The sequence below is a fragment of the Fringilla coelebs genome (genome assembly GCF_963513975.1).
Source record: "Fringilla coelebs genome assembly, chromosome: 10".
In the NCBI taxonomy this organism is placed as follows: domain Eukaryota; kingdom Metazoa; phylum Chordata; class Aves; order Passeriformes; family Fringillidae; genus Fringilla; species Fringilla coelebs.
This window is the reverse complement of record NC_140036.1, coordinates 16,858,304-16,914,138: the sequence shown is the minus strand read 5'-3', so window position 1 is coordinate 16,914,138 and position 55,835 is coordinate 16,858,304. Positions and strand designations below refer to the sequence as shown.

The 55,835-nt window shown below is 40.7% G+C and overlaps 4 protein-coding genes across 4 annotated transcripts; all 4 read left to right on the top strand.

Moving 5' to 3' along the window:
* Window positions 1–219: 219 nt before the first annotated feature.
* On the top strand, window positions 220–9,633 carry LOC311157378 (cytochrome P450 2J6-like; the record flags this gene model as incomplete). The annotated part of the gene is made up of 9 exons (XM_084212066.1): window positions 220–387; window positions 1,787–1,949; window positions 3,442–3,591; window positions 4,170–4,330; window positions 5,066–5,242; window positions 6,003–6,144; window positions 7,495–7,682; window positions 8,089–8,230; window positions 9,455–9,633. 9 exons carry the CDS (start codon window positions 220–222, stop codon window positions 9,631–9,633), a joined length of 1,470 nt encoding a protein of 489 aa, XP_084068192.1.
* A 3,033-nt stretch (window positions 9,634–12,666) lies between these two features.
* LOC311157380 (cytochrome P450 2J6-like) lies at window positions 12,667–20,427 on the top strand (the record flags this gene model as incomplete). Its single annotated transcript, XM_084212068.1, has 9 exons — window positions 12,667–12,837; window positions 14,384–14,546; window positions 14,897–15,046; window positions 15,856–16,016; window positions 17,441–17,617; window positions 17,778–17,919; window positions 19,191–19,378; window positions 19,598–19,739; window positions 20,249–20,427. The coding sequence occupies 9 exons, from the start codon at window positions 12,667–12,669 to the stop codon at window positions 20,425–20,427; spliced, it is 1,473 nt and encodes a 490-aa protein (XP_084068194.1).
* A 3,376-nt stretch (window positions 20,428–23,803) lies between these two features.
* On the top strand, window positions 23,804–34,383 carry LOC311157379 (cytochrome P450 2J4-like; the record flags this gene model as incomplete). The annotated part of the gene is made up of 9 exons (XM_084212067.1): window positions 23,804–23,974; window positions 24,971–25,133; window positions 26,064–26,213; window positions 27,465–27,625; window positions 28,962–29,138; window positions 31,174–31,315; window positions 33,067–33,254; window positions 33,427–33,568; window positions 34,205–34,383. 9 exons carry the CDS (start codon window positions 23,804–23,806, stop codon window positions 34,381–34,383), a joined length of 1,473 nt encoding a protein of 490 aa, XP_084068193.1.
* A 9,238-nt stretch (window positions 34,384–43,621) lies between these two features.
* On the top strand, window positions 43,622–53,550 carry LOC311157377 (cytochrome P450 2J6-like; the record flags this gene model as incomplete). The annotated part of the gene is made up of 9 exons (XM_084212065.1): window positions 43,622–43,792; window positions 45,102–45,264; window positions 46,405–46,554; window positions 47,620–47,780; window positions 48,845–49,021; window positions 50,515–50,656; window positions 50,852–51,039; window positions 51,466–51,607; window positions 52,697–53,550. The coding sequence occupies 9 exons, from the start codon at window positions 43,622–43,624 to the stop codon at window positions 52,873–52,875; spliced, it is 1,473 nt and encodes a 490-aa protein (XP_084068191.1). The 3' UTR covers window positions 52,876–53,550.
* Between the last annotated feature and the right edge of the window lie 2,285 nt (window positions 53,551–55,835).

The window sequence follows — 55,835 nt, the reverse complement described above, 5'->3', positions numbered from 1 at the left end:
CTCTGCTGGATCTTAAAATAATGGTATCAATTAGCATATTGCAGCATAGTGATGTGTTAAATAACACTCAAGAATGGAAATAATCCTCATTTTCTTGGAAGAGAGGTAGGAAAGAAGGGAGGACAAAATTCAGAAATCTTCAATGTGACAGGGAAGAGTTCAGAAGAACAATTTCAACAGATTTGTAGCAATTTTATAATACAAGTGTGGAAGTGTGAAATGATGATAAGTGTCATTCTCATATGCCTAGTTTTGTTTCTTCTGAGTGCACAGTTCCTGAATTTGCAATGGAAGAGTCGTGGATTTCCTCCTGGACCAACCCCATTTCCCATCATTGGAAGTGTCTGGTGGATAAACTTTAGAGCTGATCACAGGAGCCTGAAAAAGGTATGTATTTGCAGATGTGAACTAAAGAGCTATTGAGGCAAAACCTGGCAGAAAGTGGTGATGGTTGTTGATAGACTGATGTGGTAACAGGGAGAACCCTGAGAGGAGGTGATTTCTGGAAGTGAAGTGCCTAAACAAGTTAAGGTAAAAATACTGCAGATAGTCTAATTCATATGAAAGCCTAATAATTTCATATGCAAGTCTCATTCTTATATATATGTGCAGCTTAACCAGAACTGAACATATTCATTTTGCCTCAGAAAAGACTTATATTTTTAAGGGAATCTTTGGCCTTGAAAGAAAAAAAGTGATTCTCAGATTTCCCATCATAAGCATATATTGAAAATAATTTTAAACTAGGTGTCTTGAATTCAGAGGATGTGAAAAGCACACCAGAATATCTTCTGTTCTTATGGGATGGAAACAAGATTGTATCCCACGTGTAGCCAAATCCTTTCATCCATTGTTTCTCTGAAGTCCAGTCTGGGTTGTGATCTTTGCAGACAAATTAGAGATGTACATAATGGTGAAAGAAGTGATGGGAAGAATTAGGTCCATGCTAAGCCTGTTAATACAGATCCTTTCCTTTTTCAACATCCTCCACTGTGCCAAAATATCACAGGAGAACCCAATGTGTTAATATATTTTTCAAATTGCTGCCTTTCCTTATGTACTAAATGCAACTTGCAGATCAGAGGGTACCTGGCTGCAGCTGAAGGGAGCTTAAAAGAGCATGGTGCTACAATTTTTGATGGGTGCATGTTAATCACTGTGAGAAGACAGATCTGTACTGGTTCTTGGTCTAGCATCAGGGACTTTGAACTCACAGAATACCCATGGTATTGCCTGAGAGCAGTCCCATCAGTACTCAGAGAAGGGACCTATGCTTAGATGCCTCAGTTGACAGTATTTCAGTATAAGCTGGGAAGAGTTCTTGCCATTGAAACATGAAATCTGCAGTACTTAGAACTCTAGAAGGGAAGTTACACCTGGAATTCATAATGTCAAGAAATTCTGGTTGTTGTCAGAGTGAATGAAATATGGAGTTGAAAAATGTAACCAAGAATGGGGAGGTGAAATTTCACAGGAAACCTTGTACAGATCCATAAGCACTTAAGGGCATTTACCCTGTGGTTGGTATTGCAAAGGTAACCCAGGCCAAGTTCTAGAAAAGGACCATTCATTCTTTCATTGCTCACATTTCTGTGGGTGGTGTGTTCCCAGAGAGAGCCCAGAGCCCCTCCTGTGGAAAGCCCCCCCACCACAAATGCAGCCACTGTCCCTTTTCACCTGCTGAACCCCTGAGCAATGTTGTGCTGAAGACAGCAGCCCATCCTGTATGCCTGTTTGTTGATGTTTCTCCCATGGGGTTTTTTTTGTGCACTGGTCTTACCTGCAGCTGGCAAAAACCTATGGCAACATCTGCACCCTGTGGTTGGGTCACAGACCTATGGTGGTGCTCTATGGGTTCCAAGCTGTGAAGAATGGTCTCACCAACAACTCGGAGGATGTTTCAGGGCGACTGCAGACCTACATTTTCAACCAAATGGCAGATGGAAAGGGTAAGATGTTCATGTCTCTGGAAGGACTTCACCCTTGACTTTTTGTTTCCTCTCGTGTTTTTCTAACTGAAAAACTCTTAGTTCCCAACTGACTTTTTCTGTCTGCTCAAGGTGAATCATACCATTCTGAAGCATCATCCCAAGTGGTCTCCAAATCCCACTGTCACACATGTATTTCAGCATCTTATCAGAGCAGCATGGGCAACATTCTTGGTGTTGTCTGCATGTTCTGATTTGAAATAATCCTGAGCCTGCAGCCTCCTTTGCAAGCTGAGACTAAAGTAAATCTTTATGCTCCCAGTTGTTTGTTTACAGCAAAGGCTGCTGTAAGGAAAGCATATACAGAACTTTGATCTAGTCTTGCTCTGAAGTACAAGGTCACAGGAAGGTCAGTGGAGCTTTAAATTTATTAGCCAGAGTGTTCAAAGCGTTGTATTGCGTTATCACAAACACTGCTGAGTCCCAGTGGAGAGAGAATAAAGCTACTGATATGTTTAAAACAGAAATAATTGAACTTGTTTCCATTGGCCTTTTATCCAGAAATTTACGGCAGATGCCTTTACCCTCAGTCAGGATTTGGTTAATGTGAAGTACAGTCTGGAAAGCTTTAATTTGTAATACTAGCTAATGTAAGTAGAGAAAAACTACTTTAAGGTATAGAGATGATTAAGTCTGAGGCTGTTTCATTCCATTTGGAAGGATCTGTATTGCCACTTTTTGTCAGGGTGCTGTGGAGAAAAGTAGCTGGGTTGTGACACATGCTCTAAAACTTGTAATTTGTAGCAGGGATGGCTTTAACCAACAGCTGCAGCTCAGCTGCAAGTTTGTGACTGCAGCACAAATACCACCTGCCTGTCCCTGGTTCCCAGGACAGCAGAAGGAATAGGGGAGAGCTGTCTCAGGGAGCGAGCTGGCTTTCCCAGGGGGAAGTGCAGGCTACACTTGTGGAGGGAATTTCCCCACCAAGCAGATTAAATGGTTCATGCTGGGTGGTCTCTGCTAGAACATGGACTCACAGCAGAGCAGCCTGGGATCCCTTTCTGTCCCACAGGAACTCTTGATCTTAAAAAGCTGTTTGCAGATTGGCTAAAGCCTATTTTTCCTTCTCATTTTGGCTGGGTGGTTCTTGCCCTGGCTTCATTGTCTTTCCAGAAGGGACATTTCCAGGATGAGAACTCGATATTTGGTGTAAAGATCCTGGTAGAACAGGATCCCTCAGAGACCTGAGACAGACACTTCAGAAAGAATAGGACTAGGTTTGTAAGGCAGCTATGTGAGTCCAGAGGTCCAAGTGGGGTTTTTTTGCAGGGATGGTAATGTTTTAACCAAGGTGTTTTCTCTGCCTCTAACAACATTCAATTCAAGGAACACTGCCCTGATGTGTCCCTCCTCTTTGAGCAACAGCGTGATGAGAAGATGACTCTTACTGTGTTTATCATCTACAATTGTATGAACTTTATTATGACATGAAATTAATTCTTGATGGCTAAAGGTATCTTGGTCTCAAATGGTCTCACCTGGAAACAACAGAGACATTTTGGAATTGGAACTCTCCGAAAATTGGGAATGGGGAATAAAGGAATGGAGCGTGGGATCCAAACTGAGGCCTGTTACCTGATGGAGTTCTTCAGAGACAAGGAGGGTATGGCATTGACACAGTGCTTGGGGACACACACAGTACAGACTGCTTGACTCTAAGGGTTAACACTACTTTTGTTACTGAATGGAATGAATTCAGAGCACACCTTAGATTTGCAGATTTAGGATATGGTGCTAAAGAACTGCAGACCACACATTCTGTGGCATTTGCTAACAGACTGGATAAAGAAACATGAAGGAATACAGCAGGGACATCTCTGAACCCAAAATATGGAAATTTCTTTGCTTATTTATTTTTTGGCAAAAAACTTCTCTGAACCTTTGAGATTATTGGACCTCAGTATTTTGGGATCAACACCAAGACTGAGATTAAAAAAGAAAGCAAAAAGGAAAGCAAATTAAAAAAACAAGACCAGGAGTTAAAGATTTGAGGCTTTCCTGTCCTCATTTTTGAGTGAGGTTTATCTTTTGTTACACTTCCTAGTGAATTTTGCGTGTTTTTGAGTAACAGTATAAATATCATAGAGGACATCTATTACAAAATGTCACTGTAATCTTGTTCTCCCAAATAGCAAAGGAAGAGGAAGTGCTTTTGAGATGAATATCTTTCTATGTCTGCAGGAGAAGCTGTGGACCCTTCCTTCCCCATTGTCCATGCTGTCTCCAATGTGATTTGTGCTGTGGTTTTTGGACATCGTTTCTCTCTGGAGGATAAAACCTTCCAGCAGCTGATTGAAGCCTTCAATTATATAGTGGCTTTTGGGAACAGCCACTTTCATTATGTGAGAATATTACTTATGAGATTATATATTACTTATTAGAATATTGCTAACATGCAACATATTTGATCATTGGGCTCATTATTTATTGCAATATAATTATATCAGTATGTATATTATTAAAGTATTGCATTATTGAATACTGATAAATATTCTGACTATGAATAGGAACTGGACCTGCAATGATTTGGGTTTTACATGATTCAATTATGAATACTGTATTAATAATCTTTATTAGGATGTCTTAACAAAGGTAATATGCTTGGGTTAATGACCTTTTCTGTAAGGGAAATACCAGTATTGTTAAGGTGAAAAGATGATACTCTGTCTGAGAATAAAAGTGAATGTTGGTTTGTTTTTTTTTTCTGTGGGTTTTTTTTTTTTTTTTCAGTGCTAAGGTGATGGACATAAATATTTATTAACGTTTGATTTATTAATATCGATACATCTGTCTGCAAAAGTAGATTATTTTGTTAGTGAATTAACAGGGCAAATACAAATGGAGTTATATAGAAAGGATGGGAAAAAATCTAGGGTGGAAACTGTGCTGTCCCTAATTTGTGATTTTAATGTGTGTTTATGTACTAAGCATTTCTTTTCATGCCACAGGATTTTTCTCAGAGAAATTAATTCAGCAGTTTAACTGAATTATGGACAAAAATGTCCATGCCATATGTCTATCACAAGGCTCCTCTACAGTGTCACTAACTGCTCCTGTGCTGAATTCTTGCTCCCCAGGTGTGTGAAATGTTCCCGTGGTTTGCAGAGCATCTCCCAGGACTTCTACATAAAGCAAGATTTTCCCGGGATTTTGTTCGTTCCTTTGTAAGGCAGGAGATCAAAAGCCACAGGGAAAAAGGCAGATTAGATGAACCAGAAGATTTCATTGACTTTTACCTGAAGCAGATAGAGAAAGTGAGTGATTAATGCTGTACATGACACAGATCCAACCATAGTGGGTTCCCTGCCCCTTCCCTGCTGTTGTCTGCTCACAATAACATTATTGCAGGGCTCTGCAAGCACAACTTAAAAACTCTGCTGTCAAACTCAAAATATGAACTTTGAATAGTTAGTTCAAGAACTTGTTCTAGAAGTACAAATTATTTACATTGGTTTATCATATTTTGGAATCCTTAGTGAGGGCTGGGCAGTAGGGAGGACCTTGAGAAGGTGCAGCTATTTAGATGGCTGCTGAATTCTGATTATTTTTTGCCTTGTAGTATTATTTTTGTGCTCAGTAGTGCTGTATGAGTATCATGAAAATCTTAAAATGTTGTCAGTCTCTGCTCTGAAAAAAAGCATAAATCTTTAAAAGGATAACATTATATATTAGACAGATTGCTGAAATCAGCAAATGTGCTGAAAGTGGCGTGGGTGGGATAAAACTACCTAGAAATGTGTTTTTCTGCTATGGAAATTAACAGAAATCAACATGCCACTTTACAAGGTAGCATAACAGGACTTACACACCTGACACATTCAGCAGCACCTCTAATTTAACAGTATCACTGCACTTATTTGAGTAAAGCCATTGTCTCTATCTGTGTTCTGCTCAGGTATATGTGTTTTCTTTATCCTCTCGAAATCTTGTTCCTTTAGATACAGTGATCACTGTCTGTCTCAGTGCTATTATACAGCTATACTCTTATTTTACCTTTCTCACTGACACTTGTAGACCAAAAATGTCCCCAATTCTACATTTGATGAAGACAATATGGTGCAGTCTGTTTTTGACCTTTTCCTGGGTGGCTCAGAGACCACAGCCACCACTCTGCGCTGGGCTCTGCTGTATATGTTGGTTTACCCTGACATCCAAGGTGAGTAGCACACAACAAGCATGGATATGATTAAAGTAGAGCAATTTTCTGTTATATTTTTCTTTTTTTTTTTTCTTTTTTTTTTTTTTTTTTTTGGGTTAAGATCATGGTTTTTTTAAGATCAAGCTTAAGATAATTTTTGAGCTTTGCTTTTAATAAGCCAATGTAGTAAAAATTTTTCAGACAGGTTTCAAAATAATTTCAGGGATATTCAGCTTCTGTCACTGAACTGGGTCCTGTTTATGTTTGTCAGACTGTTTCAGCAGTGTAAGCATATAATGGAAGATACAGGCTGAAAACACACAAGGTGGAATAAGAGTTTGGGTTAGGGCAAAGTGATGCTTTTCTGGCATCCAGTGTGTGTAATAAGGTTATATTATTTGAATTCATTAACTGAGACATCAGTCAAATTTCTGTAAAATAGATATATTTATTCTAATGCATGGGAATGTTAAACAGAGAAGGAAGAAAAAAAGATAAACCAGAAATTCTGGACAAGAGCACAATTGCACACTAGTTTGAAAATTTTTGTGTGATTTGGTAGAGGGTTTTCAGATGTGATGAATTACTAAGCCGAGTGCATGTTCTTGACTCAGGCTGAGGGCTAGAAATTCTTTTCATGCTTGTGGTGCTAGAATGCTCAAAGAACAGAGCCCTGTGCATACACATGCACTTCAAATTCTGATAAATTACAAAGAAAAAAATTCCTCTTAACTTACTAGCCTAAGTTTTAAGTATGAAATCTGACCCCAAACCATCTGAGACTGTATAAGGCATGTTAGTTAGTAAAGCTTAGATAGCAGCACAAGTAGATTAACACTTGGTGATAGTTTAGTAATATGATCCTATTTCAGTTCTCAGCATTGCACATGTGTCAGCTTAATGTGATGGTTCGCTTGCAACACCCTCATTAGTGTACTCTGAGTCTGTATTTACCTGGAGTAAAATCAACAGCTTAATAGAATTGATCTCCTAATAAGAAGGTCTTGTTATACTTAGAGTTTTCTCCCCCTCCTTTAAATATAATGCCCCATAAATCTGCTGGGCTTGTGGAAAGAGGGTCTGAATATACAACCTATCAACTACAAAACAGAGTGTAGTAAAATCATAACTAGCTGGTTTTGATTTATACAAATGTATGATTACACTAATAAATACATTTATATTTATATAAATGCATTACATATATACATTTATATAAATGCATTTACACTTTAGGATATGGTAAGTATAAATTATTTATATATTGTATTTTTTTCTATCACTACTATACTCCAAAAAGGAAAGGAAAGCTGTTTCATCCAAAACAGTGTTCTTACATCTGTACTAGATATTTAAATATTTTTTTAGACAAAGTGCAGAAAGAGCTGGATGCTGTTCTGAGTCCCTCCCATCTCATCTGCTACGAGGATCGGAAGAAACTGCCGTACACAAATGCTGTGGTCCATGAGATCCTCCGCTTCAGCAGCATTGTTTTAATCACACTTCCCAGAGAAGCTGTGAAGGATACCACTGTTCTGGGGTATCGTGTTCCAAAGGTACAGGTATCCCTTCTATTCCAATGTGATCTTTGGCCATCAGTAAAGGTTTACCATTAAAGCCTTTCCCTTCCAGCTCAGGACAGGAAGATCATTTCACTAGATTTAGGATATGGTACTAAAGAACTGCAGACCACACATTATGTGGCATTTGCTAACAGACTGGAAAAGGAAACATGAAGGAATACAGCAGGGACATCTCTGAACCAAAAATACTGAAGTTTCTTTGCTTATTTATTTTTTTACAAAACCCCTCAGAACCGTTGAGGCTATTGGTTTCCCCTAATTATGTAATCTCTCATTTCTGCTGCCTTTCTGTGTGCAGAATTATAGCTGGAATGTGTTTGTGTCCTTTTATTCTTGATGTGTGGGAGACAGAACTGTGCCAACTGCCTCTTCCTTTCAGGGCACTCTAATCATGGCAAATATAGACTCAGCTCTTTTTGACCCTGACTATTGGGACACACCTCACCAGTTCAACCCTGGACATTTCTTGGATGAGAGTGGAAATTTTGTGACCCGAGAGGCTTTCTTGGCCTTCTCAGCAGGTGAGTGCACTGAGAACTGATCCCAAGTGTGTGGATTAGATGAAGCTGTGTCAGCAGGTGAGTGCACTGAGAACTGATCCCAAGTGTGTGGATTAGATGAAGCTGTGTTATTTTCATTGTGGAGAAGGCCAGAGGGGAGTGTAATCCCAAACTGCAGGAGCAAATTGTTTTCCCAGCCCAGAAAAATGTTTGACTGCAAAAATAAGTTGTTTGGCAATTGTATAAACACCTGATCATAGATTTTTGTGAGAATGCAGAGAAGATAAAAGGAATAAAGTTCCAGAATTCCCAGTCATTTGAGTCCTTACACTGTTGCCCTTGGTCCTCCTCTGTGTATGCTGGATTATGCCATTACAGTGGATATTCTATGGCAGGCTGCTATGCTGGAGCTGATTTATTTTGTATAAATAATTCAGTATTCATCAGTGCAGAGAGATGAATGGGAGATCCAGAAGCTGGATCAAATACATCCAGAAGTCTCTGTCTTTCCTGTGGAGCTTCTGGAATCACTTTTTCACCAGTGTGTGTTTATAGAAGTTAAACAAACAAAAACTCTTGGGGATCATGCCAGGAGGGAATAGCCTGGTTGTCAGAGCTGTCAGCTGAAATGGGAAAATGTCAGGCTCAGGTTTCTGATCTAAATTGTGAAGAAGAGGAATTGGTTTCTCACATCCAAATTGAATGACCTGACCACAGCATTTCAGAGTTTGTCACTGTCTCTGAGAATTGTATCCTGGACAGAGTTAATTGATCAGTTGGGAAGAGATTTTTCTTTAGCAAGTTGTTTTCACCGAAACCACTATGTAGGAAAATGTTTCATCAGATGTAGAATGTCCTCTGTATTCTGATTTTTCACTGTTATTAGGGAAGTCAGCCTGTACAAAGCAGAAGCTGTGAGGTAACCTAAAAGTGCTTTCTTGTTTTTATTTGGAATCAAAAGACTGAAATCCCTTTCATAAAACTGGGAAGTCCTATAGATTGGGAAGCAAGAATGGAACTTCTGAGAGGCATCTCCGGTATCTTTTCTATCTAATCTGGGCAGATCCTGTGAAGATGAATTGCAGACATCTCAGTTGTATGTCCAGTTCAGTCTAAGAGGAAATTGTCAAATTCAGCAAAGCTCTTTGTTCCTTGATGAGCAGTGCTCCTGAGAAAAGCTGGGAAACAGGTGCTGGTTAGAGATCTTGCTGGGATCTGACTTCTCTTTCCATTCACCCCTTGCAGGTCACCGTGTTTGTCTGGGAGAGGCAATGGCCAAGATGGAGCTTTTCATCATGTTCTGCAGCCTGTTGCAGAAATTCAAGTTCACTGTACCAGAAGGAGTTAAGGAAATCAACACAGACATTATCTTTGGGAGCACCATGAAACCCCATCCATACAAGCTCTGTGCAGTTCTGCGCTAGGCTCTTCAGCATTAGAGATTTAAGAGGCACAGACACAGGGCTGGTAGTGTGCTGGTATTTATGCAGCTTTATGGTTCTCATTTTTAGCTCAAATTCAGTGCAAATCTCTCCTTGTTGTGTTATATGTCTTAGAAGCCAGGCCTAAAAAATACTCTGGTTCTCCTGTGTCTGGAAAGTGTCTGTACTTCATTTTTTTTTCCTGCTGTGTTACAAATGAAATAAATGTAGACAATTATTGCTCTGTCTAGTCTTACTAGAAACTCAGCAGATTCTTACTGGAGGGAGGAGGATCACCAGAGCCAGGCTCTGAGCAGTCTTCCCCTACATTCTCAAATCCAGAATGGTGTGTGGGAATGCTGTTCCCAGAGGTGGGGCTCTGGACATTGCCAGAGCTCCCAGGTGTGGTTGCATGGGAACTCAAAGCTGTGGAGAGGCATCTCAACTTGCTGGGAGCAGCTTTGTCTGTTAGCCAAGAGCCACGGGCAGGTGAGTGCTTGAGACTCATCAAGTAAGTAAAAGAGAGACAGCAGTGCAACTCTTCATTTGGCTGTGAGGATTGTGACTCAGGCCAAGAGCAAAGGCAACCCCCCCACTTTTGCCTGCTGGAGATTTTAGAGGGAAGCCCCACTGCTGGTGAAATGCAGTGGGTGGAAACAGATAAGTACCAGTGGGCTGGCCTGAAAATTTTTCTTTTTTTTTTTTGGATATATACTCTTGTGCATTTGAGAGGCACTTCTGTGAAGGTGGGAGTCCTCTCACATGCCAGGGTTTGTAATGACAATGATGTACAGCAGATTAGGTTGGCCATGTCTCTTCATTGATGCCCAAAGCACAGTTCAGGGGGCAGCTTGCAGTCTTTGCAGTCTTTTGTAGCAAAGCTTGTTGCCTGCAAAGAGGGGCAGGGCAGGAGACATTGATGTGATGCTCCCCAAAAGCTGTGAGAGGATCAAAGCTCTTGAGAGTTTTCTGTGAGCAGAGGGGCAGCTGCACACAAGCAGCCTTCTGGCTGCTGAGCTGAGCCTGCTGAGTCCAAATGCACACTGAGGAAAGAGCTGTGCCAGGTGCAGCTGGCAGGAGCAGTGCCCAAGCTAGTGGATGGCAAGTGTCAGTAGCCACTCTCACTGTGAGACTGGCCTTGTTACCCACCCAATAAGATTTAAAACCCAAGGTCAGACTAAGGGTTACTGTTGCTCTACCACCTTCCTTTCTTGAGTAAAAGACTTTACAATTGTTATCACAAGCCTGCTTCAAGGACTAGTTGGCATTGCCCTGTTTATCCATCGTGTCATGGGCTGAAAGGAAGGGGGAGAAGAGAATGGGCCAGCAGCTATCCTGGCAAGAGTGAGAGGAGGATGATTCACTTGTTAGAGGGATACCTTTCTGTTCTTCTGAGCTGTCAGGCAGCTCTAACCCCTGCTTCCCCTGGCATTCAATTCTCTTCATGGAAGCTGTGGCAAATACAGCTTACAAAACCTTATCAGGTTTCTCTCTTCCCAGACTTCCAGCACCATCTTGTATGAGGAGAAAAGCAATTTGTATTCCCTTGACATCTCCCCCAAAGACTTGGCAAAGCTCTTTGGCAGCTGCCTTCCTGCATGCAGGCAGTTCATGTCCAGGCTGAGAGGTGCAATCACCAGAATGTGGCTAATGTGTGTGGAAAAGTCAGAGTCAGCCTGGAAAGCCAAGGGAGATGCAGAGCAGCCAGCCAGGACTGTGCAGGGGTCAGATGGGACTGCAAGTGGGCAGGGCAGGCAAGCCTTAGGGCTGTGAGTCTCCTCCCAGGAACAGTTTGGAAAATACAAAACTCAGAGCTGGGAGCAGTTTGAGATACAGAAAATGTAACGCCAGTGAGGGAACTAAAAGTTCCAAAAGTGATCTCAAAATGGGTAATCCAGTTTTTTATGTTGGTCCTAGCTCTCAGTTCAATCAGTGGCCAGCAAGATGGGTAAATGTTATTTTTCTGCCCTGTTTCTGGAGTAAACCAATGTCCTTCACACCTCACAACTTTTATTTCTAGCTGTGCCAGTTCTGTAAGTTTGGTACATGAGCAGCAAGGCCATCTAGGTGACTTCCCAGGGTGCCACACGCTGCAAAGTCAGAGCCAAGTCTAAGCTAATGCTGTTCCTGTGCAAGTGCCAAATCTGTGTTGATCACGTTCAAATCCCTCCCTTTGCAGAGCTGGAGTTGCTCCGTTGCATGAGAGCACTTGTGAAAAAACTTCTCAGAGTCAGCTGTGTGTTATCTTTGTTCCTGCTGCAGGCAATCCAGGCACAGGCAGGTGGAGGGGTGAAGAAATTTTGCTTTGTGCTTGGTCAAGGAGACTGCAGCCCCACTTCCCTGTGCAGCTGGGCAGGGAGTGGGAGGACACTTGGATCTTATGTCATTATTAACAACTAACTCCTGTTACCCAATGATCAGTTGAGTCTTTTGTGGTCTGTGTGTGTCCTAGGCACAAAATTAAAAGGCAGAGCCATTCCCCAAAAACCTTTCAGTATAAACTGTGAGGAAAAATATTAAAGGAATAGCAGAGAACATCAGAATAAACAGTATGGGGTGAGTTAAGTAGCAGAGCATATGGTTGGTGCTTTTGATGGCTATTGATGAGCCTGAATTTTCAGTAACTCCACTGCCCTTAGGTATGCAGCCAACCCTCAGGAAATTTTTTTTTCTAATTTCTCATTCTTGCAAGAGGTTTCTTATGAAACCAGGACCGTGGGCAGAGATTTTTGTCACAGCAGGAGTCATGGCACAAGGAGGTGTATAATTAACCTATATTTTGTGTCCCTTGAGGAAGCAATGATTGACAGATGTGTAACTGCAACATAATGATGTTACATTTGCTTAAAAATAAGAACACTTAATTCTCTGGGGTGGGGAAGTGAAAGTGATAAAGAGGGAAAGGGATGAATCACAGAAGCATCACGTGTTTTTTCTCTTTTCAGGGAGGTACCCCAAAAGCAAGATAAACTGATCTCTCCTCTGTCTCCAGAGCAGTTGTAGAGAGACAACGTAGCTGTGTAAATCAGAAGTAAAATGTTAACAGTGAGTGAGGTGCTGGTATTTTTTGTGCTGTCTCTGCTGTTAATACAGTTTCTGAAATTGCAATGGATGCGAAGACAATTTCCTCCTGGGCCAACTCCATATCCCTTCTTTGGAAATCTGCTGCAGATGAACTTCAAAATTCATCATGAGCATCTTAAAAAAGTATGTATTTTCTGGCAATGTATTAATGGACTCATAAACTGATTGAAAAGTAACTGTGTTTAACATAGTTTTATTTTGAATGATAGGGAGGGATTTTTTTCTAAATTGCATAAATGTGGAAATAGGTGGAGAGAATTAAAATATGTTTGTGTGAAAATTTGCACTTACTATGAAATATATATAACCTTATGTGCATACAAACAAAACCATAATGATGATAATAGTCCTGTCTTACACATAGGAAGGAGACTCACTAATTCTGTGCAGTCTTTTGGATGTCTGTGTTTTGACTGTTGTTGCACTGGCATTTTCTAAGTATCCCATGAAATACCTGTTGAGGATATGTGTGTTTTCAGTATAGAAAGGATGATTTTTAAAATATATCTTTAGTCAATGGATTTTTTGAAAGATCTTAGAATCAATTATTTTCTGACATACTATTTGGTCAGATTTTCACAAGAGATTTCAGTCTGCTTAGCAAAACTGAGCTTTTAAATGGCTAAAATAATTCATAGTATACTCAAACCCTTTTCTATGTCCAGTTGTAATATTCAGCACTTCTGAAGTTTGTATTGTGTTGTTTTATAGTTCTTAGACATCTATACCAAATATTTAACATTTAAATATGTAAGTAATAGCACCTCACTCTTCCTCTTCATTCTCAACCTTCCCTTTTCCTGGTTTTTCCATGTCCTGCCAGCTCCATCCTCTTGAACTGCATATTTCAAGGCAAAGTGTTATTATTCCATAATATAAAGAAGTAGCTAGTGCCTGTCTGCTGTGTTTTCTTCTATTTCTGACATCACAGACATGAAGAGTAGTACTGGTCATTCCAAGGTTTCAAAAGCCATGAACTGGTCCTTACAAAAATGAAATTAAACACAAATGTGCAAGTGCAAGCACATACATTTTTGCTCACTGTGCAGAAGTAGTCCCTCTTGTTTGCTCCCAGGCAGCAAAATTGTGTAATCCTCTGGTCCTGCATTTCTTGGGATGTCTTGGCAACACACCACTCTTTCCAGCCTATTCTGCTACTTTTCTGGTTCTGATTCAGCACCAGGGGAAGGACTGTCCTGCCCACTGCTGGGATGCCTGTGTGCACGGCAGCTGAAGACAAGGCTGTCACTGCTGGGCTGGAAGGGAAAGGATGATTCCTGCATTACTCAACTCCTCAACTGCTTTTGCTACACTTGACACACAAAGGGGAATCTGTAGATGGTTCACATCAAATTCGTGAGTGATTGCTGTCTTGTAGCAAGTGGTGAGGGTGGAAGCATTCATCTACAATGAGTTTGAATTGTAAGACACAATAAATGACACTGCAGACTTCGGCAATATTGGCTGACATTTTAGAAACATCACAATCTTTAATACATGGGACTTTAGATAGAAACCTGACTTCAAACTGTATTGTATGTAAGAACATACCTGTTGCTCTTTTCTCAAAATCAGTCACTCTTAGGGCACCTGCCCAGGGAGAAGATCTTGTTTGATTTAAAAGTACCAGTACTCACTCCTGTTACTCTAATTCTGCCTTGTTCTACAGATGGCCAAAATTCATGGCAATATCTTCACGTTATGGCTTTCAAACACTCCTGCAGTTGTTCTGCAAGGGTTTCAGGCAGTGAAGGAAGGTCTGACTGCCCGTGCTGAAGATGTTGCTGGAAGGCCTGAAGGCAGAATCTTTCACATTCTGACACATGGAAATGGTGATTTTTATTCTCATAAATTCTTTTAATGTGTTCTAGCCCTAGTTTTGAGTACTGATTTAGAGCCTCAAAGTCCTTAATTTACATCAGGAAAAAAGTTTCTATTTTCACAAGTTTTTAAAAACAATTCTGTATTCTGTCAGAACAATAATGACAGCATAAAGTTAATTAAAGAGCTTCTATACAGAAGATAAATGTCTAAATACAAAAAGAAAGAAAAGAGGAATGTTGCTAGACTGCTGTAAAAAAATTTAAAAAAATAGAAGAAAAGAGAAGCTTCTTGGATATATCAACCTTACCAATCCATCAATTTATAAAGCATTGACAGCATTAGTTCATTATGATTCTAGGTGTTTTGTTCTCTAATGGTCATATCTGGAAGCAGCAGAGGCGTTTTGGAATGGCAACAATGAGGAAGATGGGAGTAGGGAAAAAAGAGCAGGATTATCTACTGCAAGAGGAGGCTGCTCACTTGGTGGAATACTTACAGAAAACAAACGGTATGTGAGGTGGGCAGGGCAGTTTGTGCACTGGGAGAATGGGGCACTGGGAACTTTTGAAACTATTTGATTACAAAAATGGATTCAAAGTGTATGTGCAGAGTTGAGTCTCAAAAGTCTGTATATGCTACCTGCATGAGATACTTGTGGAGGTCTTAAAACCCACAGCAAGGTCACAGAATTAGAGATTCCTGTCTTGTTTTATATATGTCTAGTTATATCTTTATAATATACCAGTATATATATATACACACACTTGTCCCTATCAGTGTTATTTCTTCTGAGTCAGTTCTATGTTACTTCTGGTAACAGCAAACAGTAAAAAAATCAGTGTCACAGTGCCTCCTATTCCTGTGTAGAAAAGAAAAAGCATAAAATATGCAAAGCTTTGACCAAGGATGCACAGGGAGGGTTGAAATATTCGAATGCGAAATTATATGAGCAAAGAATAGAAGGTGGTTCTCTTCTCAACTCATCTGTATATTTAATGTCTCAGCTGCTTTTGTACCCCGGTTATTGCCAAATGTGAGATCTGCTGATGCCAAGGTTTGATGAAATCTGGATATTTTTATAATTAATACTACTAATTCCATTCCCATCAGCATTTTTTCCTTTTTTTTTAACCAACAGCATTTTTCAGATGTCTGAAGTTACTTTTTTACTCAGGCCTTTTACTAGTAAATTAAAATTTACCATTCAGTCATCTAATTAACGTCAGAAATGTTGATGAAATTTCGTCAGCTCTCCTGTCAGTGGGAAAAGCAGGAACAGTAAGTGTTAATGGTGAATGCAGTCCCTTGTGTTTACAGGAAAACCTCTGGACCCTGCTATGCCTGTTATTCATACAGTCTCAAATGTCATTTGTTCAATCATGTTTGGACATCGTTTCTCCAGAGATGACGAGAATTTTCACCGCCTGATTGAGTCCTTTGACGCCCTGGCAGCATTTTTGAACAGCATCTCCTTTTTTGTGAGGAAAATCAATTTTGTTTGTTGGCTTGCTTGGTCTCTATATAGATAGACAGTGCAAAAAGGCAACTGGCTTGTTACTCTTGTAACAAAAAAACCCAAAAAAACCACCAAAACCCAGAGCACATGAAATTTCTGGGGAGCGCTTTAGAACAGGGCTTCAAGAGGCCTAGTTCAAAACTTGTTTCAATTGCTTATGCTTCATCATAGCATAGAAATTTCCTGTGTATGTGGGACAGGGATGACAATGCAAAGATTTGTTACATGGCTGAGAGATGTACAAAGGATTTTCTTTTTAAAAGTGCTACCTGCACAACTCCAGAGTTTGAAACTATATTTGAAATCAGTAGTAAAATATGGGTTAAATTATCGGAAAAGCTCTGAAATAAGCTTAATTTCTGTCTGGCAAGCTGGTTTTCTTCACTCTACTATATGACACGGCTGTCAAAAAATGTCAAGAGTAAATGGGCTTTTACTGCTTCCTTCTCTACTGCCAGCCAACCTCATAGAAACTGGAGTAGAGCAACTGTTTTGTGCAAAGGTAACATGGCATGAAATTGCTTAACGGCAGCTTTTCCCTACAGTTTTTGGCAGCAACACCTGTACCACATCTGTACATCCTCACAAGAGTGCAGTGACACTGCAAGTCCCTTTTAGCTGCTGGATGATGTCTCCATTCAGGGCACAAACTCATAACTTCACATCTGGTCCACTGGAGAGAAAAACTCTCTCTTGCCTCTGTATGTGCATCTGTGAGTGCAGCTGCCAAAGCAGCAGAACAGGTGGCCTCAGACTGGGGCAGTTTTGTTATGAATCATTTATGAGGGAGAACCACAGTACTGTGTATAGTCAAAAAGTGAATTTACTCATGCATGAGGAAACTGCTTCTGCAGAACTTGTTGGAACTCATCCAGTTCTGTGTCTTGTATGATTTCCACCATCTCTGACTAACTGGAAACTGTAGGTAAGGTCCTAGAGGATCTAAGGACTATTTTGATACTTTGGCTAAATAAGCTAAAATAAAATTCCTTATTAGTAACTCTCCCAGAAGATGCCAGTGAAATGATTCCTAAGCTACCCTTCTAATCAGGGTAGACACAGGCTCAGCTATTTCCAAACTGCTCTCAGTAGGTATTTGTATAAGTTGTTTTTAAAACAACTCTCTCTCTCTAAATATATATATAAGTTTATACTATAAAACTGAGAGAAATTTTAATCTTGCTCCAGGGAAAAACAGAATTAAGAAAGGCTTTAATCTTTAATGAATCATGGAACAGGCACTATCTCTTCAATCTATTGCTAATTCAATCAGTCTTTCACTTGCTTTTTCCACTACCCAGAAGCCTGTATTAGGATTCAAATTTAGCTTGCTAAATGCCACACACTTATATGTAATTTCACATATCTAAAATATCTCTTTTACAGATGTATGAGTTATCTCCCTGGCTTGCTGATCACTTTCTGCCATCAGCTAAAAAGGTGAAGTCCTGCAGAGATTTTGTGAAAGCTCTGTTAGCAAAGGAACTTGAAAGTCACAAAGGAAAAAGAAAGCTGGATGAAAATCGAAATTTTATTGATTACTATTTGGATGAGATAGATAAAGTGAGTACTTCTGAACTTCTCTCACACTTCACTAACAACAAGGGATTTTAAGTGTTTCGTTGATTATAATGATGTCTGATATAAATTTAGAAGTGTATGATTTCTCCAGGTGGTTTACTTCTTTTGTGTGCCATAACTTCTTTTCAATTTGTGTCTGCAGACTAAAGGAGATGCTGATACAACTTATGATGAAGAAAACTTGATCCAGACTGTTGCTGACCTCTTTATAGCAGGCACAGAAACTACAGCCACCACTTTACTCTGGGCATTGCTCTATATGGTAATTTATCCTGACATTCAAGGTAAGCACATCCAAAGAGGTCTGCAACTCTAGCAATGATACAAGTTCAAATAGTGGTTGTGCCTATTCAAACAAAAGTAGAGGAAATAATTATTGAAGTATGAACAAGTTGCCTTTTTTTTTTTTTTTAAACAGATCTAAACAGAATGCAGGGTGTGATTAATTTAATCAGCTGCAGGAATTTAGTCTCAGATGAGCTAAATTGCACCATTACCCCTCCACAGACAGTAATGATTGGATTTCCACTAAGGAGTCTTTGGGTCATCCTTTTAAATCCCTGACTCCTACTTTTGATTTGCTCTTGGCCTCTTGCAGCAGAAATAAATACAGTAGGGTTGCTAATATTGGGGTGAGTAGCTTGAAAATGTGTGCTTTTAATAATGATATTCACAGAAGAAAGTTAGAGGTTGGCAGAGTAAAATGACTGAGAAAAGAGCTGGAGTGTATGGGATAGAAAGGATTAGAAGGTACAAAATTCACTTTAAAGTCCTCATACTTGACAGTTTAAGCTGAGTACCAGTCACAGCAGAAGCCTGGCAAATAGAAAATGTGGACGTGTTAAGGAGAAAGGATGTCCCATTTTTGTTAACTTCAAAAGACTTGAAACTGGGTTGCACACACTGAATTTTCACAAGGTTTTTCATCTTCTCCGCATATATTAACACATTTTTAAGTTTTGTGGGGGTAATTCTAATTGTAATGATAGAGTCTCTAGTATTAAAAAAAAAAACATAATCAGAAAATACCATTTCAGCTCAGATAGTAAGTAAAAAAAGAATTCCTTGGGAAAAACTGATTTGTATAAGTGCTTCCCAAGGCACGTAATTACAGAATAGCAGTTAGGAATCTGTAGATGACAAGCAAAATCTATGTGCTTCTTAATGAAGAGCAATCCTTGGTCAATTACTAAACTGTTCCCTAAAACATGATTAATATTTTTTTTCAGCTGACTCCCTGCCTGTAGAAATAAATATTAATAAAAGTCTTTTTATAAATTACCTTAGAGCAGTAAGTATAACAGAAGCCCACATATTATTATAGAATGACCTCATCCAATATCTGATTTTAAAAGTATATGTGCACCCTATAAACAACCTCAATGTCAATTCTTTTCAGGTCATCTGTATGGGAATTTGAAGGCATTATTTTTTATAAAGTATCTTTTTCATCTGGTTGGATGCCATTCTGTCTGCAAAAGGCAACAGGAAAAATTATGACTAGAGAGTTTATAGATTGTTTGCTGTATATTTAAAACTGAATATTCCTCCTTAGAGAAAGTCCAGAAGGAGCTGGATGCTGTTGTGGGTTGTTCCCATATGTTTTGCTATGAGGACAGGAAAAGGTTGCCCTACACAAATGCTGTAATTCACGAGATCCAGAGATACAGTAACATACTCTTAATTGCACTGCCCAGACGGAGTGTGAAGGACACGGTGCTGCTGGGATATCACATTCCAAAGGTACAAATGTGCTGCATGTTTGAATCAATTTGACCTTTGGTCCATTAGATGATTTTAGAAAGGGTTTTGAGTCTTTTCCTGATGGGAACACGACCTCTTGTTCTAGTGCTTCTAAGGTTTGACTGTCTCTCTGGATGGCCTTTCACAAGGCTTTGTCCTAGATATCAGTAGACTCTACAGTCACAGTTTTTGTTGAAGCCACTGCTCCTTTTTTTCCAGAACACAGTAGTTTTAGCAAATATTGACTCTGTTCTGGCTGATCCTGGAAAATGGGAGACACCTGATCAGTTCAACCCAGGCCACTTTCTGGATAAAGATGGAAACTTTGTAAACAGAGAAGCATTCTTACCATTTGCTATAGGTAAGTGCACTGAACAGGGATTTATTTAGTCCTTGTGGTAACAACTTCAGATCCATTCATTCCTCAAAGTAACTGGAAAGGCACCTACAAATGGGCATACACAAACTGTTTTAAATATCTCCAAGAAAAGAGAAGTCCAGTTGTTTGTGGAAAAGACCAGAAGAGAAGGAATGACACACAAAGTCCTTCTTGGAAGACAGATCCAGTTTCTCTCTGAGAAGAGATCCAGCTATCAAAGCAGTAGCAGAAAAATACATGGTGCTGGGAAGACTGTAAATGTGAGCTGTGCAACCCTGATGACAGTTTCTATAATGTCTTACTGTCTGCTGTAAATGTAGATTGAAACTTTTTGGGAAAATAGAAGCAGCCTTTCAGCTATGAATCATTAAATGATAAAGTTAAGAGAAAAGGATAAAATCTGCAGAAAAAAGCAAAGAAAATCCCAGGCAGTTTAGAAAGGGAGGTGATAGAAATCCTTTGGCTGAAGTGCCTTTTCTGTTTCTTCACAGGGCAGCGTGTGTGCATGGGGGAGCTGTTGGCAAGGATGGAGCTCTTTATTGTCTTCTCCACCTTGCTACAAGCATTCACATTCACCCTGCCAGAAGGAGTGAAGGAAGTCAGCACCAAGTTTGTTTTTGGGAGCACAATGAAGCCACCTCCCTACCAGCTCTGTGCCATTCCTCGATAGGAAATGGCAGATTCAGGGAGGAGTCACTCTGTTAGACTGCTTCTGTATGTGAATTCCTTCTTGCATGTCCTAAGTTTTTTGCTTTCTTCTTCATTTGGTTGATCACTACCCTGAAAGATTCTTGACAGACAGTTGCATCCTGAGCATTATAATTATACAGGGTCAATATTTTGTTCTTCTTTTTTTTTTTCCTGTTTGGAAAATATTGCTGAATTTCTTGTGATGTGTAACAAATAAAGGCATTAAGGGAAGAATTCGACTTGGGAATTATATATTACCAACTGGAAAGACGTTTTTCAGAGAATGATCTTGAAGTGTGATCTATGAATTTGAAGTCTCATGAATAAAGATTCTCATAAACCACAGTTGCATTTGTGGAGATAGGCTTAGAGGTCTTCCAGTCTGTCTTGGGATATTAGTGGGTGCAGGAGGTAAAAGAAGCTCTTGGAGGAAGCTTTCTAGAGGCAGACAGTATGATCTGTGATAACACATTCCCTTAGGCTGATATGGTTTGCTGTTGAGTAAGCCTGTTGTATACAACCCTGTCATTGTCACTTGGGAAGACAGTTCAGGAGTTCAGCACTAAACCAGGTAGCTTTTGAATAGAGGAGTGGCTTCATCAGGCAGTCGTGGAGAGCTTTTCATATCACAAGCAAAGAGCAAGGACAGGAAGACAAATGACAACAGTGAGCAGTCACAGAGTGTTGATAATTTATCCCTTTTTTTTATGGGCCCACTGGTTGCCAGTGACATGGGAACTTTATGCCAGGTAGTCTACTTGTGATGATTGCTCCAGATCCTCCAAAGATATATTAAACTTAATTTATTCTTTCATTTTTAAAATGGATTCTTTATCACAGTTAGATGACTTCACTTAGTACGCCATGACCAGGAGCAGATTTGGCACTACTGAAGAATTCTGGAAGCCTTTATGAGCCAGGTACCTAAGGACTTGGCAGAAGTGGAGATTTTTTGCTGGTTTTCTTACTGGCAGTTAACAAGGGATATTCTTTTATGGCATTGGGACCCATTCTTCTTGTAGGAGGTACAAATTGGATACTGGATGCCAACACAGGAAGGATTATTTTTATCCTCTGAGTAGCTGACAGTGCCATCTCCAGGAATGACATCATCATCACAGCTGTATTTGTTTCAGGTGCCTCTGCCCACCTTGTGTTTTAAAGCACCCCAGTCTAACATACAGGATGAAACTTGGGTTGGCAGTTTCTTCCCCTGCAGGATTACCTTTATGGGATTGTTCCACTCTTGTCCTGGCATGTAAGGGGTTGGTATGAAGTCTCCTCAAGCTGGACCTGCAAACATCCCCCTGGCAGTAGCTCCACACTTGTAAAAGAACAAATCATTTGTATCCATCTGGAGCTGGGAGGGGAGGCAGCAGTTGCTTGCCTTTGGCAAGTTAAAAATCATTAATCCTAAAGAATAGCTGGTAGATAGTGCTGAAGAAAGGCTGTTGCTGGCTGCATTTAGTAATTATTAAGAAAATGGAGCCTTGGCTATCCCATAAATACATTTTCCATCAAATAAAGCAAGATAAATCCCATGCCTCAGACCTGAACTGACCCACAGTCATCTTCCTTTTCCAGTATTCCAGGCTGGCTCCTGCTGAGCACTGGTTAAAGGTGTGAGACTCAGCCCTTGTGGGGTGAAGGCACTGGGGCTTAAATTCCAGTGGGGAAAAATTAGTTTTTCTGATGAAAAATCATTTAGATGGGAAATTTTTTAATATCTAAAAGAAAAGGGAATGTATTATATTGATTCAAAATTGAAAGTTCTGATAAACTGGGGAATTTGAAGCAGAGTTTGTGAGATTACACTGGAGGCAGAGAAGGCAAAACTAAACCAATTTCTTTTTAAAGAGAATTTTACTTTTCCTGTTGAAGGAGAGAGATAAATTAGAAATGATTGTCTTGAAAAATCACCTTTTTGGGGTACACAAACAAAGCCTTTGTGGAAACCTATAAACATCCCTTGGTTAATACTCATTAATCAGTTATGCATTAGTGGTAACAAAGGCTAATTGATCTGGAGGTTTGTAAATGGTGTGCTGGCAGACTCCAGGCTGTTCTTCCTGGATAAGGGTCTTCTGTATTCCAGAACCACAAAATCTGGAAATAGTTTCTGTCCCAAAGTCAGCTTGTAAGAAGTGAGCTGGTGCACAAGTCTTGGCAGTTTTCTCAGAAGATTAGTGAAAATGTGTTTCATTTACAAGTGCTTTGCTCTCATGGGATGGGCACTTTTGAGAGGGAAGCATTTCAGTCTGGATGTGTAATACAGGACTGCAATGATCCCCTGGTGCCCAGGACCCCTCTTGTGAGGTTTCCATGGTCTGATTGCAGCCTGTGAACTCCCCTGGTGTTGTGTTTGTGGTTCCTGCTGGTGTTGAGGCTTGGCAAAGAGCCTTGGCTACAGACTCTGTTTTCAAGTTACCAAGGATCCACACTCATGTCATGACTAGTTCTTGCTGAGGCCCTTCGTTCTGACGGTAGCTCAAGGTCCCTACTAAGTTTTTACCATGTTTAAAATTATTTTTTCTTTTAAACCTGTATATTTACCCTAGATGTACTTTCTCCATGAATATGCATTTTTTTTCTCACATACTTTCTGGTGATTTCTCAAATCATAAAGGTACCCACCTTTTGTCAAGCCTGAACGGAGAAATGCAGAAGCAGACAAAACCCTCTGTGAGTTTTCCTAGCGCTAACAAGGAAAAAAGTGAGATCATACGTTAATGCAGTTATGTTTTCAATTACATTCAAGAGTGTAACAAATTTTGCTTTTTGTATTAAGCATTAGATAGTTGTATATGTATCTTAAGATATATGTGGGCTTTTAACTTCTATCAGTCTTGCCATTACTAGATATAACATGTGCATAGAATATATACAAACCAATTTAAAAACTCCAAGATTTAATATCCACTTACATTTGCCTGCCTAATTTGTATGTATGGCTATTGCTTTTCTAAAAGCATTACTGGAGTATTTGTAGGAATACATACCGTTCAAAATTGGCTCAGAAAAACTAGATGGAGAATTTACGTGCCTCTCCATTGCCTGGAAAATCTTGGCCCTGGTCTTTTAAGATACCATTCCTACAAATCCTGTGATCCATATTGAATAAGTATAATCTGAATGAGAAGAAGAAGAAGGGTGTGCATCTATTAATATGCTGAAGCATGAGAATGTTATGAGTGGAACAAAAAGGGAGTGGTTGATAATAAAGAGGTAGGGTTAGAGGTGGGGAATATTTATTATGTGAATTCAAGCTCATATGAAAAAACTGGTTTAGCAACCAGCCTTAATAGCTCCAATAGACAATTTTGAATAAAGGCAAGCTGGTAAAGGCAGACTCTAAAATGTTGAGCATAAGTGAAGCTCTTGTGGCAGTGGCTGTATTTCTTCTAATTACACAGTTTTTAAAGTTGCAGCGAGTGCGGAGACGGTTTCCTCCTGGACCAGTCCCTCTCCCAGTCCTTGGGACACTGATACAGCTGAACTTTCAGTTAAATCGTGATCTTCTCATGCAGGTACTTATTTTCAGATACTCCTAATTGTCTAAAAGTCTTTGTGATTTCTCCTTTCTCGTGTTGCTTGCTATGTGAAAGCATTCTCTCCCAAAATTACATTGGTAGTACTGTAACTGTTACCTGGCCACTGTGATATCATGCTTTGGTTCAGAACTGCTGGTTTGGTTTGCAGAATAAGAAAAAGTTATTGCAGTGTAAAGTAGATTGCCAAGCTAAGAAACCTGGTATTGGAATTTCTGAATGTGTGAAGGTCATTCTGGTGCTTAAACCTATCCCCTTTTAACACTGATTTTCACTGACATTCGTGTGAAACTTGATATCTTTCTATCCTCCCTTGCTACTAAATTTTACAAATTCATGTGAAAATTGATATATTTTAGGATTAAATATCTTTAGGGATTATATATCAGATTTGGAGTTAGGGAAAAAAAATACTTAAAAAAAATTACTTTCACAGCATGGATTTGTAGCTTTCTGAGCACTGGCACTCTAGCTCGAGCAGTAAATAGATACTTCCCTGCACTCTGTGTATCAGCTTGTTTGTATTGATGAGATCAAAATCAAATGGGAGGAAAGAAGAAAGTCCAGTCTCTAAGCTAATTACTCCTCTAACAGTTCTGTCTTCTTTTGTGCTACTTTACTTGTACAGATGATAGAAACCCTCTTGAAATAAATGAATGAATAGAAAATACCCTTAAGCCCATTAATGAGTGTGAAGTGAGCCTTGGCTTATATACAGTAATAAAAGATGCTAAATGTTTCTTGACATAGGCATGTGGCTCTGAGAAGTGGGAATACACAGGTGTTTTCAACAGTGAATATTGGAAAAGAGATTCATGCCTTCTCAGTGATAATTGTAGACTGGTGGGAAAGAGGGAGAACATCACTCCACCTTAGGGCTGGTCCTGTAATCAGTGCAAAAACAGGTTCATCCTCTGTTTGCAGTGTGTGGGATTTAATCTCTTTCAGCTTTCCTGGCTTCTCTCCCATCTCTAGCTGGCAAAAATTCATGGCAACATCTTCACCTTATGGTTTGGATGGGCCCCAGTGGTTATACTGAATGGATTTCAAGCAGTGAAGGATGGCATGACCACACACCCCGAAGATGTTTCTGGCAGGCTGGTGTCACCTTTCTTCAGAGCAATGGCCAAAGGAAAAGGTGAGAATTTCCAGGCATAAATAGTGCACCTAAATAGTGCATAAATAGTGCATCTTGACAAATTGCATTATCTTATGTTGCTTGTGACCACCTTCAGAGGTAGCACAGAGACAGGGCTTGTCTGTGACGAATGACTGCAAGGTACAGAGAGGTGAAATAGCTTTTGGAAAGTAGCAGGAGGAAAATACTAGCAAGAGGAAAAGGATTCATAATATCTTCCATGGAATACTTACTGGGGCAGATTCAGAGGGGATGAGATGTGGCAATGGTAAGTTGTATCACAGAGAAATGGAGGAAAAGCAGGAAACAACCCAATTCCTTGTCCTGGACATGTTGCCTCCCCCTGTGACATTTTCCATGAAGAGTGAGTTTGACAGTGGGATCTTCTTCCCATTCCCTTCATTTTGGGAATATTCTCCTGCTGGCACAGTTGCACCTGGAAGTTCAGTGTGCTTCTGTTTCAACCTTGCTGTAGGTTTCATTCCACCAACCACACTAGAAATTCCCAAAGCCTGTCACAAAGCCTAAATACTGAACTTTCCTGCCCTGCAGACAGGAACTTTTCTCCCAGTGGACAATCAGAACTCTTTCCCATTTTCCCTTCATGAGAATCATTACCCTGATTCAGGTGAGCTTCAGGCATAGCAGGAAGTGTGAGACAAGCACTGCAAAGAACACCTAGAGAAGCAGCTGAGATATCCTGAGGTACCTGATTGTCTGGGATCAAACTTAATCCTGCAAGTCATCTTACACCCAGCTGAGTTTTCCCATTTCAGTCCTACCAACATGATTACAGGTCACTGCTGTTCCTTGGTGCCTTTGTGCAAGGCAACAGTTTAATTATTTCTGTAGCTTAGTAAATCCTTTGATGTAGTCTTTGTCTATGATTAATATTAGCATGATAAGGAGCTCTTCCTTTAATGGATGCAGGAATTATGCTGGCAACTGGTCACACCTGGAAGCAGCAGAGGAGGTTTGCTCTGAGGACCTTACGCAACCTTGGTCTGGGGAAGAGAGGTCTGGAGTACCGAGTGCAAGAGGAAGCTCACTACCTGGTAGACTTCTTTGCAAGTATGAAAGGTATTTCTGCAATAAATATCAATACAGTTTTGCCATTATTCTGGCATCTTTAGTCACGAACTTCTCTGTCCTGTCCTGAAACTGATGGCAGCTTTTGTTCCACAAGGGATTGTGCAGAGTCTTACACTGTCTGTGTGGAATGGACTGAAAATGCAAAGCCACCAGTCCATCTTGTGTTTTCAAGGAGACTATTCTTGCTCAAAATTATTTTAAAAACTACCAAAATTGAGAAGAAAAACCAGAGTTTATTGATTATTTACATTATAGAGCACCCTAAGTGGAAAGGGATCTCTGAAGATGGTTTAGCCTAACCCCTACTCAAAGAAGGGTCAATCTGAGCAGGTTTCTTAGGGCTGAGTTGTAAATATCTGCAGCAATGGAGGCTTCACCACCTCTCTGGGTAACCAGTTCCACTGTTCAGTGAGCACTACAGTAAAAACATTTCTTGTGTTTATGCAGAATTTAAAGTATTTACATTTTTTCCTGCCCCACTTTGTACCACTGAGAAAAGTTTGGTTCTATGTTCTTTATATCCCCCCCCCATGTATTTATACATATTTAGATATCTCCCTATGTTTTCCCTTCTCCAGACTAAATAGTCCATCTCTCTCAGTCTCTCTCATGCCAGATGTTTCAATTCCTTAATTTTCCTTGTGGCCCTTTGCTCAACTTGTTCTAATACACTGATGTCCCTCATACTGGGGAGTCCAGAGCTGGACCCAGAACTTCAGCTGGGTCTTGCCAGTGCTGATCAGAGGGGAAGGATCACCTCCCTTGGCCTGCCACCAACTCATTTCCTAATGCAACCCAGGATGATGTTGGCCTTTGCCTCAAGGGCACATTTTTTGCTCTCTTATGGTGCTGGTGCATAAAGATACAAAATCATTGCTGATGAATTAAGTCCTGTAATGCCATTTGCATACACTCTGCAAAGCACTGGCTAGAATCTTGTCTTCATTACAAGATTCTACCTTTATCAACCCAGTTAGGATCATGTGAGTTGAATTTCCCAATACTGAGCATTATGCAAAAGCACAACAAATCAGGACATGCTGTGGCTAGTGTTGTATAAATTAAAAATAATTAGATAGAGCCCAGTCCCATGGTTTAACAGCCAGGAGAGATTGAGGTGTAACCATGTGTGCAAGGAAAAAAGCCCAGAACAGTAAGTTACTAATCAGAATTGTGCCTTGGCTGTTGGGCAGTTGCATCAATACATACACAAATAGATTTTTATTATTATGGTTGCAGGGAAACCTGTGAATCCTGCTTTCCCTCTTGTCCATTCTGTCTCAAATGTAATTTGTGCTGTCGTGTTTGGACATCGTTTCTCCAGAGAGGATGAGGCCTTTCATGAGCTGATCAAAGCTACAGAACATCTCTTCAAGTTTGGGGGAAGTTTTATTCATCATGTAAGTGAATGATCTGTTGTTTTTTTTCTGAGTAAGAGAGTGAGAAATGCAGATTTGAGAGCTATCAGGCAAAGTTCTAGAATGGGTGAGTGATGCCCCATGCAGTTTTACTGGGCAGTGAACTCTCTCAAAGTGGGGTGGTAAAGCCATAGTGGGAGAGAGGGCAGACATTTGAGAGTAGGAATGTCTGTAATCTTGGCAACTATATGTGATTAGTCAGACCACAGTTGTGTCTAAGGCTTCTGAACACATTTTGCAAATAAAAAATACCAGAGATGGAGCTAACCAAAAAGACTATGAAGTTCTAAGTGAATTTACCAAGGACTGGACAATTACTTTTTTTTGTGACAAGGCAATCATTAATGGATAATTTGATTTCTGACAATAAGAACTGATTTCCTAAGATACAAGTACAGTCTATTTAATTCAACCACACTCCAGTAAACACCTAATAATGTGCTTTCTGTAGTGTGATTAAAAGAGTACAAGAAGAGCTCAGCAAAATGAAGGTTGAGAAGGGATAAAAATTCTGGTGTTAAATAAACAATGGAATTATATTTTGAGCAGAAAAAGAGCTATTAAGAGAACGTTGTATCTTGGATATACAAGAATAGACAGATTACCCAGGCATAAATGTAGGCTGGAAACCAGAATTAACTTTCTAGCTATCAGAATAGGTTGAAATCAGCTATTTCTTAGGCCAGATTTTCCTAAATGGTAAAACAGAAGGAAAAAATAATCTAGTTGTGGCAGCTAACCCTGTCTTTCTTTCTGGAGGAGAGTTCTCGAAATTGTCATGTTCCATTGTTTTGCTGTTCCTTGGCTTTTCTGGGTTTCAGATATTTGAAATTTCATGGAGGAACCTTGAGAAGTTGATTGGTAGAGAGTACTTTGGGGGTTACCCAGCCTGTAAAGCAGCCACCGGGAGCCAGTCCTTGCTTTGGCAAGCATCCTGGTGAGGAGTTTCCAACTTTTGCTTCTCCCTTCCCGGTATTCTCCACTGGAGGGCAGGAGCTCACTTTTAAAATGCCTGAATGCAGTTCATAGCAATTGAAGCTATGAATAACTGCATAGATTAATACCATTCATTCTAGTTACAGTAATTCTAATTCAGTTTGTGATTGAGCTGAAAGCCTGTGGAACTCTGAATCTTACCATCACAACTAGAAATTATACAGTTTACTTTTCACAGCCTGAAAGCCCAAGCACAGTCATTGTCAGGATATTTTACTAATGCCGAGCTAACGTGAACATCACCTCTCTTTGTAGCAGGCCTCCCTAGTGCATTTTCTCGTGATAGAGACTTTGCAGGACCTCTTGTGTGTCACTCCCACAGCTCTATGAAATCTTCCCCTGGCTGATGAGCCGCCTCCCTGGGCCTCACAAGAAGGCCTTGGCTTGTTACGATGTCCTGAGCAACTTTACACGGAGAGAGATCCAAATGCACACAGAGCGTGGGGCACCAGAGGAGCTGCAGGATTTTATTGACTTCTACCTGGATCACATTGAAAAAGTAAGTTTTTTCTGCCCAATGATACAGTCATGGGGGAGTAGGTCAACATGGACCATTGAATCCTCACAATCAGTATAAATCATCACAATCTCTTGCCTTTCTAGATATGGTAATGGGAATCCAATAACCAGGATCTTCCTAAATCCTTTCTGATCATTGATATGCCACAGCACCTTGCAATCCTTTCATTAAAGGGCAGGTTAATACGCTGCAATTGTTTTTCATTGGCACAAGTTGTAAAATGATTGAAGGTCTCCAGGAAAAAGAGTAGTGAATTACTCAGAGAACAATGAGGGAGCTGGGAAGGCCTTTGGAAGACAGAGTGGATGGGATGCTCTGGCTACAATATTTCAGTAAAGGTTTGCCAAAAGAATTTGCGAGAGGACGGCTGGATTTTGAGAACATTTTATGGAGAAATAACCTAGGAGTCAGCAGTGTTTCAGACAAGACTGGAGAAGAGGAGAGTGCCAGAGTCAGTGAAGTGTCAACCAGACAAAGGAATTGGGACAAACAAGGGCATATTTGTCAGGCGTAGCAGAGGTCGGTGGGATTCTGCAGGGCTGTAGGAGGTCACAAGATCTCTCCCTTTTCTACACCACACCAGGATCACTTGGTATGAATCTCTTGGGTACTGGTTCCAGCCCTGATCCCTGGACTCAGTTGCCCTTCCCTTCTGTGACTCCTACCTCCACTTAAATCACTTTTCCTTTCTCCTCCGCTGCGGCAGGATACTTTCCTCTTCCTGTTCTGCTTGGTGACAGGAAGAAAAAGGGGAAAGAGGAGGAAGGGGCAAGATGAGACTGGTCTTACTTGGATGTGGCAAGGCAAGAGTGGCCCAGAGAGCCAAAGGCCCTGGGGAATGGGCAGTGGCTGTTGTCCCTGGTGGCAGTGCTGTCCTGCAGGGACAGCCAGTGTCCCTTTCACCACTCTCAAGTGCTGGTAGCAGCAACAGAGGCAGCCACAACCTGTTGGGCTGCAGCATTCACCCACCTCTCCCTGATAAATATTTATTGATCAATTCCCACATCAGCTGCTATATTCTTATGTACGGTGTGGATGTCAGCCTAAATGGCTTCTAGCCCCTTGAATCCTCTTGTTTTAATTTTTTTTAATATCAGCACAGTAACACACCTGGCCTTCCAAAGCATTGACTGTTTCTAAAGCTTTTCATTGCTGTTCTAGGAATTTATGAGACTTGAATATCAGTGTACCAGAAATTGTTTCAGTGAGCTCTTCTGGGACACTACTGGGTGGAAATCATCTAAGTTTGTTTATTAAAAAAATTGAACTGTCTCTAATAGGTGAACAGGGGCAATAAAAAAAGATTAGATGATATTACAGCAGGGAGAAGCATCTCTCCTTCTTTTCAATTGCTCTACTGGCAAGAGAAATGTTCAACACCCCTGAGCAAAACCTCCCTAAATATAGACAATTAATTCCCCCAAACCATAGCTGTGTTTATTTATAATTTCAGTGCATACATACACATCCTCACACTCCTAATTGAAAACTCTAAAACCCCAGAGCAGCTGTACATGAGTCATTGTGCCCTTGTGTAAAAGAAACCTGAATGCCACAGGTTAAGAACTTTATTCAGCCCAGTGTTTACTGCCTGGTCACTGCATTGCTTGGTAGAACAACTGAGTGGTGGACTGTGACTGGAGATATGAAGAATGACACACTGGTACACATCTTTAAAGCAGGATTTACCTTTGAAACACTCTAAGCTCCAAGTTAACCACTGTTTGCACATAAAGTCAATAGAAGCCAATAATTCTTTTTTTTTTTTTTTTTACAAAGGACATGATTTAGCTTCATGATTGAGAGTGGAACAAACATGGCTTGTCTGTTTGTGAAAGGTTAATTTTTGTGTTGATAGCCATCTGTGGTGTCTAACATTCCTTAGCAGTCTTTCTGTATTGTCCTAAAAGGAGAAGACACTGCAGCTTGGAACCAGTTATAGAATCACATTTATTCCAATTCTGTTTTTTCTAACTTTCATGTATAAACCTCTAACTTTTCTTATCATTTGCAGTCCAAAGATGAACCCAGGTCAACATACAATGAAGACAACATGGTTTATTCTATAAACGACCTGTTCTTGGGTGGATCAGAGACATCAAGCACTACTTTGAACTGGGGCCTTCTCTATATGGTGGCAAACCCAGACATCCAAGGTGAATAGATAAACCCATCACAGACATCTCCCATGTGACAGAAAAAATAATTTCCATAACATTCTCATGGATCAGAGATTATTCCTGGATAATGGTATGTGCCTAGTGGCACATGTACCTTTTTGTACTTGTAGGTCTGCCCATCAGTACATCCAGGGATTAAATTAACTCTGTGATGTATTTGAGTTTCTTGTAACAGAAATTATTCTAGTCAGGAGTGGAAACAGATGGCTCCTCTGTTACCTCTACACGTATTTAAGAAGTTTGGTTTTAAGTCTATTTCTAAAATAACTACCAATCCCTTTCATAGGGCACTGAATGAAAACCAAAGGAAGAAACATGTCTTATTCTGGATAACAGGAATCTCACAGGTTGCAGAATATGTGTAACTACCCAGAGGAGAACAGGATTTTAAATGGATGAAAGAGATGAAGATAAGAAAAATTTGGTCAACTTGTAGCTGTCAGACAAGAAATTCTGCCTAATCTCATGTTATCACATGTTTTGTTATCACTTACTCTAATTAAGGTTATGAAAGCACTGACTCACCTGTATAGTTTTATTTAACTAAATATTGCCCATATTTGGGAAAGCAGAGCATGTGCAGAGCAATTCTTCCTGAGCTTTTTGAGAAATACATTGCATCAGGGCTCTCAGAATGAGCTGACACCAGTATGTCTGTCCTCATTTAATTAATTGGTGACTTCTTTTTGAACCCATTCATACTTTTCCTGTGTTGACATCCAGTGACAGTGTTCCACTCTGTACCATAAGAAGAAGTTTGGTCTTTTGCTTTTTCCCTGAATCAGGGATAGAAATGTGTGTTTATATGACTGATTACTTCAAACTACCTGGATTCTTAAGTGCTTCTGCAAGATAGTTCTTCATTAGAAGGAAGTTAACTTAAAAATATTTCTGAATATACATTTTAAATTCTGTAAGGTGCTTAAATCTCTGTTGTCAGTTTAATGAAGGACTGCTGGCAGTCACAGGGCACACTTGGTGTGAATGGGCATAGACTGATCAATGCAGAATGGACTTCCCTGCGTCTCACGGTTGCTTCAAAAAGCCTGAAAAATGACAGGATCATTTATTAAAAATCTAAGGTATTTTTATTAGGTGTGTACTGCCTCTCTTGAAGTTTATAAATCAAAGGTTTTATTTTTGTTAATGCCCCCAAGACTCCCATGCAATAATTAAAATTTAAAACATGCTGTTCTTGATTAAAAGGCAGATACCAAGCAATAGATCAATTTTTTAAAATAGTACTTGGACCTTGTTCTAGTTGGCATTGCTTCACTTAGCAGGCACCCTGTGTAAGAACCATGTCCTTTTAACAAGAATTAGTCTTTTAAGGCTCAGACTCACTTGGCAGAAATTTCAGAGAGCTCTGAGCTTAATGTTCTAAGTGGCTGCAGGTGTTTTAGGCATCTAGGCAAAAGAAAACCCAAAGATAAATTTGTTATCTCTTGGATTTGTGGTAGTAAGGCAACATTTAGTTTTAAATTTTTGAGCAACAAATGTCTTTTCTTAATCCATGATCAAATAAATTCAGACCCAGAAACAGAGTTCTCATATGTTTAAGCTGTTGGAACATCCTGCTACTTCATTTTTCTTCAGAAGAAGGTACTTACTTTTCTAAATTAATTGTGGTGTTGTTCTCATAGTTCTAAGTTGAAAATGTCTTTGAAAATGAAATCACTGAAAATACTTGATATATTGTTCTGCCTGACACTGAATATTTTCCACAGAGAAAGTGCAGAAGGAGCTGGATGCTGTTCTGGGTCCCTCCAAGGTGATCTGCTATGAGGATCGGAGGGAGCTGCCCTACACAAACGCTGTGGTTCACGAGATCCAGCGCTTCAGCAACATTATTTCAGTGGGCATGCCCAGGGTGTGTGTGAGGAACACAACCTTGCTTGGCTTTCCCCTCAAAAAGGTACAGACACAGTTTCTCAGTTGCTACAGACTTTTCCTGCATCAGTAGAGCATGGTGTGGATTAAAATCTGTTTGTGCCAGGGCATTCTCCTCAACAGAAGGGGGGCTGGATGCCTTTGGGTCATGGTCTGGATGTCAACACGGAACAGAATGAAAGTTTTTCTCCTTTCAGGGCACCATAGTTCTTCCAAATATTGCTTCATCTTTGTATGACCCAGAGCACTGGGAAACTCCTCGACAGTTCAACCCTGGTCACTTCTTGGATAAGGATGGAAACTTTGTGGCCCAAGAAGCCTTTTTGCCATTCTCAATAGGTAAGTGGGCTACAGCACAAACATCAAGTTTGGATTGGGGCTGTAGAATGAGGATGTCTATTAAAAACCTACTGCTTGTCTATTCTGAACCTTTCTGTGGAAAACACTGCTTAAATCAACAAGATTCTTTTCAGTAACATATGTTCTACTGAACAAATAATAGCATGGAAAATCAGAGGTGTCCTGACAAACATATATATATATATCTAACTTGCCCTATTTTTGGAAGAACATTCTCTGCTAATGATTGTGGCCATTGATATTGGGCACTCATTTCATACCAGATGTATGGAAAGGACTCTCAAGCAGTGCTCTTGATTCTTTATGCATTCAACACTAGAACATGACATCTCCCAGGAAAAGCAAGTCCTTATTCTTCATTTACATGGTGGGATGAATTCCTTTAAAGCTGTCAGTATGATGAAGATGAGGCTTTTGAGGTAATTGAAGGGAGCAGAAGGGTTACATGAATAAAATTCTTTGAAGGAAGAAATACATCAGTGAAGCTTTGTGTCATTGATTGCACTAAGTCCTACAGAAATTCTGGGCTTGGCAAAAATATCTTTGCACTCTGTGAGGATGAAAACAGTTGTTGTTGGGGGTCAGGTTTCTTTACTCACTCTCCTTCCTCTGCAGGGCACCGGGTGTGTCTGGGGGAGCACTTGGCCAGGACCGAGCTGTTCATTTTCTTTGCCAGCCTGCTGCGGGCGTTCACCTTCCGCCTCCCCGAGGGAGTGACCCAGGCCAGCACGGAGCCCCTCATGGGGGGCACTCTGCAGCCCCAGCCCTACAGGCTCTGTGCCATCCCACGCTAGGCTGGACGTGTGCAGTGTCACAGACCATCTATGAAACGTCTTCCTGATTTTTCTGAACGTATCTCTTGAGACCATATAATGCTTTTTGTATTGCATTTGAATTTCTAGTTCAAAAGCCACGTTTTGTCTACAGTAGGCAATTTTATTTAGACCCTGTTACCTGCTCATGAAGGTGATCTTTTTTTGTGGTAAAAATTCTTTTGATCTGTAAGACCCCCATCATTCTCAGCCATAAAGGCGTCTTGCAGTTGCTGTCTGGCCTGGCAGGTATAAATCTGGGGCACAAAATTGACTGCCAGACTTCAAAAATTCATTCATTTTATCTGGTAATGAATTAATTCATTCTTGTTTCCAAAAGCAAATTGGGAAAACACACTTGGAAAATTCCACCTCTTGATGTCACTATCATCAACAGCAACATTTCAGTCAACTTTTTGTTGATGGTCACTAATAAAAGATATGAAGGAAAAATTAATAACTGATTTTATTTATAGATGACTTACAGCTTACTGAGAGTGTCTAGATTTGATGCAGCAGAATATGTGTAGGGCATCTTTAAACCTGGCAGAGAATACCTGAGTCCAGCAGTGAAAAGGTGCAGCTGGTGAAGAGTGAAGATACAGTGAGAAGATTTCTTTTGGGACACATACTTTCAGCATTTAAACAGTCTGACAAGTCAATTTTTGGAAAGTCTTTTCTAATAAGGCAACTGTTTACTCCCATGCCTGACTCCTTTTAGGATCAGCAATGGGCAGCTGCTAAACCAGGTGCAAGGAACTTCCCAAGGGACAGTTTGGGTGAGGAACCTGCTTTGGTTTGAGATGATGGTAAATTGAAAAATGCTAATGGAAAATGCCAAAGATACTTTTTTAACCCCCCAGCAGCTCAGCTTCCTGAAGCCACAAAGGGTTGCCATATACACAAATACTAGTCAAACACAATTAAAAAGCCCATAATTAGTAGAAAGAAAAAAATTGGTTCCTAGTTAAGTATTTATATTGTTTGGAATACTCTTGTGCATCATAGCTGAGAACTTGTCCTTCATTAATGTTGCTGTTTCTGTGAGAGAGGACAGGACAGCTGAACAGATGATCATCTGTTAAATCAGTTATCGCTCGATGTCATCCACTGTGTGATTGAGATTCGTTTGGGCAGTTCACCATGAATCACAGTTTTAGATTTGTCTCATTATTTCTAATTCAATGGCTGATGGAACACAGCATCAAAATAGTAACCACTTGATATTTAGCTGTTATTAAATGAAATGGCAGGATAGCACTAGTGAAATATGGAAGATCACATCCTGACATTTTACGTGACAGAAAACTGTGCCCTGGTAGAAACTGATGTCAAAGTCTGTGTGGATTTGCATGTGTGCATGGGGAGATAAGGCAAAGCTGAAACCACTGTGATTTGGGGATTTTGGAGCTGTCATTGCTGCTTGGAAATGAAGTTGGAAACATCATAGCATTACAAGCATTAACATCTCTGCTTTGTGATGCTGTCACCCCTGATGGCCACTTGCTTCCCCAGATATCCTTCCAAAAGGGAAGCTCCTGAATGAGTCTGGAATGGAACGATGGCATTGTGCAGCTGGAGCAGGTTGAGTTGCTGAACCCAAGGGAATGGCACAACCCAGAACCAGGGGCAGGAACCACTCGTGTGGTGTGTGAGAGGAAACGAGCAGAGCACCCTGCACCTCATATTGGGCAGGTTATTGGTGCCTGCCTGTGACAGGAACCGCTTGTGGCTGGTTTCTATTCCATTGTGCAGAAATGTCCGAGGGATGAGAGCCCAGCACGTGAGCCATGGCAGCAGCAGGATGTCAGAGGGAAGCTCACAGCACCGAGATGGGAGAGCTGGGCTTTTTAGAGCCTTTGCATTTCTGTTCCTGCCTGATCTTTTTTAAAAGTAAATCACTTTAGCTCATCTTCTAATAAAGCCTGGTCTTTTTGAGCTTTAGAAAGCCTTTCCAAAGCCTGGCTGATGCTGGCACAGAAGGCCAACGAAGCTGAGAGCAGATTTGAGAGAAGCCCAGCTCCCACTTATGAAGTGCCAGCCCTCTCAGCTTTGGCTGTGTGATGTCACCTCCAATCAGGCTGCTGAGCTTTAAGGGGTGTCTTGTAGACACCCCCTCACACACACATCCTTCATTCCTCTCTCTTATATCATTCATTGCTTCTGTGTTATTCTCATGTTTTCCTCAGGCTCCATTTTTGTAGTGATGCTTGCACCTGCTCAAGCATACAGGGGAAGATCTGGCTAAAAAAGGAAAATACAGAAAATGTGCAGAGGCAATGTGAAGATTTTGGATTCATAGCTCTTGGAGAGTCTCAGAGCCTTGTGAATCTGTGATGTTCATCTGACACCCTTGTCACTTAAAGTTTATACACAAAGCAAACATAAGAGGTAAAAAAAAATGTATTTCTAGTAGTATAATGAGGACAAAAGAAACTGGTAGTCTCTCAGAACTGCAGTATATCAGGAAGGCTCTCTGGCAGATGGGAAGCTTGATGGCTTTTTTTGGCTTTTATTGTCAATGAAAATGGCCAATGCATTCAACATTCCTGATGTTGAGGGAAGATTTGGGTCAAGGCTAGGAAGAAGTTAGAAAACAGCTAGATAAACATGGTATTTTCAAACTGGCTGAGCTGATTCATCCCAGGGCACTTAGGGGAACAGTATCAACCTCAGAGCTATTAGCAATTATCTATGAAAACCTGTGGAGGATGGGAAAAGGTCAAACATTTCCTTGTCTTCAGAAGGTAAGAGAAGTTGCAGTGCTATAAATCAGCCAGCCTGATTGCACTTCTCAGAATATCCTACAAATAATCAGATTGTAAGCACTGGAAGGAAAGCAGAGTCAGTATTCACCAAATAATGTCAAAGTTACTTAATTCTGTTTGATGACATTGCTAGAGGTCTGTTTTCAAGAGAGAAGCTGTTAATGTAATTTACTGCTCTTTAATGTGGCTTTGACACTATCTCACAAATTTTATGGAAATGTGGGGTATCTGAAGCTTGATAAAAGTTGATGGAAAAGTCAGGAAATGCATATAAATAGTACCATGTCAAACTGGAAGGATGCACTGAATGGGATTCTATCCTGCATCTGACACTGCAATATTTAATCAAGGACCTTGACAGTCCTCCCTTCCCCCCCCCCCCCCCCCCCCAAAAAAAAAAGGACAAAACAAACCAGGAAATATTGAAAAAAATAATTATGGCTATTCTCCAAAAATTTTAGCTTGTTGTTGGTCTTTATCCAGGTTGAGCTTCTGCAGTAGGGGAGTCGATTAGGACTAAAATTGCCTTTTATCTTTATGGTGTGTTTGACAGGATGCTTTACACAGAGCTGACCAAAGTGATCTCCTGAACAATGCCATCCTCTGATAAAAGAAAGCCCTGTACTCCATGAATCTGAGCAGTACAAAATGTCTCCCTACTTTTGTCAAATTATAGAAGTATGGATTTGTTCAGGTTGGAAAAGACCTCTTAGACTACTGAGTCCAAGCATAACCAGAGCACTGCCAAGTCCACCAGGAAACCATGTGCCAAGTGCCAAATCTACACATCTTTTAAATACCTCCAGGCAGGATGACTCCACCACTTCCCTGGGCAGCCTGTGCCAGGACTTGGCAACTTTTTGAGTGCAGAAATTTTCCCTAATGTCCAATTTAAAACATCCCTAGCATAACCTGATGCCATTTGCTCCTGTCCTGCCACTTGTTACTTGGGAGAAGAGGCCGATCCCCACCTGGCTACACCCTCCTTTCAGGGAGCTGTAGAGAGGGATGAGGTCTCTCCTATCCCTCCTTTTCTCCAGGTTGAATAATCCCAGCTCCCTCAGCTGCTCCTCCTCAGTCTTGCACTACAGACAGGTCACCAGGTCCATTTCTCTTCTCCAGACTCAGTCCAGCACCTCAATGTCTTTCTTGACAATTGTACAAGAAGTTCTGCAGCCTCTGAGGGCACTTCTTTTATTCTCTGTCTCCAGGTCCAGAACTGTGACCCTGTGCTGTCCCATGTGTGTTTGACATCCCCACTTTCTTCCATAAATCCTCACTCCAGCTGTCACACATAACCAGAGGATGCAGAGAAGCTGACAGGGACAATATGTAAAAGTGATGGATGTTTAGGAAGATACAGCTTGTTTTCTCTGGTAGAAGATGGCCTTCCTGGTTTATGTGAGAAACTCAGAGGTCTCTCTCAGGAATATTAGTGCAAGGAATAAAATTTCGTGCAGCATGATATCTACAGGAGGAATAACAGTTTTGACCTCAGGTGGTATTTCTCAATCCCTTTTATCACAACACTCAGAATATTTTTTGGAGAAAAGGACCTTTCTGGACATTGCTACTGTATTGCACAAGCAATAATATCATAACTGGAACAATCAATAAAAATTAGGGTTTTTTAAAATATATTTTTCTTGCTTAATTTTGGGGATGTGTCTAGTTACTGCAGTAATTTCATGTGCAGTCAGTTGGGAAACTTGTGTCTAAAGGCCTGCACGGACTTTGCCAGTACCAACTGCTAATCCCTAAATACTGTATAACATTAATATGCAGTCACTGCCACCCAGCTTGCCCTTTGATCCATAAGTAATTGTCAAATGCTGAAAGCTGCTGAGTGTCCTTGCCATATTTCCTGAAAGTCACACTAGCAGAGTTGCCATAGGTGCTGGGAGTTATTTCCTGCAGGCAGGCACTGGATGGCAGAGCTGTCAGCAGCATTGTCCCAGTGCTTTCTTCCACAGGAGACTCGGATAAATGTGGAGGGGCACTGGTTACACGTGACCCTCCCTCCCCCAGGGAACTGGCAGAAAAGCAACAAAGAACCAGCAGAGAGGCAGATGTTGAGACAGGGCAGATTAACAGGGCCTGTCAGGGCACAGTCCCAGCTTTAAGTTCAATTTTAAACGGAATTTCTTGCCACACAGAGTGTGTAACTCTAAATCCCCTTGTTCCCTTCACATTAGCACTACTGCAGTGCAAGTCCCCACCATTCAGCTTTCCCTGTAAGTGAGGAGAAAAAGCTTCCCTGGACAGGGAAGAAAGGCATGAATCAGACTTCTGGCCCTGCACTTCATGCATGCCTAATTGTCACTTTGCCACTTTAATAAAACAGATGTTCTCTGTTAGCAGCTTAATGCAATTAGTGTAATACTTCAAAGGGCTGCTGCCCCTGCCACGTGCTGGAGATTGAGCAGTGTGTGATGGAGGGTTATTGATCTTCTGGGCTGCTGCTCGGGGTTTCTGTCCTACTCAAGCTATAGAAAATCAAATACAGAAACGTCCCCTAACTCTTTCTCCAAAGTATTTTTGGATGCTTATTTAGGTTGCTAAATCAACCTCTCAAATCTAAATTGTTACAGAAAAGAGCTCTGCCTGAGAAAAAGCCTGTGAGGAATGATGGTGTAATTGCAGGCTGAGCTGCCAGTCACGGTTTTGGCCAGAGGATGTGCCACCTGCTCTGGGTTATGAGCCATCCTGACCCTCCATAATGGCCATGTGGCTGCTTCTGTTTCAGCCTTCCCTTGGTTCTGCCTCATGTAACTACACTGAGTGAATCCCCAGAGCTGATGCTTTCAGTTGAGAATGACTCTATTCCGTGAAATTTTAAGACTGTGGAATGACTACATGATGCTTTATTGAGATATCCTTGGGGTGGAAAACGTGGGCAGCCGCTACTGGTCTTGCTCCACCTTTGCCTTGACCACTTCCTGAATTATGCTCAGTATTAGGTTTCAGTGTTTTCTCAGCCATTTGCTCTTTGATTGCAACTCCCCTGGATTTGGATTTGGAGGTATTTTTTGTGACAAACTGTTATGACACACACTTCTTGGTGCTTAAGTTCTGTCAGATTTTGTGGGAGTTCTCTCATGGAGTTTGTTTATTTAGGCTGACTTCAAAGTGCTCTGCCATCACTGTCCTGTCATTGTGGCTTTCCTTTTCTTGGCAGTCAACAGTTGTGCTGTGAGGAAACCATTCACAGAGATTGAGATGATAAACTACTTCAGCTCATAACATCAATATTGCATTTTATAGTTTTTTGCCATATTTTTGCTGGTGCTTCTCTCAGACATTTCTGAAAAGATGGTATTTGTGGACTTTGAACTTTGATTTTTATCCCCACAGGGCTGTACATCCTCCCTTACTCACTAGCAACAGTAACACATTGCTGTTGTCCTACAAAAAAGCTCCTAATGTAAAAATATTGGTTTCAGCCTCTTTTTGTGAAAACAGAAACCAGTTCTTTATGTCAGGCTTGAAAATATATCCTCTAACATCTTTTTATTGTCTTTTCCTGTTGATTTTCTTAACCCTTTTAGTGCTTTTGTTTGCATCCTCAAGCTTGTTATGCAGAAATGATGAAGATGATCCCAGGTACTTTGCATTTTCCAGTGTTATGAAAAACTCATAGAGCTATTTTTTACACAGAGGTATCATGCAGTTCCCACTAATCTACCCAGAAAACACCAAGTTACTCTTCTCTTAGGCAAACTCCCTGTGACAAAAGGTCTTACAGCAATTAGGACCAGAGGTGCCAGTCCCATTTCTGTTGCTTTTCTCATTTTTATTTTGGATATTAACATCAATTATATCAAATTTTCCCCACTCTTTGTGCCACCTGAATTGCAGCCTTAATGCTCCCAGGTTTTAGGCTCGTTCCACCCTGGGAATTTTGCAAATTCCTGAAGACAAATGTGGGCAAAGATTTAAAAAGCATAGTAATGTATTGTGCAATTTCCACTTCTAAATGTTATTTATTTGAAGTCTCACTCAAGGCACTTGACTGCTTTTTTTGTGCCCAGTGTATGAACAGTTCCTGTGCTTCAACGATGCTAATTCCAATATGACATTCCCTCTTGGCAAGCATGTTACACTTTATTCTTCATATTGAAATATTAATGTCCCAGAGCTGAAATTAAACCTTTCCTTGCTCAAGTGTTTCAGGACCATGCTTGTTTGATTGTTGCATTACCTGCACAGCTTTACTTTTGCAATCTTTTGCTAATCTTCCTGAGACTTGCTTCACACTATGCTTTTAAGTCCACTAAAAATCTTAACTTTGGCTTCCTGATAACTCTCATTAAAACTTTCTGGTTTTGCCTCTGCATTCATGTCTGTGGACTGCCCTTTTTTCAGCCTACCACCTTTTAGGTAAGCTGAGTTTTCTGCCAAAAATCCAAACCCAGCAAATATTGCTGACGGTCTGTCCAGAAGAGGATGCATCAGACAGGAAGAGGTCCATGTGAACACAAAATCCAGTACAGAAAAAAAATCATCCAGTGACATCAGGTGCTGGTGGAAGTAACTATTCATGCATCTGGCTTCAGACAGTGGGGGAAGATTAAAACCGCTGGAAAGGGAAAGCTAAAGGTAACATCTGGCAGGATAAATTGCTGGCTGGTTCATTTGGCTTTGTCCTGCTTTGACACTGATGATTTGATTCCAGTTAAACCTCACCCATGTTCTGAAAGAACTCAATACATTTTCTGATATCAAAATACTAATACAATACCAATATGAAACGTTTAAAATTAAACTATGGAATCTGGACTAAACCAGAGAAGAGATGAACATGGCTGCATTTAGTCTATTCATGAAATGTATGTAATTTCTTCTGGCTTCAGTTGTCTGCACACAGAACAATCTTTCTTCCTTTTTTCCAACATTTTTTAAAATTTGAAACTGATATTTTGGTTTGAAGAAACAGAATTTTGCAATTTTATGTTTTGCTGATCTCAGCCTCATAACGGGCAATGGTACCTGATTTACAGTGATTTTAGCAAAGCCATGGAACCCACCTCAGCCTATTTCCCACCGTGCTGCCCAGTAGATGCACAGATAAAATGATAAAAGATACTGGTTTGTGTTGCCTTCTCTGAATACCCCAGGCACTTGTGTGTACCCACAGAAGCTGCAAAGCCTGGCCAGCTAAAGGAGATGGAGGTCTATCCCTTAGTCACATCACTTTCTTCATGCTGCCAGCTTTGCAAAATACCACCTTTATGTCTGCGTTGGAGGGCACAGCAGTTCCTTGTTCAGACTTGAACGCATTTTTAGTGACGACAGTTTTGCTTTGCAATGCAAGATTGAATCCTCTGGTTACTGGCACACAGAGCTTTCCCCCGTCTGTGCTTCAAACTCAGTGTGAATCCCTTCATTATCAGAGGACAGACTCTTAATGTGTCCTGTAAACTTATTGAGAACTAGTAATAATAGCCAGGATTCTGAAACTGACTGAAAAAGTAGAAAAATAAATCAAGGTATGTGAAGCTTTCAATTAGGTTACATTTTAAAAAAATATATAAAGAATTGGAATTTCATATTTAGTTTATTTTTGAATATGAAAACTGTAATATTGTGATTTTAAAAATTACTTAATTGCAATGTGAGTTTTTAAGCACTGTATCATTAGTGCTCACTTGGTGAAATGCTTATTTTTTTCCATTTACTGGAAAAAAAAAGTTTGAACGCTCAAGGCCAATTTTTCCGAAATCACATGTAGCAATCTCATCTTCTAATTGCATCTTTAGTCTGTAATTACACTTGTTTTTGCCTGTGTAAACTGTGTGTACTGGCAGGGAAATTTGAATTAACAACCACATTTAAATAATACTTGTGACTAAAATGCCTGGAATATCTTACCTATTGTAAGTGCACACCACATACTCAATCGAACCTGTTGTAAGTATGTACTCTTTGCTATTGTAACTACATTCTAACTGTGTGCTCTAACCTATATGTAACACTCCTAATCTGAATTAAGTCACTGTAAGGCAAATCACTAAGGATGTTTTTAAAGTTCCCAAAGCAGATGAAACTGAGTTTCACTCATGTCCAGTGGTGAGCAAAGGCTCTCACCTGCTCTCACTCAAATCCAGATCTCCCAACAGACACCAGCAGTTCCCCAACACAAACTTCAGGAAAAATACCTTGAGTACAAGTGATTCCACATTCTGATACTGAGGCTTGCTGAAAGCAGAGATGTGCTTTTGATCAGGGGTCAGTTTGATACATCTCAGTATGGCAAATGGATGGGGTGCAGGAAAAGGGCAGGCATTGATGAAGAGGGAGGGACAGAGGGAGGGAAAAGGCACTGAGACTTTGTAGAACTCAGTCTGCAGACAAAACTGGTGGAACAAGAAGCAAGAGACTACTTTTTCCCAGCTCCAGTACCTCCTTTTTGATAGAGACAGCTATAAATCAGCTAGCAAATTAGCTTAGAAATGCTAACAATAACTCAAGGTTTTATAGTCCTGATCATTTTTTTGCTAATTGTTGAGTTTTTCAGGCTGCAAAAAGCTTGCAAGCAATTCCCTCCTGGACCAACTCCTCTCCCATTGCTTGGAAACTTGGTGCACTTGAACTTTCAGTTTCATCGGGATCTTCTGATGGAGGTATTTCTTTTAGTATGCTCTTAATCAGTTATTTTTAGCCATGACTTTAAACATTGTGATTAATTGAAGATATTAAGTCTGTGAAAGTTACAGACAAGGTGTGGACATATAAAGAGTAATTGATTCCTACATTTGAGTCATCTTCTTACGTGGAATATGTCTTCTTCATGAGAAAGTTAATGCCCTTAAGAATGAAGTCAACTTGGGGACAGAGTTTATGACTTGTTATTAAAGTTGGAGAATACCAACAATCTAAAACGAAGTGTGAAGCTGTATCCACTATAGTGATAGCTATATCTGCTATCCCTACATGATACTTTTTAAAATTCTCACTGACATTGCCTAATTTGATCACAAAGTGGGTAATATGGTTCATGCATGCTTGTAGTTCAGGAGGGGCATTTACTCTCCATCTTCCTACAGCTCCTGAAAAGTTTGTTGTTAGTGACAGCTGCAGTAATTCCTCTAATGGTTTGCAGGTGACTTCTAGTTCAGGGGGATGCCTGAGAGCACACATGGGCCAATGAGTGCAGAGCAGGCTCAGGCTGTGACGCTCTAGCAGGGAGAGGAAAGCCACAATCTAAATAAATATGAGGAGAAGCAAGTGTCTGGTGTGATCAATTGGATGTAATTCTCATGGCACCTTAAACACTGTCTGCCACCTTTTCTGTATCATTGTGGGTGTGCTGCAGCAGGGTCCATACAGTACAAAGCTTTTTTCATGCATGATTGGAGTTCCTCTGCCATGCACCCATCCCTGCTTGGATGCCTCTGCTGTGGCTAAGGGTAAGTGCTCTCCTCAGTACTATGAGGAAACCCTAGACTCAAATGCAGCCCACTGGTACTTCATGGCTCTTGGTTAATTTCTGTGTCCGTGTCCTCTCCTGGAGCACACAGATGGTGCAGGTTTTATCAGCTTATTTCATTTTGCAAAGGCAGGACTTGCTGGAGGCACAGAGCCCCAGGGTGGTGCAGAGTGTGGCTGTTCAACTAACAAGGTACAAAATGCTGGGGTTGGAGGCAATGCAAAATAAGGTACAGCAACATAAAGTACAAAGTTTTCTTTCTTTTGCTGCAGAGTTGCTGCAGAATGTGCTTCGAAAAGAAAATAAACTTCCCCCTGGGCTAAAAAAATTGGCTGCTGAAAGCCTTATTCTCAGCAAAACAACTGCTTCTAGCTGCAATTATATGCATGGGAATGATGTTTTCAGCACAAAACTGTCCACTGGGCTGGTGAATAGCAGGTGCAGTTTGACATCTATATATGGGGATTCATCTGTTCTTTACCTGGCACCTTTTCCCCTTACAGCTGGCAAAAACTCATGGTAACATGTACACTCTGTGGTTTGGGTGGGTCCCAGTGATTATACTGAATGGATTTCAAGCAGTGAAGGATGGCATGACCACACACCCTGAAGATGTTTCTGGGAGGCTGGTGTCACCTTTCTTCAGAGCACTGGCCAAAGGAAAAGGTGAGATTTTCCTGCCATTGATAGTGTAAAGGAATGTTGACTTGAAAACTACTCTGCCTTGTTAGACTCTGCCCTCCCATTCAGAATGATCTTCCATCAGGCACTGTTCAAGTCCTCTCCTGGCTTTTTGAGAATATCTTACTGTCTGTCATGGTGCCTTGTGCACTGAGCTTTCTCTAGCCTAGGAAACACTCCAAGTTGTTTCTGTGCAACCTTTTTGCTGTATTCAAGATGTTTGAATGTGATACAATCCAGAACCCAGCAATCTTGCCCTTATCACAGACTAATCCCTTGTGGTACACATGATTTTGCTGTACAGCACATGAATGCAATGCTTGTTTGGTAACTGCATATATTATGGTTGCCAAACACTTTCTATTGTGAGCAAGAGACCTATAAATCCCTACTTCAGAATTCACATTTCTGTACTTGAAGCCACCCCCAAACATTTTGTGAATACCTTTTTGCTGTGAGAGTGTGCCTGCAACACAGGAAAACCTTTTTTCTTAGGGTATTCCAGCAGTTTGCAGTGTTTTTTTCCTCTCCCTACAGTCGTTGGACCAAAGTTGACACAGATTGTTTAAAGCTGGGTGAAACCTCACCTCCACAGAAGCAGTTCAGGGCTCTTCAGCTGACCAGGAGTGCAATCTAACAATTAATGGAGTGTTATCTCTTCCAGGGTAGAAACAGAGCCCAAATGTCACTTATCTTTCACCTTCATCACCTCAGCCTACAACCATCACATTAATTGATCTATATCTCCACAAACATACGCTCCCTGGATCTCTGCTCGGTGGAAATTCATTCAGTTATTCCAGTCTTGAGAATGATTACTTGAGTATGGCTAAAGCAGATTTCATAAAAAGGCATCTTAAGGTGTTTTGGAGTTTCTAAAGACATCAAGAAATGGCACAGTCGGAAAATCCTTAGATTGCTCTTTTCAGTGATTAACTATGTTCAATGTTAAGAATGTGTGGTCTAGTTATAGTTTGGATATGTTTGGCTATGATTTTTTGTTACCAATGATTTCAACTAAAGATACTTGTATTCCCTGATTTATCCCATGTACTTTATAATATATATTTAAATGAATTGTTCCATGTCTGTGGCAAATATTGACATGCCAGGGAACACCCTCAGGTATTATACTTGCAAGTGGTCGCTCCTGGAAGCAGCAGAGGCGTTTTGGAATAATGACTCTACGCAATTTGGGAATGGGGAAAAAAGGCCTGGAGCATCGAGTGCAAGAGGAGGCCTCTCACCTGGTGGAGTTTTTTGTGAACCTCAAAGGTATTTTTACCTGCTAAGAAATCAGGTGTTTTTCAGTTTGGATATGGATCCATATCTTCAGTATGCAAACTTACCTACCCCTTCTAGGGGATGTATCCAAATTTACCAAAGCACAAGAGCAGATAGAGCCTAGAATCACAAGTATTTCCTTCCTATATAGCTCTTCATACATCTAGTGAAGCTGGAAATTTCTGGAATTCCACCTCCATGGGTGGATAATTTGTCTGTGATATATTGTGCAATGACACAGTGCTGCTGAACTGCTCAGCCAAGCTATTCCCAGGCTGCCTGCCATGGGTGACTGAACAGTATTGCAGAGCTTAGTAATTTCCCTAAATTTCAATGACACTGGGTGCCCTGCATATTTTAATGTCTATCTGGCTAAGGAACTATTGGCTAAGTAACTACTGGCAAGAGAAACAAAGTAGGAGGTGAGAGGGAACTTCAGTGGATTATCAGGTTAATCCTAGAGTCCATGACAGGATGATTTCTATCCAAATCACTTTTTGTGAATATCTGTTTCATAGCTTCAGAAAAAATCATCAGACAGAGATATGATTTACTGCTCACAGCTGAGACTGTAATAGTTTCATTATATTTACTTTGCAGTTCCTGTCTATCTATTCTTCTTCTTAAACCTTCCCACATTCCTCCAGGTTTTCCTTGTAATTATTTTTTGACATTTTTGAACATGTCTGTCACTGACTTCCCTTAGTTCATCTCCGGTGGCACTGCTTCCTTCTCACATGCTCTCCTCACAGCTGAAGACAGCAGATTTGATGCGATACCCTAGAACAGACTTAGCTGTACAACATTGTTTCACAGACAGGGCTGTGAACAGCTGTTTTAGAGCTAGGAGGAAACAGTTTAACAGCGTTCTTTATTTTAAGACTATGTTTTATTTTCCTTAATTTGTGTTAGTGAGTGCCACATCTCTGTCCTCATTCACACCCCAGCAGGATAAAGAGAACATTTTATTAAATCTTTAATAACATCAAGTCCTATCAGTATAAGGATCACCTGAAAAAAAACACTGAGAGCGAATTCCAATTACTGTGTTTGCAGGAAGACCTGTGGATCCTTCTTTCCCTCTTTTCCACTCTATTTCAAATGTAATTTGTGCTGTGGTTTTTGGATATCACTTCTCTGATGAGGATGAAACCTTCCATGAACTGATCCATGCAACAGAGAAAATATTCAGGTTTGCAGGCAGCTTTGTTCATCAGGTGAGTAAATCATATGCTGGGGTTTCTTTCTGAAATAGGTAGAAAGTGAAAGCACAGATACAAAAATGGGTCTTCACAAAATACAGAGCAACAGGCAAATGTTGGCTGGGAGCTGTGTCCTTGGAGACTAATGAAAAAGGCAAACAGGATCTTTGTGTATTTCCACCACTATTTTCCTTTTAGATCCAGCGAAGTGTTACAGCAGGTTCTGAAGTGTAATCATCTCTGAGACATATTCTAGGGTCTTGGACATCTTTTGTTCTGATTCTGAAGGGCAACAAAGGTGGAGAAATGGTAATGATGTAACCTACAAACTGTCACTTAAAATTAGAGAGACTTTGCTTGTTGGGTATGAAAGAGCAAGGAGAGGAGATAGAACTGCTCTCTGCTGGGCAGGGTGGAATGGCAGATGCTGCACAGACAGAACCATCCAAGGCAGAGGACAGTACTTAGAGCTAACAAATGTGTGTGTAAATACATGCAGCAGGCTGAGGATGCAATATTGTTAACCATGAGAGCAATTATTGCTCCTTAGCAGTCATTAAGACTGACTAGGAAAACTAAATTAGCCCTTATGTTAGAGTGATACCCAGACCATAATTCCTTTTGTGAGCTTCCAAAAATTCCAGCAGTTACTTGAGGCTTCATACCTGTCAATCTTAGGAGCCCCATGGTATCCAGAAAGGATGTCCTTACATTTTGAGTGTGTGGGAGCTGGGGTCTCCAGCTGTGCAGGAGTGAGGTCATATAGTGATCTTCATTAGCCAAGAGGCATGAGCAGTGTTGTCAGAATTGCCTTGATCCCTGGAATTGTGTCAAATTTCTATTAAAGCTTTCCCACATGACAGCAAAAATCTGCTCAAAGCAATGCTAATTTGTTTATTCCACTATCGATATTTCTGGACAGGACAATTCAGCCTTTTGGTTGAATGCATGGTACCTCTTGTGTGTCCCTCCTGCAGATGTATGAAATCCTCTTGTGTGTCCCTCCTGCAGATGTATGAAATCCTCTTGTGTGTCCCTCCTGCAGATGTATGAAATCCTCTTGTGTGTCCCTCCTGCAGATGTATGAAATCCTGCCCTGGCTGCTGTGCCGTCTCCCTGGGCCTCATAAGAAGGTGTTGGCTTGCTATGATGTCCTGAGTTCTTTTGCAAGGAAGGAGATCAGAAGACATGTAGAGAGAGGGATACCAGCTGAACCACAGGATTTCATTGACTTTTACCTGGCTGAGATTGAAAAAGTAAGTGTTCATTCTGGTTGATAATGCTGTTATGAAGTATAAGGTCAAACAGACCATTAAATCACTCAGTGTGACCCTTCCACCACAGCTTCTTACATTTCATAAGCTTCTTAACGTGAATACAATATCTTGGCACTTACTAACTCACGAGTCTCAGAAAGGCATGCAGTTTTGTATTTTGGTAAGATGAATGAATTACCATCATGGTGAACCCATGACCTCTTATCTGCTTTCCATAAATATCCTTGAGTATACGTCAATCCTGTAATAAACATGAGACAGTTTATTCCTGCTGGTTGCATAACTTTGGTAGACCACCTCATCTTCTCCAGCAAGGCTCATGTTTACAGTGGGATTAAACACACATGCAAAAATCACTGCCCTGAAATAGCAGGCATGCTTCTTTGGGATCCAGTGTGTGTGCTCCCACACTGCCTGTCCTTGTGCCACACAAAGGTCTGGTTTCTCCCTTGGCAGGCAATCATTATCCCTATGTTACCTCTAATCTCCCCACTGTTTGGGGCATGGCTGGCTTAGCCCCTATATTCAAATTGGACAGCCTAGAAAACAATTTTACAAACAATGCCATAATCAGCATTAATCTTCTTCCCTGCCCAGGCTGTTATTTTCCACAGTAGGAAGTGACGGAGCCAGAGAGGCTCTGCCAAGAGCACTTTGGCTTCCGCTTCAAACTTTGCAGGAGGTAAAAGAAGCATCTCTTTCCTAGGGTAGTTGAAGTTTATGTAGTTTCTACCTCTGGTCATAAGCTTTCAGCTAGTCAGGCTGCTGTGTCCTCACAGTGTTGGCTCTTGGGCTCTGAAAGGAGCTGATACATCATCTTACACTTAGTATCTGAGTGAGTATGATAAGATTTTCTAAAATAAGCATTTTAGAGGCAAAGATGCAGCTTTCTCTGGTGTCAGTGGTGCAATTTATTGCCATCTGTTTGTTTGAAAATGTTTTTGCCTAATGTATTTTCTCTAGTTGTGTTTTTATTTTACTCCCTTATTACTCAGAAGGAAATACATGGGTACCTCTTACCCATCAGTTCACATTTATCCTGAACTGAGAAAAGAAATTACTCTCAAAATGATCTGTTGAAATCCTTTTATTCAGATACATTTTCCTTTGGCATTTGCTAGCACCATCAGATACCAAGGGCAAGGAGTGACAATGTTGTAAGGCACTTGCTTATAAGTGCACTCTGGACAAACTGCAAACTTGTAGTGTGCTTTGAAGTTTTTGTGATTGGGTCATCAAGCATAGAATTGCCTTTTTGTGATGAAAGAATAATCCACCTCATGAAAGACAGCAATGCAGACATACTGTGCCTATTTGGGAAATTAATAAACTCTTAGTATGCATCAAAAGCTGTTATTTTGACTATTCTTTGTGCACATGCCAGCTGGGGAAGTCTCACAGCCCTCACACAGAGGGCATACAGGATAACCAAATTTTCATACTTTAACTTCAACTTTTATCACCATCTACAGTCTAAAGAGGGGGTCAAGCCCAAGTATGACGAAGAGAATTTGGTATATGTCATAAATGATCTTTTCCTTGGTGGATCAGAGACCTCAAGCACTACATTGTACTGGGGACTGCTCTATATGGTGGTGAATCCAGACATCCAAGGTGAGAGTGGCAGGATTTTCCTGTTTATTTTTTTTATCCTATACTAAACTCAGGCATTAAATAATACTAGATCACAGGGTATAAACCTAATGTACGATGCTAAAATAATAAGTTTTTCTGTTGCTCCAAGGAAAGTGACCACCTAAAGTATTTCACGCAATTTTCTCCTCTGAAGTGGTGAATATTTCTCCGCAGCCAAAGTGCAGAAGGAGCTGGATGCTGTTCTGGGTCCCTCCCAGTTAATTTGTTACGAGGATCGGAGAAAACTGCCCTACACAAACGCTGTGGTTCATGAGATCCAGCGCTTCAGCAACATCGTCTTTGTTGGGGTCCCCAGATTGTGTGTGAGGAACACAACTCTGCTGGGATTCCCTGTCAAAAAGGTACAGAAACACTTTCAGCTTCTGTTCTTTCTTCAGCAGAGAGGCATTTCAGTTTTGTAACCTGTTTTCCATCTATAAACTACTCTCCATTAAACTGAGGAATGCGATGCCTGGGGAAGAGTTACTATCTGTGGCACCAGGAATGAAAGAAGTCTTTTCTTTAGCATGTAGCTGCTCACACAGCTGATAAGGCCTCTGCCAGGGATGCCTCAAGTCAGTGCCCAGCATCACAACTGCAGAAACCAGCTCTGCTCGGCTGGGACTGAACTGAGAGGAGAAACTGGTTTGCCAAAGCGCTGGTTAAGACATCCCTGCCCAGCCTGGCACTCACCCAAATGCCAAGAAGCAAGTTTTATCCAACAGGCTTAAACTGATGGGTGACAGGCAGCAGGAGTAGGAACTGAAGCAACAGTTTCTTCTTTGCAGGGCACCATTGTTATACCAAATATAGCATCTGTTCTGTATGACCCTGAGCAGTGGGAGACACCTCGGCAGTTCAACCCTGGCCATTTTCTGGATAAAGAAGGAAACTTTATACCTCGAGAAGCTTTCTTACCATTCTCAGCAGGTAAATGCATTGACAGTTTGAACTGACCAGGCAGATGAGATGATGAATAAAGTCTGAGATCATGGTATTTCCTCAGATAACAACTTCTATCTCTGCTGTTTACTGCTTTTAAAGAACATTCCTGGCTTGTTTCTGCCAAAGGAGAGACTTCTATGCTGTCAGACCCCAAACTGTTAATAGGACACTGTGGTGGGAATCCCACTCAAACTCCCAAACCTCTCAGGCTGGCTGCATGCTACAGTCATACACAAGTTTTGTCTGTAGTATTCTTTACACCTAGCTATTTTCCTGAGAAGTAATTTGTCCTGTGTGTACTGGAATTATTGCAATCTCTTTTAAAGAAATAAACTGAAAGAAAAGCAGAAGGCATCCTAATAAACACAGGATTAAGTTCTTGTTTACAGAACTGAAAATCCAGTTGCAAAAGAAGGAAACAAGGTAACAATGCACAGTCAGTAATCGAACCCAGCAGCAAATTTCCTGCTGACAGGTTTAGTTTGTTGATGGTCACTAAAATGTCCTCACAGAAATGGTTTCTTAATTCAAATAGCTTTTCCTTTCCTTATATTTGTCTGCTATGTGTAAATATGTATGTAATATTCACCTTTTCTGCTCACACCATTGGTGCCAAGGAATGGGAATCCTGGGAAATGAACAGTAGGCCTTGTGCTTTGCCTATAAAGTGACCAAGCCTCTGTTCAACTGCAAATGCCACTACTAAGTAATTTTGCTCTGCTGATGTTAACTCACTAAAGCATGTGCAAACAGGTGGCAGATTTTTTGTGTGTAGTCCTGAAGTTCAACATCTTCTGTAAAAGTAAAATAGTTTTTTTTTCTGTCAGGTCAGAAAGAAATTATGTTGGCACCACATGGGTTTTCATTGAAATTTTCATTTTGTGTCCCCTAACCTAGGACATTGGATGGGATCTTTTGGAAAGGGAATTCACATAGTTTTAGTTCTGTGGCATTCATGTTGTTCTCCTTGAATAAAAAACAAAACCCACCTCTGCTTTCAACAGGAATGAACTAAGTGATTATGAAACTCAAAAATTCCTAGACACTCACTGTCCTTTCCACTACCCTCTGCAGGGCACCGGGTGTGTTTGGGGGAGCACTTGGCCAGGACCGAGCTGTTCATTTTCTTTGCCAGCCTGCTGCGGGCGTTCACCTTCCGCCTCCCCGAGGGAGTGACCCAGGCCAGCACAGAGCCCCTCATGGGGGGCACTCTGCAGCCCCAGCCCTACAGGCTCTGTGCCATCCCGCGCTAGGCTGCAGGAGCCACAGGCTGCTCCCTGCAGGAGGACTCCCACCTTTACTCTGTCATCCGTAATAATACGGTTTAGGTTTTGAAATCATGTTCCAGGGCAATATGCACAACTGGGTGTGTTACTTTTTAAACCACTGTGATTGCTTCAGCTAAAAGTGAGTTTGTGTCACAGAACTGCAGAAGGGCTGTTTGTTTCGTATTTGCAGGATAGCAGGAGTGTGTGAATCCAGAAATCCTAAAATGTTTAATTTTGATAGATATGAAAGAGCTGCCTAGCATTATATGGTGCTCAGCTCCGCTAAGATACGGTACAGGAAAGCACTGGCAAGTTGTCTGCCACCCAGGCCCTCTGCTATTTTTCTTGTGCTTTTCTTTTTCTTTCACGATGGGCCTCTCCTGGTTAGCAATATTAGTGCCACAGCCAAAAGCAGGACAAACGCCAGACTCCAGGGAAGCTATTTACCCTGGCAAAAGGAAAAAGCAGACACTGGAGACAAAGACAGCCTTGTGTAAAAGTTGTTAGATTCTGCATCCATCCAGAAATTGAAAGCAAGGGTTGATTTTTTTTCACTTCTGTTCATATAAGTTGTTTGGGGAACTGTTTTGTTTCAAAGACCAAGGCAAAACTGTCCCTGTGGAGGCTTCATGGACTGACCCAGTGAATTGTTGGTGTGTAGTGGGGGAACTTGACATCTATGGGATTACATTTTGAAAAAAAGAAATTCTCTGTTGCACCAGCCTATGCATTTGGGGAAACTATTTTTGTATTTGAGGAAGTTTAGAAACTCTTGAACAAACAGGAGGTGAAAGAACAGGTAACTTTTGCTGTGTCTCTGGCAGGTGACAAAAGCAACAAAAAGGGAGGTGGGTCAAAAGAGCCAGAGGGGGTTGCACTGCACATGCTGTGTTGGTAATCTGAGCCTCATCACAGGATTTGTACCAAGCATCTCTTCCTGTTCAAAAAGCAATTGGATATATCTTCAGCAGGAAAATTACTTTAGGGTTGTTTAATAACAATAAAGTGTTTGGCGTTTGTACTGTTCTTACAAACTTTTCTAAGGCACCCGCAATCGTCAATCGTGTGCTGTCAGAACGAGAGACTGGCCGAACTTTCACCTGACACACCATGGCTGTGTTTGAGTTCTGTAACAGAATTAAAATAGTTTCATATTAATCTTCATCTTGAACATTTATTGTCATTATTATGTCACACTCCTATATTTTTCCTTTGAATAATTTCATCTTACTTTCAGACAGTGCCCTGACCAAGTGCCTGCTGAGACATAACTTCTAAACTCCTTGCAGAACTCTTAGAGGAAAAAAAGGGGTTTATGGGTCTGACTGAACATAAAAATGAAGACACAATGTAGAAAATAATTCACAGAATAAAGCACAGACAAATGTGGGCACAATAAAACATAGAAAAAATAGTCCTAAATTATCTGGGTGATTCTCCAGGATGCTCTGAGGAGCCACTATAAATCTGTATGAATTATATGTTAAGGTGATTTCACAGAGCTCATATTAGCTGGAGAAAATCAATGGCTTTATATGCACGTGGAAACATATCTTACAGAAATGAATAAAAAATTGTGGGTTTCACTATAGATTTCTCCTTGCTTCAGAGACATCACAGGAAATAAAGCAATCAGATTTAAAAAACACAGCAGCTATCTTTTAGATTGAATCAAAAGGTTTCCAAATTTCTTCTTCCTCTTCCTCCATGTACTGAGGGGAATCATTTAGATGAAATTTCCATTCAAAATAGCTTTTACAATTTCACCCTTAGGGAAAGAGGGAAGTCTCAGTAGGAGCTGAGAGACTACAGTGTGCTGGGTGAGAAACAGCTGGTGGGAAAGTGTCATATATTAAACAAATTTCATCTCAGCAGCCCCTGCCCTGCTGAAGGTTCCAGAAAAGAAAAATTACAAGGAATGCAGTGAAATGGTAGGAAGTAGAAAAATCTCTTTCCTACTGCTGGAATAAAAGGAGTTCAGCTTTTGTCCTGATAAGCACAGAGGACACACAGGGAACAGCAAGGAGTCAGGGGAGCATTCAGCAGCTCCTGTTTTAATTTCCTCAGCAGCAGTGTGTCACAGCTGTGCTGAGAAAAGGAGACCAAACCCCCCAAGTCAGCTCCTCTCACCACCACTGGAAAGAGGCTGTACTGGCTTCAGATAGCACCACAGCCAACAGGACATCTACAAGAAGTTATACAACTTGGGTATTTAAAGTAGGTAGCAGATAAAATAATCTAACAACGCCATATAAATAAGGGGTATTATATGTGGAGTAATGCTGTATCTGTAGCTTACTGTTGTGAAAACAAACATCACTGCTAGAGTCCATGGAAAAAAGCATGGATTTAGGGGAAACTTCTAAGTCTCAGAGGAAATGGTGATTTAGCCTTGTATTTCTAAATGCTGCTAATTAGTGTCCTGAAACTGAACCATCATTATCGTGTCAAAACATATCTCTTGGAAAAGTTAAGCAGTAGATCTTACAGCCAAAATATACCTTGGATACCTCTATATGTTGAGATCTTCACATGAAAATTTTCAGTTGTCAGGAGCTTGTATGTTTTGCACATTATTTGGTAAAGAAGGAACACACAGTTGCTGCTTTTTCTGATGTCATCAAGAGCTCTGTCCTGCAGGATGGCATGGGAAGACAGTGGGGGGGGGGAATGGTATTCTATGAACTTGTCCTAGAGCTTTCACTGATACAGGAAAATCCCATGAAGTGTTCTGAATTGAGCAGATCAGCAGATCTCTAGAAGAAATGTTTGCCATTCAAAAACTTCCAGCTTGATCTTTTGCTATCATTCAAATCTTTTTAATGCTGCCTATGAGACAGGGTGCTTTTTCAGACATGAGGAGACAGAAACTTATAAGACACTACTACTTTCTACTGCTCTTCACGTTTACTTGGTTTGGATAATCAGAGTTTCTGCAAAGTTTT